This window comes from Hesperophylax consimilis, chromosome 20 (genome assembly GCF_061612785.1).
Source record: "Hesperophylax consimilis isolate HC1 chromosome 20, BYU_Hcon_1.0, whole genome shotgun sequence".
Lineage (NCBI taxonomy): Eukaryota > Metazoa > Arthropoda > Insecta > Trichoptera > Limnephilidae > Hesperophylax > Hesperophylax consimilis.
Window position 1 is genome coordinate 23,641,499 of NC_142855.1, and position 72,089 is coordinate 23,713,587.

Genomic DNA, 72,089 nt, shown 5'->3' on the forward strand with positions numbered 1-72,089 from the left:
CCGGAACTGGATCAAAAATCTCCCCCTCATATTGCTCGGGTTGAGATCGACTGTTCGTGAAGAAATAAAAAGGTTCGCCTGCTGAACTCACCTATGGCGGAACACTTAGGCTACCTTGCGATTTCTTCACTGAACCCCCCGTGAGGAACCCGACACGTACGTAGGACGTCTACAAAGGAAGTTCGAGCATGTTCGAGCACCTGTCGCTGTCACACCTGTAACCAAGACGACAACTCGCTCAGGTCAGCAAGTACATTTTCCAAAGCGATTTTGATCGGAATAAGCACGAAAAGACATTTCTATTTGGCATTTTTTTTATAACTCATGATAGAAATTAATTTCTAAATTTCGCCTAGCTTTCTCTTGCAAACAATATTCTTAAAGTATATTTCTTTTTTTCTTAAAAAATACTGCAAATCAAACATTATTAAATTTACACATTTTTGATGGAAATTTGACTTTAATATTGTTTGTTATCAAATGATAGAATCTAAAACATAGATAATTATTATTTATTCACGAGTGTGAAACATTTTCTATATGATGAACACAAATCATCATGTGAACCGCATAATTGATGCACCTTAAAATGTATAACAATTATAAAATAACTGTACGTTCGGATGAAATCTTTTCACCGCTTTATAGCATTTATATATGCATTGCTACTCGATTAATAGCATCAACCGTCATCACAAGTGTGATCGACTACCAATATAATGAGCATAGTTTTTTTTTTTTTTTAACCACGTACCAAGGTACATTTGTGTACTTTCAAATGTGCTTCTCTGGACGTATTAGGCACTATATAATTCTAGAGAACCATATAATTGAAAACTTCTGTTATTTAATATCTCTTTATTATTTTTTTCATGCAATAACAGTAAACAGCTGATGATGTATCACTTTCCTAACTAAGGAACATTAACCCACTTTGTCATACGTATGTAAATAAACATGGTTATTCGACTTTTTGTCTCCAAAAAACACATATTTTCATACCGATGACAGACGTGTTGCATAGTAAATTTAAAATTACCAATTCAACGCTACAGATTAGCGTAACACATTATATTTCTAATACCATAATGAACACCTTACTTAGGTTACCTTATACATGTACTTCTTTAATTAATTCTTTAATTTTTGACTGTCCTAAAACGGGAATTCCTCCTAGTTGGGCAGTCAAAGTATTTTTTATCTACATGTGTCATTGTATCATCACCTGTACTAAATAAATAAATAAAATAAATAAATAAATTTAGACAACTATATTTTTTATGCTTATATTGCTCTAAACATTTCATACTCTCATACTAATTATGACTACATATTTTCGATTCAATTATCATGTACAATGCTAATTTCAAGTTTATCATAAATGATAGGATTAAATATTTTTATATTCTATTATATAATAATTTCATGACCAGCGCTACAAAGTACGCACTCTGCGTAAAAATCATGCAGTTGCACGGAACATAGTTCAGCTTACAAAAATTTCACGATTTATACAGTGATCTAAACCACAAACTGGAATCAAACTTTGATTTCCATGCACCACAAAATAATAAACAAATGCTTCGAGCAATTAGTTCGTCGATGCACCTGACACCGCAAACGCGGAATATTAGCAAACTTTTAGTTTAAAGCTATTTTGTAAATAATTTAAAACTACAAACAACTTATTATAATTAAACTTAGCAATAATACCTATAGTTGTTATAAGAAAGCTAATACTAGTAAACAAAACGTTATGTTTCCATTTCATCACATTTTATAAATATTGTATTAGAATAAAGTACTCTTGCTGACCATCTATCTTCTAATAATTGTTAAGCCAACAATGCCTTCCAATGTGTTCCCGAAAACGTTGCAACTTTAAACGCTTAAAAAACCATTTGTCATCTCACCAAGTCCAATCATAACTTCTCTGAACATTTCATACTCTCCTGGACACATTGGAGGCTGCTCACATTCTGACTGAAGGTGCCTCAGTCAGGATATGACCAATATATATATCTCAACTCCTGTAGTATGTCGTGGATACTGGAGGGGAGGCTGTCGTGATCTAGTAAAGCACCCCAATATATTGCTAATTATTCAGAAGATGGTCACCCGTTACAAAATGACAACATCGGCCGCTCGAGTCACCGAGGGTCCCAGCGGATACGCCGGCGACCGAAGCGCCATTCTGTTCTTGAGCGTCGTATAACCAACACGTTGTTATCCATTCAAGTCACTTTCGCTCTTAAATGTATTCGTAAACTTCTGATTAATAAATTATCAAACGTGGAAATTTCTTTCATTACTCCGAATCAATGACCCCGCAGCACCGTGTAAGTATTCTGGCGAACCACGACTCCTGCAACATAGAAACCCTCAACAAATGTATAAAAAATCACATATATACGGCCACCTGCGGCGACCCATAAACCAAAACTGACCCACTTACGATTTAACTGAAATGGGACATCTGCTTATCGTGCGTCTCTTTCTTTCATATGTTAGTTGAACTCAGCATACAAGAGAAAGCTATATTTTGCGAATATGTCAGAGATTAAAACAACAGATGTTTTAACCCTGCAGAGCAGAAACATTTTATGGTTACTCCGCATTAAATGAAGGGTGATTTCAAAATAATGCTTTAAATCCGGGTTTCTTTATTTGTTTTACTTTTAAATAGTTTTAGTTAGTTGGGTACTTTGATCTTCAGTAATGATTTATAAGAATTTGATCAAAAAAAAATCAACTTCTGACTTGATTTACTCGAAAACGAAATCACAAATCAAAAAAAAATTATACTACAAAATCGACTCCAAATGTGATGTAGATTCACCAGTTTCCCGCTTGTACTACGAGTTTCCGGACACCGTGTATAATGCAGAGAGGTTTTGCGAGTGTTTCGGCACAATTAGCTACAAAGCATGATGGAATGTCATCACACCCCGCGCTCGTGTTTATGTCAAGAGCTTTTATTTCTTCTAAGACTATTTCTCGTGTGAATTTAACCATTGGATCTTCCAGAATGCGACTTTTACATATTGCTCAATAAAATTAAGCCTTCAGGCCCGTTCCCACAGTTCGTATTTTAAGTTAGCGTAGTTTCCTACATTTGACCTTACAATAAAACAATTCATTGGCCTGGTATTTTTATAAAAACATTGTCTTGTTTGTGTATCATTTATGATTTAAGAATTCGTGACATTTTACTTCAAGCGGCGGCGGCTTTCACCCAAGAGCTGTTCGCCCCATTTTATGATCACCCTAGTCAAACCATTATGCCTAAAAATATTTGCCAATACCTTTCCCACCCCTGTCCCACAGTAATAAAAAACCCCAAATAAAGTTTCATCTCTCTTAAAATATTTGTATTGTTTGAGTCACGTCTGTATTATTTAGAATAGTTAAGTGCATTACATTTTATATTTAAGAATTTTTTTTGCCGACAAGCAGGTGGAACAACTTTATTTTTGTAATATGTCCTTCAGAATTTAGTTTATCCCCAGAAACCTAACCTTCGTCGATTCAACGATTATTATTATGCGACACAAAATATGCTGTCCTTTTTTAACGCATGCGCGGATGATCGTGTCGTTCCTTGCCAACTCAGTCCTTTTTTTTCTTTTTTTTATAGTGAATACCTCACAAGAGTCCCAACTGCTCCCGTCTGGAGCCAGTGAGACTATGGCATCCCCGATTGGGGGATGTTGTGAGGCTGAAGGTAAGTGGGGAAGGGAAAGAGGAAGGTGGGGAAAAGTACCTGACTATTCAGATCTAGTCACTAAACACGGCTAAAGCAATTTGGAGCAACGTTTCAATTCTGCTTGTACAACTCTTACGGGGAGTGGCCGTTTTCGGCGGGTAAGCGCAGTATTTTTTGATATATTACGCGCATAGTCGTCGTTTCAATGAATGGTTTTGGTTTTGTGTGACTTTTTGGTATATTGTTTTTTGTCGTTTTTTTTGCAGTTTTTTCGCTATGGCTTCGCAAAAATCGCTGTCTGTTGCAAATATTCAACGTTTATTGATGGAAGAGGACACAAATTCATCAGAGGAGTCATCTGTCAGTGAACAAGAAGACAATGTGGAGGTTGATGATGTGGTTAGTGATGTTCAAGATGACCCATCGGACAATGAGGATGACCGATTGGAGGCACAATCACCACCTGTTCTATCGGAAGAGAACTCAGGCAATCAATCGAGTATCTTGACCTTGACACAAAGTTATATCCGCAGTCGAAATCGTCACGTTTGGGCTACGAACAAAGAGCGTACTTCGTGCAGAGTAGCAGCAGTAAATATCGTACGTATTGCCAGGGGACCAACTCGTGCTATAAAAGGTATGGTTGAGCCGCTGTTATTATTTGAGCAATTTATGACTAATGAGATATTAGAAGAAATTGTAAAATGGACCAATTCGGAGATTGAGATAAAAAAACAAACATATGGACAAATAAAATCTACGCAGAATGATACTTGTAAAGAAGAAGTCCAAGCACTCATCGGTATTCTAGTATTAACTGCAGCTTTGAAAGACAATCACCTGAACCTCGATGAAATATTCAAAACAGAGTATTCTGGTACAAGATATGTGTCGTGTATGAGCAAAGAAAGATGTGACTTCCTTTTGCGATGTCTTCGATTCGATGATAAAATATTGCGGTTGCAACGACAACGTGATAATCCATTTACGCCTATAAGAGATATATGGGAGAAGCTCATAGGTCAATGCCGAAAAAACTACGAGCCAGGAACCAATGTTACCATCGATGAGCAGCTGCTGGCGTTTCGAGGCAGATGTAAATTTCGGATGTATATTCCAAATAAAACCGCCAAGTATGGCCTCAAGTTGGAAATGATGTGTGACAGCGGCACAAGATACATGATCGACGGTTCGCCATATCTTGGGAAAGGAACTGATACAGGAGGCTTGCCTTTGGGAGAATACTTCGTAAAAGAACTTACTCGCAGTATACATGGTACGAACAGGAACATTACCATGGATAATTGGTTTACATCTATACCACTAGCGAAACAGTTACTTCAGCAGCCATTTAAGTTGACAATAGTGGGTACACTGCGGGATAATAAAAAAGAAATTCCTGAAGAAATGAAGAACAGTCGATCCAGAAACGTCGATACATCTATGTTTGGTTACGATGGCCCTCTCACGCTCCTTTCTTACAAGCCTAAACCATCAAAAATGGTTTACCTGCTATCTTCCTGTGATGAGGAAGGCACAGTGAACCCCGAAACAAGGAAACCACGAATGGTTTAATTTTATAATAGCACGAAAGGTGGGGTAGATGCATTTGATCAAATGTATGCGGTAATGTCATGCAGCAGAAAAACTAATCGGTGGCCAATGTGCATTTTTTATGGCATGCTGAATATAACATGTATAAACAGTTACATAATTTATTGTCATAATGCCTCCACATTGGGGCAACATGTAATGAATCGTCGTGATTTTATGAAAAAATTGCATTCACTACTTGTAAAACCTTGGCTCCAAATACGACTGCAAATTCGTACAATGCCAACACACATAAAAAGTAAAATACAAGTTATATTACGTGTCAGCACTGAAATTCAAGATCAAAGTGGTCAGTCTACCTCCAGAAATGACCCTGGATCGACAGAGACTGCCAATTTGCGAAAAAGAAAAGTTTGTGGATTATGTCCGTATAAAAAAGGCGTATGACGAAGACTTATTGCTCAAAGTGCAGCACTGCAATTTGTGGTGAACATAAAATTGATTTTTGCACTAGTTGCGCTTCAAAAAACTAGTTTTTTTATTTTTTCACACAAGGGATCGTGATCTTTTTATTTATTTTTGCCAAAGAAAAGAGGCTGTTTTTAATTTTATTTCTTTATTATTAATTTTCTAAGTATGATCTCACTTCTAGTTTTATAAATACCTAGTGCCTTACTAAAAAAATTTAAAAACAAATATATTTTCCAATTACATTTAAATAAATAGTTTTATTTATCAACATAACCTTTGTTTCATGTTTTGAAAATATTTTTTTTTTTAAATAAGTATTAAATAGATAAAATACTGATGAAAAATTTTTTCGAATGAACGACGAATGGTTAGGTTTATTAGGGTACACACGAACGTTAGGTGTCTAGGGTTAAATACAGATACCTACCAGAAAATAGGCAGGATTGATATAACTGGTAGGTACAGGCGTACCTATGCAGGAGGGCAGTATTGAAATAACTGGTAGGTACATTCGCACCTATGCAGTCAGTCGTGAGATAATTACTAGGTTTATGTTGTGGACGGGGTCACCAGATGTGGAAGTTTCAGGATGTGGATTGTGGATCGCCATTAATACTTACTTGCGGTAGCAGGGCCATTGACTCGGAGAAGTAAAAAGAAATTTCCACGTTTAATTATTTATTCAACTGAAGGTACGTTTAACATTTATAAGCGAAAAAGATTCTACACAAGTAACAACGTGTCAGTTCCTAGACGCTCAAAAACAGAGTGCCCATTGCGTGCCCATAGAGTGCCGCTGCAGTCGCTATTGTGTCCGGTCGGACCGTTGTGACTCGAGCGGCCGGTGTTGCTATTTAATAAGTGTGACCATCATATAAATAATATTCACAATATTGGGGTGCTTTCTTATATTACTACAATGTAAACCTAGAGAAAACTGAAGAATAAAGGAAACTCGACCTTTATTTCTTTCAGTTTATGTTTGAGCAGATGAAAATAAGATCCTCTGCAAATATATTGTGAATTAATAAATTTATATGTCAAGAAGAAGAAGTGTTTGTAAGTTTTTGTGATGGCGTGTTCTCGTACCACGATAGCAAAAACAACCATGGTTATATTAATGTTATTTGTGTTTTCTGGTATGTCGAATGTAGGTAGGTTATTATCGTTTATGTAAACTATTTGGAAATATTCCATGAAAATATTACATATGTCTTGGCCATTTTCAGCTTTTTTATCATCTAGGTGCATGGTCCTTGGAAGAAACGATTGTGTTTTTTTTTATGTTATTGAAATGATTCCAGATACTCTTGTGGTATTCACTATAAAAAAAAGAAGAGTTTAGGATTACCATTCATGTTACTTTCAGCAGTATGTATATACTTAATGTAGAGTTGTTGTGCAATTCGTTTCTGTCTAGATCTTAAGAGTGAAAACGTTTGGTTGTCACGTGGATTTTGAATTTTTTTATGATATTTATTTTTTTCTTAAATTATTTTTATAAGAGATTGTATAATTTTCAGAGTCATTATGTATTACTAGTGACTCCTATGAAGGTTAGATTATATTGTTTCTGAAAGGTTCTCGCCTCTGCTATATGTTTGTGATTAAATTGTGTCCGCAAAGACGATCCCTGTTTTGCGGTCCTTTTAAATTTGAAGGTTGTCAACAGTCTTTTGTCGTATAAGGTTGGGTTTCCTTAAAAACGCTCTCTTGCTCAAAAACAACCAAAGGTTTCACCTTTTCTAAAGAACCACAGGAACAAGCCTGTATCTAGAGAATTTACTGTAAAAAGTTGTCACATAAATATTTTGTGACAAGAGAAGTTCTTGCTTAATTGGGTTTTTTTTGTCTATGGGTATTTTTTTTCGAACTTTGGCAATATTTTGAAGGAAGGAAGGACAGTTTTGTTTATGGTCACTTCCTTCCCGGCCCATTTGGCCGGTGGGTCGGTGGATCCAGTCACTCTCCTTTAAAGGGGCTTCAATCTGAGTTAATCATGTGAATGGGAGTTATTATTTCTTTTAAAAAAAGGCGCGGGGTGTTTATCCATTCACGAACAGTTCGTGTTTGTTATTATTTTAGTGGGGATCATGGAATCCCGCTTTTATTGAGTGTTGGCCGGTGGTCATGTCGAAGTACTCGTGTTTCGGACTTGAAACCGCGAATGGTTTGGTCCTAGCTGTGGCTAGTAGTTCTTGGCGGAGTATCCCCGTGTCGCGAGAGAACGGATTGCTGTCCTGGCTCCGTTGAAGAGTCTGGTCGACTACCACGTGCTGCAGACCTGATGTTCCTGCAAGAAAACAGCACCCGGTACCTGTGCAACATGTACCAAATTCAAAAAGCCGGCAAATCATCCCACTGGTGACAGATCCTGCCCAGCCCTACAGGCTGCAGTGGAGACTCAAGTAAAAATGACGGACTATGGCCTGTAACCCCCTTCTCCAAATAGGTCAGATCAACCTGCAGAGGTCCAGAGCCGCCACACTGGAGTCACTGCAGACAATGTCTGACCTAAAAATCGACATTTTGCTTATTCAGGAGCAATACACCTGGTTTGGTAAGACACCGATAAATCCACCAGGTCTAGTGCTCGAAGTAGGCACCTCTCCAGGGGCGGGTATCCTGGTTAACTCTTCTGTGATCAGCCCCCTCCTTCTGGTGGGACTGTCGAACGAGTACCAGACCTGCGTATCTATTAGATTTGGCGAAACTGAGATCTTCTTGATCTCAGTATACTTTAAGTATGGGAACCCGGTTGAACCGCATATCTTGAGCCTGACGCGCGCTCTTCACGCGTAAAGGTCGTAACATAGTTATGGGAGGAGACTTTAACGCTCGCTCCCCGATATGGTTCGATCATGCTGTAAGCCATAGGACGGAACGATCAGACGCCGTAGAAGATCTAATTGCGGCGCAAGGTCTTATTATATTAAATGAGCCTAACTCACTTTACACTTTTTCGAATACCCTCGGGGAGAGCAACATAGATCTAACTCTTTGATCTGGATCTGTTGCGGCCAAGATATCGCATTGGAAGGTACATGAATGCGCAATAGCCTCCGATCATAGGCTCATTACTTTTACTGTAGGTGTCAAAAAGACTGGAACTCCGAGATCCTCCTGGAATTTCAAAACCACAATGGAGAATTGGGATAAATTTGGGGAGGCGCTACGCGACACTTTAAGGGGATTCTATGACGTAGCAGCAAGAGATCCGGAAAACTTGGGGAACTTTTTCAATGCAGCCGTAGTGTCAGCTGCCGAGTCCTCTTTGGGAAGAGCAAACCCAAGGAGGTCTACAAGGAATCCTTGGTGGTCGCCTGAGCTGACTCTGCTGAAGGGAGCCTACAAGAAGGCCTACAGGGCCTTGGGCGCTACCAAGCGAGGCAGCTTTACGGAGGAGGAGATCGCTGCTCGCATGGAGCGCCTCAGGGCTGCACGTAGAACCTTCAAGTTAGCAGTCCTCTCAGCAAAACGAGCTAATTGGCATAATTGGGTTAAAGATATAGGGAACGCCAACCCGTGGGAAATCCACAGCGCCGTTGAGAAATCCGGAAAAGGCTCTGAACGGTATCTTTCGAGTGTAATTTCAAATTTTGAGGGTAGGGACGTTGAGACAGTAGACGTGGAAACCACTCTCAATACACTTCTGGGAAAGTTAGTCCCATTAGACTCAGTAATTGGGGAAAGCGACCACCATAAACAGATAAGAAATCTGTCAAGGATTCCACCGAGAACCCTCTCCCAGGAGGATAAGATGCGAATAACTAGAGAAGAGATGGATACTATAATTAAGGGTTTGGGTCCTAAGAAGGCACCTGGGCATGACAGAATCAACGGTATAATCGTGAAGAAAGTATGGCTCTATGCCCAGGAGGAGTTCCTGCAGGTCATGGAGACGTGTTTGCGAATAGGAATTTTCCCTTCGGTATGGAAGAGGGGTATGCTCAAGATTATACCAAAGGGATCTGACAAACCACGCTCTGATGAAGGCGTACCGTCCGATAACAATGCTGCCTATAATGGGTAAGGTACTGGAAAAAATAATCAGAGAACGCCTGCGCCGAACACTCACCCCTCCCACCCCGAGTCAATTCGGTTTTGTTCCCGGTAAATCTACAGAGCATGCCCTTATGCATGCGCTTGAATGGGTGAAGGTTCGACCTGAGAAGTATGTCGTGGGGATCTTTCTTGATATCACAGGTGCCTTCGATCGTGCGTGGTGGCCGATGATGCTCAACAAACTCAAAAGTAGAAGCTGCCCTCCGTGGCTTTTTAAAATTTGCTCAGACTTTTTCAATAATAGAACCATAATTCTCACCTTTGGGGACTTTGTCATCGAACGTGAGGTGGACATGGGTTGCCCACAGGGATCAGTTCTGGCCCCTGAATTCTGGAACATAAAGTTTGATGACTCCTCCAGGTTACCCTTGCCTGCGGGATGCATCACGGTCGACTACGCTGATGACAAGTTTTTCTTGGTTGCGGGGAACAGTAGGAGAGAGCTTGAACGAAAGGCAGGTGAAGGTTTATACATGATCCTCCAATGGGGAGAGAGAAATAGACTGAACTTCGCTCCCCAAAAAACCATGGGTCTCCTGATGAAAGGTTTTCTCAGCAGAGAGAGAAACCCAATCATCAAAATGGGAGACTCCAAAATCAAGTTCGTAGAGACAGTAAAATATTTTGGAGTTACTCTAGATCGATCGTCCTCCTTCTTAGCCCACGTTAAGAAAGTCTCCACTGAGGCCCAGGCCCTTTTTCTGAAGTTGAGGAGAATCTCCACTACGGAATGGGGATTAAGGACACCAGCGATCCGTCTCCTATACAGGGGGGTTTTTGTGGCGCAAGTCACTTATGCCGCCTGCGTCTGGGAACATCGTCTGGATAATGCCCTTATACTCTTGGCTCTCAAGAGGGGCCAGCGAACTCCCTTGTTGGCACTTTCTGGAGCCTATAGAACAGTCGCTTCGGACGCACTTCCAGTGTTGGCAGGTGTCCTGCCAATCGATCTAGAGATTAGGGAAGTGCTTACAAAGAAAAAGCTGACTAGGGGCTTCCGGCCAACCACCTCGGTGTAATTATTACACCAGGCGGTGCCGGGACCCTACCCAGTCGACTTAAACAAATGCGAGAGCTGTCACTCAAAGAGTGGCAATCTCGGTGGGATAGGTCGAATATGGGAAGATGGACCTTCTCCTTCTTCCCATCAATTAAACTCAGAATGGAAGGGGCTTTCATCAAACCAGACCACTATATGGTTCAACTGTTGTCCGGACATGGGGAATTCAGGGGGAGACTTCACAGACTCTCCCTGTCACCCCATCCCAACTGTGCCTGTGGCAATACGGACCAAACTGCCGAGCACATTCTGTGGCACTGCGAGATAATGACGGATGCGAGGGATGAATTACTGAGAGGCCTAGATGTAATCACGAGACCGGTTTGGAACGCCGATCTCGTTTCTAACAAGACAAATTTCGAATGTCTGAGGAAGTATGTCAAGTCATGGGTTGAGAGATGGCCAGCTTTGAGAGTCGCTGACTAGAGTAAAATCAATCATAACCTGGTGTACTTGCTCCTGACTTCCTTGACCATGATTTGTATACTCTTTTACACCCTCGCCAGATTTTGCTGATAATTGTTCTTCACCCAGCTCAGAAGATAAACACCAGACCCAGGAGCAGCAGCTCCCATCTTTGTGGATACCTTGGAATGATATATATATATATTATTTTATTTTTTTGCTATGGAAATTGTAGCTTCTACCAATTCTCCGTTCTTTCATACTTTTGTTTTATTTTTGCTTCATAATTTTCTTTATAGTTTCCTCACATTTCTCTTCTGCTTTCTTTTCTTATATTTTGTTATTCAGGTTATACACCCATATAGAAGACATCTTTAGGGGCAACACGAGTCCGGGATGAAACTGAACATCAATGTTCTGTCAATGTCCATTTTCCCCACAAAGGGGTGGATAAACCTCGTCCCCTCATACGGCCAACGGACAGACCCCGGAAACAGGATATCCACAAACCTACCGCGCCTCCCCCGAGGACAGTAGCAGGTTTGAAGGATGGTCGGTCGACCTTAGGGGATCTTCCTCCCCGCCTCCGACGACTCGACGCATCTCTCCCTAGGGTCTTCGGGTATCCACTCCCCCATCTCCCAGTTACACTTTCTTCAGGGCACCACCGAGAAATCGGCTAAGGGGAGCGGTCCCCTGACTTTGTAACCGATCAACCCAATCACCAACTGACTCGCCTCGGGACCGCCGAAAAGAATGTGGATTATTCCTCTCCGGACCAGCACCAGATGTTTTTCGTTTATACTTTTGTTTTCTCTAAATTACTATGCACATACTATGTAGACAAACAGTCTACACCAGTTGTTTTTATTTTTGTATTTATTTTTTTCCCCTTCTACTAACATAGAAACAGAGGCAAGTACTCTACTAACAAACTAACACTGTACACAGTAAGCACTCGCAGACTGCTTCCCTAAAAACGTATGCGGGGACATTCGAGGTTTAGCTTCGTTCTTATTAAATGTAGAGTCGTTCTTAACAAAAAAATTAGCGTCCTTGCAAGAGCCCTGAAGGGGTAACCATAAGTTACCTATACCGGGGCGGGTAAGTGGTGGGATCCTCGAATGTTCCTGCAGACGTCCATTGGAGGAGTTGCGTCCTCCCGCTTCTTCTAAGAGAACGGATTGCTGTCCTGGCTCCGTTGAAGAGTCTGGTCGACTACCACGTGCTGCAGACCTGATGTTCCTGCAGACGTCCATTGAAGGAGTTGCGTCCTCCCGCTTCCACTAAGAGAAGGATGTCCTGGCCTTCGTCCCGGGTCCGTTCCCCGCTGCCGAGAGCAAGTTTTCGTTCGCCATCCGTTGTCATTCTTTCGTTTCACGTTAAGTTAGTTTAGTTTGATTCAGGAGTCCATCGGGTATGTGCCTATATTTATTTCTATGGTTACATGTTTATTATCTGTACTCCTTTGTTGTAACTTTTGATGGTTTCAATATATTTTCCATTAAGAATTCACTCTTATTATTTATGATCACCCAACTTACTTGACAGGAAATTAATCCCACAATCTTGAGATTGGGATCTCTGCTCTACCGTTTTTGTAAACATTGGAATGTACCTACATTACATTTCACCATTACATTTGGCGCCCCAACATTTTCCTTACATTACAAAGTGCCTAGTCATATCATGTGATAGTGGATATTTATTGTTAAATAAAGTGATTCAGTTTGCTCTCAATAACGGAGTTTAATTCCAAGGACCCTAATTTATAACAGAGATTATGTATGCTATGGTGGATAATTACAACTTTTGCCGGTTTAGTTGGTACATAATTTATTTTGATATTGTTCAAAATGTTGTAGAATACGTCACTTGCGTGTTGAGTATTCAAATGGGTCAGTTTATGATCCCAATCAATTTCGCTAAGTTTTGTGTATATTACTGAGTAATCCGATTTTCTGAATTGTAATATTTGCTTTGTGTTAGATGTTATTTATTTTTTTTTGGTAAGAATCGAGATTAGCAGTGTTTTACGATAAACATCTTCTAGTACTAATGAAATATTGTTATGCGTAATTTTCAATAGTATGTTGCTTACAGCTAAGTCAAGCATGCAATTATTTATATTATTACTTTGAGAGTTATATTGTTTCAAATTATTAAATGATTGACAAATTACAAATTTGCTTTATAACAAACCGTTCTTGTTAATTCCTTTACTAAATCTATGTTCTGTATAATACCCAATCTGGCATTATAAAGATTTGCTTAATATTAACATACTTAACTTCCTTCATGGGGCCTTTAAGAAACCAAAGAGGAGTAGAGAGGAGAGATGAGGCCGTCTTCCCTCGTGGGGCCCTCAGGGAACCAAGGGGGAGTTGACTATTTCGTCGTGGGGCCTTCGGGGAACCAACGGGGAGTAGACTCTTCCCCCACGGGGTCTTCGGGGAACGAAGGAGGAGTGGAGAGGAGAAATTAGACCCTCTTCCCTCGTAGGACCTTTAGGGAACCAAAGAGGAGTGGAGAGAAGATATGAAGCCACCTTCGCAAACTCTTCCCCTGTGGGGCCTTCACGCAACCAAAGGGGAATGGAGAGGAGAGATGAGGCTCTCTTTCCTTGTGGGGCCTCCAGGGAACCAAAAGGGATTGGACAGAAGAGATGAGATCTAGGATGACACATTGTAAAACCAGAAGACATAGCCACATATCCAATGACAACCCTGGTGAACTTTATGAAAGGGACCGCGTGAACAGTTAAGGAATGAGGTAAAATGGGAATTAGCATGTTATAACTTTACATGGGGGAGTCTAATATTAACACTATGCATGTAAAAGAAAATGAGAAACGAGTAAAAAAAAGAATTACTTAGTTACAAACACAATATTTTTAAACATTTGTTAAAATAAAGTGTATAAGGTTGAGTGTTAGTTTAAATCTAGGCTTAGTACTATTCTGAATTCAAATTCTTAAAACTAATTGTCCTTTTACTTTATCCTAAATTATTGTTCATTGAATGTCTTTAAAAGTTGGGTCACGTTACAAAATAAATATACAAAAATTGTTCAGGCACTTCCCTTTACTATGATTCTGGAACCGCGGATCTCCACGTTTGCACTTATCACTGATAACACAAGCGGCAACTTGGGCTGGTTCCGAAGGGCGGAATCAGTTCAGCCTGGGCCAAGGCTCCGAAGAGCGGAGTCGGCAGGCAGCGACTCCTGAGAGGACAGCTTCCTGGGCGGAAGTCTGGCGACCACTCTGGCTTCCTGGGCGGAAGTTCGCGGAGTTACGGGAAGAGCCTCAGCGACCGCTCCAAGGGGGAGGGCAGGAGGTTCCTCGTCGGAGTCGAGATGGTAACTGTCGGTTGCAGAATCATCTGCCTTCAGGCGCGTGATCCGGCGACTGTAGCACGCCTGTGGTGGGGTGCTGGAACTATAGTGGTTCCGCTTTACACCACTTCGGCACGTTGTCTGAGTTCGTGGCGCTGGCATCGCCATTCTCACCACTAGATTGCGCTGCCTGGCTGATTCTGATTAACTTAAGTTCCAAAATCTTAATATATATTAGGTATCTTAATATTATGCATACACACACTTAATTGACATCTGGTTGAAATTAAATTTGACAATTACTCTTACATCTAGATTTATACTTAATGTTAAATATATAATTACATTTTTACAATACGACCTTCAAATAATTGCAATATAGCCTAGTGCCTTGGGCGAAGGATTTTATTGCCCTTGGGTCGCTTGCTTAACATTTTCCCATTTCAGATTTACGTCCATGAGGATCTAGAGCTAAATCTGCGGACTAATGGGTGTATTTCTAGTTTGGCTTTCAATTTTTTTATGGCGGTTGCCGGCCATTCTATACAACTAAATATTTAGGTCTAATAATACGAATCTGCGTGTAAAATTACGGAGACATAAGCGGGCGCACGTGTTCAATTTGGTCATTCTGTGAATTCAAGTCACGTAGATACCTAGGGACATATCAATAGCCCCCGGTTTCGTTCTGGCGGCCACGCAGGGCCCCGAGGAGCGTGGGTAGATGGGTATCCCATTGCGCGTGAGCCTGCTCTTGAAGGGAGATTCGTAATCCTTTTTTTTATTTCTTGATTGCGCCGTTCCGTAACGTTAGCTCGGGCGTGGTATATGGCTGTAGTCCAATGCAGGCATTGCCAACGCTCGTTGGCTTGGCTCCACAAGGCGTTCCTGAACTGGGGACCGTTGTCGGTGAGCAAGGCTCGAGGGTAACCGAATCGGTTGAAAACCTCTGTCTCTAACAGCGTTACTAGCTGCGGGGCTTTACTCGAACGAATCGGGAAGGCTTCAACCCATCTAGTGAAGAGATCCGTAACCACTAAGATGAATCGTTTCCCTCTGGCGGTCGTGGGATATGGTCCCATCATGTTGATGGCCACGAGTTCGAACGGGTTTAAAGCTTGGGTACTGCCGAAAGAAGCCGCGGGGCGTATTGGACAGGTGCGTGTAGTTAAGCACACCATGCATGCTTGAACATGTTTTTCCACATCAGAGCGCATGTTAGGCCAGAAATTATTATTATATATTTATTATTATTTATTAATGAACGCCGATTATAGCGGCTTTTACATAAGAATAACAATTTTTTTAAATATAAATACAGAATATACATAGATAAACAAATATTTAAAATACATAAAGGAGAACAATAGAAATAGTAGTATCAACATAAAAAAGTACAATGAGTAGGTTATTATAAATACAATACAACAAATTATAAATCCCGGATATTATGTAATGAGTATTAAGAAATTAATACTTTAAAACTGTAGGTATTTGATTATAGTCAATCTGAGAAGCGCTGACAGACAGTTTAAATTAAGTAGTGTTTGTATGAGGTTAAACTAGCAATGTTTATAGGTTCATCCAAACATATTTATTTCCAAGTACATGCAAGCGATTCATTATGGAATTGAGTTCAGCGTTAGATCCTGTATTGTTGCAATGATAGGGTAATTTGAAAAGAACTGATCGACTAGGTACATGGAAATATATTAACGAAAGAAGTTGAGGGGAGTGTAACAGGTTGGTAACGATTTTAAATAAATAAAATAGGTCTGAACAAATTCTTCTTTCTTGTATCGAGTCCCAATAATTTTAACAGAGAGGGGTAATTAATGTTTTCGATGAATATTCCCAATTTAAAATTGATATAACGTAAAAATTTATGTTGGACTCGCTCAAGGGAATTCTCAGATTGTAGTAAGGACTCCAAATGGTGGTGTTAAATTCTAGTTGGCTTCTTACAATTGAAGTGTAAAGTAATTTGACAGTTTTTAAATTTTTAAAATCCTTTGAAATCCGTAAGACAAATCCTAACATTTGCATTGCTTTACTGGTTTTATTATTAACATGTTTAATGAATGTCAATTTAGTGTCAAAGGTTATACCAAGGTCTCTTATTTCATCAACAGATAATAAGGTGTGATTATTGAGAAAGTGGGTGAACAACAATGGGTTTTTTTTCTTTGGAATCTCATAAGTTGACATTTTTTATTTTAAGAGTTAATTTGTTTTTAAGACACAAATCGTAAAAGCTATTAATATTAGATTGAAGTGTTAGACAGTCCTCGATATTGTCAATAATTCTATATATCTTCATATCATCAGTGAACATTAGAATGAGAACAAGGGTGAATATGTTTGTTACGTCGTTAATGAATAAATTAAAAAGTAAAGGACCAAGATGCAAACCCTGGGGTACGCCACTGGTAGCTTCGAACGTGTAGAATAAGTGATCATTAATACAGACAGTTAACTGACGCCTAAGTAAGTTACTCTTTAACCAAGATAAAAGGTTTCCATTAATGCCGAGTTTCAAAAGTTTATTAATGAGGATTTTATGACAGACGTTATCAAATGCCTTACTGAAGTCGGTATATTATATAGAATCAACTTGTTGTTTGTTGGTAAGTGCATTAGAAATGAAATTTTCATATAATGTTAGGTTAGTCAAAGTTGATCTGCCGGAGATAAAGCCGTGTTGACAAGTTGCGATACAAGAGTTTACAAAGAAGCTGATTTTCTTAAGAATCAATTTCTCAAAAAGTTTAGGTATAGTCGATTGAATACAGATAGGCCGATAATTTTCAACAAAGGATTTCACCACTTTTCAATACAGGAGTTAGGTAGCTAAGTTTCCATATTTGTGGAAAGTGTCCTGTGGAGAGTGACTTGTTAAACAGTATATTAAGCGGAACATATAAACTTTGGACACAATTCTTAACTAAGATGGAAGGAATCTTATCAGGTCCCGAGCTTGTTTTGGGTTCAAGTGATTTAATACAGACTATAATGTTTTCAATATCAATGTGTATTTGCGATAAGTGTAAATTTATATCCGAATTGAAGTACGGAATTAAATCATCTAGAATATTAGGTTCACACACGTCCTTAAAGTTATCAGCAAACATGTTAACAATTTCATAAATTTTACTGGAGCTAGAACCCCTTTGTTTATGATTCATAGTTCCGGGGATCAAGACTTCATTTTTTTTCATAGACTTTACGTGTTTCCAGAAATGTTTTACATCACGATTTATTGTATTTTCCACTTCCATTATATAATTTTTATAACTAATTTTAGACAAATTTTTGCAAGCTTTCCTGACACTTTTAAATTAAATATAATTAGGAACAGATCTATTTTCTTTATAGATTTCAGTATTATAATCAATATAACCTTCATTAAGACTTGTCCAGTCAATGTTAGACAGTGCCTCATTAACTTTATTGTGATCTGCATTTTTTAAATTATAACAAATTCTTGAGATTTTAAGATTATCATCTTCAGTGTAGGGTATAGAAATTATAAGTATAGGATGGTGTTAATATGGAGGGACAATGAACTCAGGAGATTCGTAAACATTTACATCATCTTCATTTGAGAATATCAAATAGAGAATGCGATTGTTAACATTGGGTACGTTATTAAATTGAGAAAGATTTAAATAGGAACACATATCCAGAATATCCCTTTCACAATCAGAAATTGGCAAGTAATTAGGATCATTAAACTTACAATTCGGTAGGTTGTAATCGCCACAGACAATTATTTTGTGAGTTGGATATTTTGTTTTTACATACTCGACGTCCTCACAGTGATTTTTGTATATCGACAAGTCCGAGTTGGGAGGAATATATACACTGCCAATAATAGTTTTACATGATTTTCCGCTTAATAGTACAAATATTTGCTCAACATCATAATTTTTATGTTTAATTAATTTAGAGTTAGTGCTTTTATTTACTGCTATTAAGACGCCCCTTCCTCTTGATTTGGCACTAGTATTATGACTCCGGTCCATTCGGTGAATCGGTATATGTTGTGATTCGGTAATCCGAGCTCCGCTGAATGAATCGAAGGTTCCAACCAGGTTTAGGTGAGCACGATGACGTTTTTTGTGATGGTAGGAGCTTTAACTTTTAATTTGCCGAGTTTTGTTTTGATACCCCTGATATCTTGGTAGTAGAAGCTGCATGATCCCGGTTTATGTTTATTAGCTGGCCTCTGTAATTTCACATCCTTCGTGCGTTATCCTATAACATTTTGATAATTCACCGTAAAGTTATTTACTAGGTTATTATTCATGTGTGAAATTAACCGTTTTTTGTAACTAGTGGAACACCATTAAGCTGCATCTTGACAATTTTAGGCTGGAGTTCACATACTTTATTGTTAAGTTTGTTTCGCCATTTTTTGTTCTGTACTCCAGTTCTTCACGAAGCATTATCAATTGCCGCCATTGTTGGACAGTTTGATCATTACTGGCTTTAACACCGTCCTTTAATTATTTTATTGTTCAAAGCATTCTTCAAAACAACTACAACATGAAGATAAATAAAGACAAAACAAAGCTCCTGACTGTAGGCCGAATGCAACATCAGATGAGAGTAGAGATGGCAGGAGTTCCAGCAGCAAGGAGTTTGTCTACCTCGGGAGCAAAATAACATGGGACGGTCGGTCTAAGGGCGAGGTCGACAGCCGTATACATCAGGCTAGGCTTGCATTAAATAAAAGGTCGAAAATAATAGAATCCAATAATATAGACCTAAAACTGAGAATACTCCTCATCAAGACCTATGTATGGAGTATCTTGATGTACGGCTGCGAAACATGGTGCCTATCCGAAAGAGATAAACGGAGACTAGAGGCTTTTGAGATGTGGTCCTATAGAACAGTGCTCCGCAACCGGTGTGCCGTGGCACACTGGTGTGCCGTGAGCCGGACACAGGTGTGCCGCGGGCAAATTCAATGTATTTGACATTTTACAATATTTCATTATGTATTTAATACACAATGACAAAATATTTTTCATAATATTGTCTATTTTTCATTGTCTGCAGATACTGTTAAAAGACGTATTCAAAATATATTATAAACTCTGATTAGAAAACTGTTATTGGTTGCACTTCAGATCAACAAAACAACCGAGATTAAAAATAAAGCACAGTTGATAGCTATTGTACTTTTAGTTGACGAGGACATTATTAAAGAACATTATTTATTTTGTAAGGAGGTTCCAGAGCAAACTACCAGTGAAGAATTTTTTTAAGTAACCGATGATTTCTTCAAAATATATAATATTAAATGCAGCAATTGCATTGCTGTTTGCACGGATGGCGCTGCGGCAATAACGGGGAGTAAAAAGGGTTTTGTCTCTTGTGTAAAACAAAAAAATCCAACGTTAAAATTTACACACTGCTGCATACATCGAGAAGCATTGATGGTCAAAAATTTACCGGATGAACTTTTAAACACGATGAATGAATGCATTAAAATTGTAAACATAATTAAATCAAGAGCCCTAAACTCGCGAATCTTCTGGAATACTCTGTGCAGAAATGGGAGCCAAATATGAATCCTTATTGTTTTATACTGAAATTCGTTGGCTATCCCGAGGCAAACTTTTGGCTAGATTGTTTGAGCTTCGTCACGAGGTGTCTGAGTTTCTTTTAAATCAAAATATTCCCAAACTATATCAGCACCTAGATGATAATTACTGGATAGCCAAACTTGCATACATGGCTGATATATTCGAGCATTTGAATGAACTTAATAACGAACTTTGGCAGAAAGAGCTGCAAAAAGGATGTTTGGAAATGTACCAAAGGATCAATCATAGCACAATTGAAAACAAACAATTTACTGTGGATCTGGCCCAACAACATTTAAGTATGCTTCAGCAGAAATTTGGTCAGTATTTTTATTCCATTAATTACAAGAACTTTGGGTTGCGCTGTCAAAAATCGAGCCGAATATAAAACTTGTGTTCATTGAAACAAGCGCAGGATAATTTAACAATTAATCGCTCATTAATTTATTATTATTTTATAATAATTATTAAGATTGCGTAAAAATAAATATGTTATATTTATATGTATGTATGTATACTTTTCAAATAAAAAACAAGAAATTATTGTAAAATTTGTGTATCAATTTAATATCTAATTTTAGCTTTTGGTGTGCCGCGGAATTCTAGGAAGCAATTTGGTGTGTCGTAGGTGAGAAAAGGTTGCGGAGCACTGCTATAGAAGACTGTTAGGAATTTCCTGGAGAGACCATATTACAAATGAGGAGGTTCTCCAAAGAATCGAAGGAGGAAGGCACCTGCTCAGGACCCTGTCCGAAAGGCGTGCAAGATGGATCGGCCATGTTATACGACAAGAAGGCCTCTTGCATGTCATAATGGAGGGTATGACCGAGAAGACCAACTCTAGGGGACGCCCACGCCGAGATTACCTGGAGGACCTGCTGGTGGACGTGCGCTGCTCATCATATGCAGAAGTCAAAAGAGCCGCACAAGACAGGGAAGAATGGAAGAGGAGATTAGATGAAATTGCTGCAAACCAATCACAGGATTGAAACCAGAGAGAGAGAGGTATACTGATTAGTTTTCAAATGAAATATATCACCCAGATCAGAATATTTGTTTCTGAGATTGTGAAGTCTCGGAATCGGAGGTTTTGGTAAGCTAGTGTCCTGATGTTATTGAAGTAAAAAGGTAAGAAATGTCGGCATGATTTTTTGGGAACATGGATATTGATACATTGAAGTAATTCGCGGCAGTCAATTTTAAAATGTAGTATTCTTTGTAACAGTATTAAATCTGTGCTTATTCTTCTTTATGAAAGTTTCAATTTGGACATTTTATCCAAGAGGTAATTGTAATTTATGTTTTGTATAGGAATATGCAATTTATAATTTATAAACCTTAGAAACTTTCGTCGAATCTTTCAATGTTATCTTTCATTCGACAAGGTTGACATCGACATTCTTCTAAATAAGCTAGCTTCATTTGGTTTTTCCAAAAGACTACTCTGTTTTTTTGCTTCATATTATCGAAATCGTAGACAGTTTGTTTATTATAACGGTTCCAGTTCTTTGGAATTCATAGTTTTTTCTGGAGTTCCTCAGGGGTCCATCCTTGGACCACTTCTGTTTCTGATTTTTATTAACGATATTGGTTCAGTCATCACACATTCGCTGTATTTACTATTTGCAGATGACTTGAAACTATATCGCTTAATAAAAAACCATCTTGACTGTATTCTTCTTCAACGTGACATTGACTGCGTCTCAAACTGGGCCAAAATAAATGGCTTGAACTTCAGTACACCCAAGTGCAATATCGTCTCGTATACAAGATCAAAGAAACCGCATGTATTTGAATATACAATCAATGAAATTATTCTCCAACACCTAAACCAAATCAAAGACCTAGGAGTTATTTACGATAGCAAACTAACTTTTCACCAACACATCGATGATTTAATAAGCAGAGCATACAGACTTCTCGGCTTCGTAATTAGAAACTCATATCCGTTTTGTAACACAAAAACACTGACGTTATTATATAACACACTAGTCCTAAGTGTAGTTGAATCAAACTCGATCATCTGGGCTCCACATGAATTAACATACACTTTACGCATTGAAAGAGTCCATAAATTTTTTTTAAGGTTTTTATTCTCGCGGCTCTATGGACGTTACCCTTGGCTTTACCCATCGATTTATATATTAGGCATGACCAATTACCACTCCCTAGAGACACGTAGAGGTATTGCTTCGCTTAAATATTTTTTCCAACTAATAAACGGTCACTTATCTAATAATGAGATACTGGCCCAATTAAATTTTTTTGTACCAGAGTATCACTCTCGAGGACGTCATCACAATCTTCTATATAGTAGAGCAAGCCGCACTAATTTATTAATGAACTCACCTGTAGGGAGAGCTACGTACTTTTTGAATGCGGTAGATAAAAAATTAGATTTATTTTTTGTGTCCTATAGCGCATTTACGAGATTTTTGGCATTGCATATACACTGCATAAATGGTACAATTATAACGTCTTAGGCTTTATTACCTGTAATTGTTATAAATAAATGTACAAATTATATATAAATAAATAAAAATAAATAAAGAATGAATATTGAAAAATGGAGACCATAACGTAGAGTTATACTAAAGTTGGCATCTGACAAGGGTTTTATATAACATTTATATAACGGGCCACTAAACGGTTCTTGGATCCTCGTCATAGCATCTTGGGCAGCCGGGGTCCAGCGGTAGGGTCTACGTGTATTAAGCCAGTCTATTATTGGGGATGTTAGTTCCTAAAATCGAGGGACGTACTCCCGCAGCCAGTTGCATAACCCTAAAAATTCTCGTAGCTCCTTTCGTGTCCGGGGAGGCGTTGCGGCAGCTATCGCTTGCTCGTGATTATGTTGTGGTTGGTTACCCCCGGCGCTGATCGTATGGACTAAACAATCGATTGGTTCAGAGATAAGGTTGCATTTTTTGGGGCACAACGGAGCCCAAAGTGTTGGAGTCGTTCGAAAGGTGACTTTGTAAGTCGGGAGAGAATATCACAACATCGTCTATATAGACCATGCAAAATTCTCTAAGGTAGCCGGCAAGTACCTCTTGACTCATTTGACGTTGAAACGTTGCTGGGGCGCCCTTGAGCCCGAAAGGCACTACCCGAAATTGATAACATGCACCTTCACTTAATAGTAAAAAACTATATTTTTGAAAGTTAATAAATAAAAAAAGGAATTTTCTGTATAATATATATATAATTTTTGCAATATTAAGCGTATAAACATGTTTTATACAATACACATATGTTCATAGGTTTAAATAAATGGTATTATTCCTAAAATTATTTAATGTTAAAACTTAAGACGAAACTTCCTCCAAAACACGAGTTATTCTCAATTAGGGAGGTATTCATTAACAACTCGGGACATTTATCACATTCTCCCTTCTTCCCTTATACAAATCATTTGGAATAACTTGCTTCTGTACACCGTCATCGGACGGTTTTATTTTTATTGTTCTTCAAAGTACAATCCCATTAAAACGTAATTAAGCAGTTTGTCAACAGGATTTTCATGTTCAATTACAATATAACATATTTACGTAATATCATTACTTATTGCAATACAACTTATACATCATAGTTATCACTAACCACTGCCATAATCAATAGTATTACTAATACAGAGTGTATCATACGTATCCAGACCTCCAGAATATTTCAAGAGAATTCATATTTACGCCAAAAAACACAAAAACACTTCAACCCCGAAACCGCTTGATACCGTGTCGCCGACACATTTGGAAATCTTTACATCAAAATAACTCAATCAAATGATGTATTATATGTGATTAATCAAGATAATTACATAGCAATATAATAGCAGAACCTGAAACACATCTGAAAATAATCATCCACTACCTCCCTCGGACACACCAACCCACGAAGTGACCACAGCTAGGAAGGCTACGCAGTATTTACGTGGGACCCCCTCCACTACTCCCCGGATGGAATTCCATGATGGCCGCCGTCTCCAACCAATCACAGCCCGGCATATCACCTTGAATTTCTTATCAAACACTGATAACAGATTCGAAGATGATTAATTGTGATATCATCAAACTGGATTTACGGGAAAATGATGCAAGATATAACTACGAAATAAATGTCAACATCAAGAAATGATTATATACTAATATAATAACATGAAAAATTATATCTAAATATATTTGTTACTCTTTGGGAAATGTACAAACCAAAGATAATTAACTTCAAACCCAATATGAAAAATTGTATAATTATTTATAAAATAAATAAACGGGACTGGGGGAGATGGTTTTGGTAGATTGAACTGACTTGGTTAAAGGTATCATATTAAAATATAACTTTCCTCTCAACAAGATAATTGCAGAGAGGAAAAATACCTAACCACTTTACTCCTCACGAAAGAGGATAGAACGCCTCCGAGAGGGCTCGATTTGAAAACGTTCTATAAATAGAGAATCAAATCCCATACAAAGTCAGTTCAACAACTACCTCTGAAAGAGAATCCTCTCTCCTGAAGAAACCATCTCCAAGTCTCCAAAAGTCTCAAGAAATATTTTCAAGTGTTTTATTCAGTAGTAAATTCAGTTTTTGCCAGTAATAAATTCCTTTCGTCAGTTCAGATCTGGAATAAATTCCTCTCTGATCGTGGCATTAAACTCCACCACAAAGGCTCTACAACATCTACCAAGACTGAAAACCGCTAAAAGTGTACCCAGCTACCTTCGTATCTACAGTTATTGTACGGACAGTATATTGTTTCGTACATTTGGTCCTTCGAGCCGGATCTACACACGTCTTCAGTCTCATCTAAAGTAGAGATGCCGTCACTTCGCAGCGGCCGAAAAGCCTCAATATCATCTGAGACCAGCCGAAACCGAAACCAACCTATCAACACTGGTCAAGAAGAACCTGCTACTGAGAACCCCCAAGAGCCCGATACACCTTCTGAATCAACTGAAGACTCCCTCCAGATGCTACGCCGAGAAATGCGCAGTCGGGAGGAGCAACATACTAAACAAATCGCAGAACTACAATCGGCCCTGAACACAGCAACACGTCAAACTACTACCCAACCGATGCAAAACTTAACCGCACCTGAAGCAACTTCAAATGTACCCCCGAGCCCTGCAGCTAACATCACCATATCAGGACAAGGATACCCAACTCACCACTCAATGGAGTATCAGCCACAGCCATTCCTGACGAACCTGGACTCTCCGCTCTTCCCACCACCTCCTACAAATGATGAGAGGGCACGACATACTCAAGAATGGTTACGACAAGGCGCCGACCCACTGACTCAAATAGCGTCGATAATGGCAGACGCCATCCGCTCCACCAGATCCCAGGACACCCCTCGAACACTGGAAGATGACTCAAGGATGGCAGCACTCATCACCAGACAGTCTTCGGCAAAGGATTTGCCCATATTTTCCGGGGACCCGCTCGAGTGGCCTACCTGGAAGGCGCAATATATGCAGTCTACTACCACCTGCCAAATGACCGCCAGTGAGAACCTCATCCGACTGCAACGCGCCTTCAAAGGCAAGGCACGAGAGACCGTATCGCCCCTGCTGATGGATCCCTTTCAACTACCCGAAATCCTCAGCGTACTTGAGCAACGGTACGGCAATTCTGGAGCAATAGCCAAATTTATGCTTGAAAAAGTGAAAAAGCTGCCCTACCTTACACCTGACGTATCTCTGGAAGACCTGGCCGACTTCTCCGGGACCGTACAAAACTTGGTGGCCTCCCTCCGGATCTTGAAGAACGAGGGTTACCTCACCAACCCAACATTGCTGAGCGACATTACCGACAAGCTGCCAAACACTCTGCGTCTAGCCTGGCTGATGGAAGTTCGCGGACAGCGCACCCCTGCCACCATCACCCAACTCGCTGCCTTAATGAAGGAGATAACCAACGCAATACCAAACAGCGGGATGGTAGACCGTCCGAGACCTCGCCCACGCCGAGACCAAGTCCATGCAGGATACCAAGGGCAAAACAACAACGCAGGAAAGACGCCATTCACCCTCAAACGCAAGGCGATCACACCACCCAGCTATCCCGGGATGAACCAGAAACACCAAGCAACCACGAGCAGTTGTGTCCAGTGCAGCGGTGACCACCCCATCGGAGAGTGCCGAGAGTTTGCAGCCAAAACCGTTGCCCTACGGTGGGAGACAGTTCGTGCAGCCAACTTGTGCAGGAAATGTTTGGGAAAACATCATTCACGATTCTGCGAGGAAACAAAAGGGTGCAGCATAGAGGGGTGCTATTACCCACATCACACCCTGTTACACGGAGGCCCACAATCACCTCAAAATACCGTGAACCTGTGACGCCAGAACACAAACCAGACCGTCCTTCTGAAGATCATACCAGTCATACTCAGTGCACCAAGTCAAGACACATGTTCAACATTTGCGCTTCTCGACGAAGGATCGACCGTGACACTAGTCGACACCGATACAGCAGCACAAATCAGAGCATACGGCCCAGTTCACGGTCTACGAATCCACGGTGGTAAAGGGATGTGCACCTCTGACAAGCTATCCCAACGAGTGCGACTGACGATAAGAGGGGCTGGCCAAGGCGACACGTATCAAATCACCGCCAACACGATAAGCAACCTCAACCTCCCTCAACAACAAATCAACGGAAGGCCCGTCATCCCGAAGATATTAATAGGATAAGATAACGCCCACCTGATTGTGTCACGAGAAGTGCAAGAAGACAATGATTCTACACGAATACTATCACGTACCGCACTAGGATGGATCGCCCATGGTGGCTCAAACCCAGGATACGAGCACCCAGTTACCACATTGGCACTTCAACGTGAGACGGCCTCAGACATACGATTGGAAGAACTGCTGAAAACAAATTTTACCGTCGACTCACTTGGCGTAACCGCAGCAACCCGAGTCAACACAAACATACAACGAGCAATTGCGCTCATGACTGCAACAACACGACCCCTGCCTACTGGAAGATGGGAAACTGGTTTAATATGGCGCAACCCAGAAGCCATCTTACCTGACAACCGACAGTGCGCGCTGAGACGACTAATTTCCCTGGAGAAGAAATTATCCAGAGATGAAGCCCTGAAAACAACCTACACCGACAAGATTGACCAGCTGATATCCAAAGGCTATGCAAAAAAACTGTCAGATAGAGAAACATCCACGCGTACACCCCGACAATGGTTTTTGCCACACTTTGCAGTGACCAACCCCAATAAACCAGGGAAAATCAGAGTGGTATTCGACGCAGCCAGCCGATGCCACGGGACTTCACTCAATGACCAGTTGCTCACAGGACCCGACCTGCTGTCATCTCTCCTGGGAAACATCATGCGCTTCAGTCAGAAGACCAACAGTCACAGCGATTCTTGTGGCGAACATCAACCAAAGACGAACCCGAAACTTATCAAATGACTTCAATGATGTTTGGCGCCACCTGTTCCCCAAGCAGCGCCCAGTTTGTCTTGAACAAGGTCGCTGAAATATACCAGCACGAATACCCATCCGCCGCAGCAGCCGTTCGCACCAAGTTCTACATGGACGACTACTTGGATGCAGTAGATACTCACCAGGAAGCTGCCCAACTCACCCAAGATGTGAGTGCCCTCCTCGCGAAAGGAGGGTTCCATTTGACCAACTGGGCATCCAACAAACCAGCAGCTATTGCCAACTTTCCTGACGAAGATCGCACCAATACCACCATAGCCATCAGCAACGGGAGTCCAGAAACAGAACGAGTACTCGGACTAATCTGGGACCCATCCACGGATCACTTCCTATACTCATTTCACGAGATGACTCCATCCGAAGCTACTACATTACCAACAAAACCACAATTGCTGTCAACAGTTATGAAGATTTTCGACCCCGTGGGCTTCATCGGCTGCCTGACCATCAGAACAAAAGTACTTTTGCAAGAAGTATGGCGATCAAACGTCGGCTGGGACGAGTCTATCACACCCGAACACGCGCAGAAATGGACAAGCTGGTTGAACTTACTGCACACGAACAGCATATCAATCCCGAGACGTTGCCCCTACAACAAACAAAGCAACGTAACCCTACATCTCTTCTGTGACGCATCAGAACAAGCCTGCTGCGCCGTAGCCTACTTCACCGAAGACATAGAAGGGAAAATACAGACGACATTCCTTGCAAGTAAATGCAAAGTTGCACCACTGAAACCTCTCTCCATTCCCCGCCTCGAATTGCAAGCTGGCCTCATTGCAGCAAGACTCGCCCAAACCATCCAGAAAGAGAGCACAGCCAACATCCGCCGCACATGTTTTTGGACATTTAAAGGCACCCACCACTGTCCCATCCCGGTATAGGTGACTTATTGTCACACCTTCGGGACTCTCACAAGAAGCTAATTTTTTATATTAAAGAATTCGAAATTATCAATAAAAGACTCTAGACCTTTAAATGTCCCTGCATGTTGTGTTAGCGAGCACTATGCAGAGGATGCTCGAGTTAGTTGTGTTAGACATGCACATGCGTGTTAGTAGCACAAAACAAATATATATAGACGAAGATATATTAGGAGTGATCAGGTCCTCAGCAGTCCCAAAGGCGTGCGACCGGTCGCCGATCAGCCCACAGATGAGTTTCCATCACCGCCCACCCCACGCCGAGGCGTGATTATGCTCAAAGACCCTAGGAGAACAGATGGGTTTTGATCTAACCGAAGAAAAATAAACTAAAAGAAGAGCGTCACACGTCAACGGGGGGTGGGGAAGGTGATGTAGTTCACTGCGGACGTCACGACGAGCCAGAGCATCCCAATTGGGGGAAAGCTGATTATCTAAGACAATGTCTTATCCGGGGGTCTGGAAAATTCGGGCTTCATGCAGGGACTGGGGTCTTTATGCCTCGCCCAAGAAGAGGGCTAGGACAAGACAAAACACAAAAGGAGTTCAGTTCCCACCTGAAAAGGAGACAATGTAACATAGAAGAATGAGCAACAAAATACAAAATAATAAAAGGATTACGAGTAATAGATAATTTTTTTGGACAGACTCCACAACAGTACTATGCTGGTTACGCACTGACCCACGAGCCTACTCAACATTTGTGGCCAACCGACTAGGAGAGATTGACGAGCTGACCAGAATACCCGACTGGAGATGGGTACCTACGAAGCTCAATCCCGCTGACATCGGCACACGGGACCTCGAAGTACCCGACCTGACACCAGAAGGAAGATGGTTCACCGGTCCATCCTTCCTCACCCACTCAGAAGACAAATGGCCCAAAGAACGCGCACCCGCCCATAAACCTGATGACCTAACTCTGGAAGTCAAACCTCTCTACGTCGGACTCATCACCGAACGAGGCGAAGCTCTACCAGCAGTTGAACGGTTCTCATCGTGGCACCGACTGATCCGCTCGACTGCCTGGGTTCTCCGCTTTATCAGACGATGCCGGATGGGCCCCAACAGAACCCCGGAGGGACCACTAATAGCTGAGGAAATAAAAGCAGCAGAACACAGATGGATCAGGAGGTCACAGGAAGACACGTTCAGTTCGGACCTACACACCATTCAAGAAAAGAAAAAGTTACCCGCCAGCAGCCGCCTCAACGCCCTGAACCCTTTCTTCGGACCTGACGGTATCCTCCGAATGGGCACACGTCTGCAGACCTTAGAGAAGGCTAAGAGAGTAGCCCGGACTCCTATCATCCTGGATGGCGACAACGCATACACCCGTCTCCTGATCAATCACTACCATAAGAAGGCAGACCATCCCAGCACGGAGAAAATAGTAGCAGAAATACGCAGCCATTTTTTCGTGCTCAGACTACGTACAACAAGCCGAAAGATTGCGCACGCCTGCCCCATGTGTTACATACGACGCAGTAAACCCAAACCACCCCAGATGGGCGTACTACCACCACCACGTCTGATACATCACATCCGCCCATTCACACATTGCGGGCTTTTGGAGGAGGCCCACCACTTCCCCGCCCTGTTTTAGGTACTGATGGTACCCCTTCAGAGCTCTCGCAAGGACGCAATTTTTTTTGATACAACGAGTCTACATTTAAAATTTCAAAACAAGACCTCCAAATGTCCATGCATACAATGTTATTCGCAGTATGCAAGTGCTGCGTATTAGTAACCTGTTAGTAAAATCTACTCTATTTGGTTAGTTTACCAGGTCATATGTACAAGGTATCAACAATAAAGGGTAAAAATAATAATTTACAGCCACCTGCAAAAATGAAAAATTATGAGACAAAAGAAAATGGTGAAATGTACACCTCATTTTTTGTGAGGGGGTGTCGTCACCCACTCCCAGGCAGTCCTAGGGAGAGAAGCAGGGCATTGGATAGGTTTCACGAGGATCAGGTTCCGCGCCCCTAAGCCAGGAAACCGGTTGTGCCTCGACGAAAGATGTAAGTTGGGGTTGGGAAGATCCCAAAGACCATGAGGAGAAAGCGTCGGAGAACCTGGAGGCAGGGCGGAAGGTCACCAATTAACGATCAGCCCATCCTCAGTCCCGTTCCTGGCCTCAGGGGAGGCACTGATGGCAGACGACGGCACCAATCCCTCATCGCGAAATGTTCGTCCAAGATGGGTATGCACGGACGAGGTCTTATGCCACCCCAGAGTTGGAGTACACCGGACAGAACAAAAAAAAGAAATCAGTTCAGTTCTGCTACCAGCAAGCACTTAACTCTGTAAAAACAATAATACAAAACACAATAAAAGAAGAAAATTGCGAAATAGATTTATACTGTCGCGTTATTTACAGGTCATCCTCGAAGAAAAAGAAAAAAAGGTAGATCATTATAAACAATAATTATACATGAAAGAGATATACATAATGCCAATAAATCTAATAATAACAAAATAAACAGGAAAATCTAATAATAACTATATCAAAAGAATTTTACAAAATTTACATATAGCGGTATGTTTACAGTAATATAGTCCCGTAGTCCGATGAGGCCAGGAGCAACACCTGGCATTAAAAGCTACTGATTTTAATCTCAATTCTCGACTCTAAGATCAGACCATCTCTCGACCCAGATTTTTGTGTACTTCCTCAAGCACTCGAAATTCACCATGTTCGACACGAGATCAGAATTCCAAACTGGTCTCGTTGTTACTTCCAAACCGGCCAATAATTCATCTCTTGCATCCGTCATAATCTCACAGTGCCACAGAATGTGTGTGGGGACAGGGAGAGTCTGTGTAGTCTCCCCCTGAACTCACCATGTCCTGATAATATTTGGGTCATGTGGTGATCCAATTTGATGAAAGCTCCTTCCATTCTGATTTTAACTGATGGGAAGAAGGAGAAGGTCCATCTTCTCATTTTCGACCTATCCCATCGAGACTGCCACTCGTTGAGTGATAAGTCACTCATTTGTTTCAGTAGACCAGGGAGAGTCCCTACCCCGCCCGGCGTAAGAATTACGCCGAGATGTGTAGCAGGTAGTCCTCTGGAGAACTTCTTTTTTGTTAACACTTCCCTAATTTCCAAATTGATTGGTAAAATACCGGCCAACACGGGCAAAGCGTCCGAAGCAACAGTTCTGTATGCACCGGAAAGCGCCAGCAAGGGGGTTCGCTGACCCCTCTTGAGAGCCGAGAGTATAAGCGAATTCTCCAAACGATGCTCCCACACAGAGGCGGCATACGAGACTTGCGCCACGTATATACCCCTATAAAGTAGTCGCAAGGCAGGGGAACGCAACCCCCACTCAGCTGTAGAGATTCTTCTCAGCTTAAAGAAAAGGGCCTGGGCCTTGCTGGAGACCTCTTTAACGTGAGTTAAGAAGGAGGACGATCGATCTAGAGTGACACCTAGATATTTGACTGAGTCTGCAAAGTGAATAGTGGAGGCTCCCATTTTGATGGAAGGGTTTCTTCTTCTACTGAGGAAACCTTTCATCAAGAGTCCCACGGTCTTTTGGGGGGCAAAATTCAACTTGTTTCTCACACCCCAGCTTAGGATTGCACGCAAACCTTCTTTAGCCTTTCCTTCCACTTCCCTTCTACTGTCCCCCGAGACCAAATACAATTTATCATCAGCGTAGTCGACCGATGTGCATCCTTCAGGTAAGGGTAACCTGGATGAGTCGTCAAAATCAATATTCCAGTATTTAGGTCCCAAAATGGAGCCTTGCGGGCATCCTTTATCAATCTTCCGGACTATTTTTTGATCCCCATAAACGATCTCTATTGTACGGTCGTTTAGATAGTCACAGTTGATTTTGAAAAGGTCTTGTGGGCAACCTCTATTTTTAATTTTAGTAATCAACATCGGCCACCACGCATGATCGAAGGCACCAGTGATATCTAAGAAGATTCCAATTACGTACCTCTTTGGACAGACCTTCACCCATTCAAGCGCATACATGATGGCATGCTCGGTAGATTTCCCAGGGACAAAGCCAAATTGCCGCTCACATGCTGGGGAAAGAGTTTGCTGCAACCGATTACTCATGAGTGTTTCCAAGATTTTGCTAAAAACAGGCAGGATGGTAATCGGACGGTAGGCCTTAACGTCCGTTCTTAGTTTATCGTTACCCTTTGGGATAATCTTGAGCACACCTCTCTTCCATTCCGTAGGGAAAACTCCTCTACGCAGACATGTCTCCATAACCTGGAACAACTCTTCCTTGGCATGGATCCAGACATTCTTCGCTATTATACCGTTAAGTCGATCATGCCCTGGTGCCTTTTTCGGACCCAAACCCTTGATTATAACGTCAATTTCGGCCTTAGAGATTTTTAACATTCTGTCCTCATGGTTGAGGATCCTAGGTGGAAGCCGTGACAGAGCTCTTATCTGTTTGTGGTGGTCGTTTTCCCCGGTTACTGAGTCTAGTGGAACTAATTTGTCCAGCAAGGTATTAAGAGTGCTGGTCACATCGGTACTCTCAGAGTTCCCATCGGGATTATCCGATATGATACTAGTCAAATACCGGTCAGATCCTTTTCCCGTTTTTTCGATTGCGCTGTGGATTTCCCACGGGTTGGCGTTACCCACTTGTTTAACCCAATTATTCCAAGCAGTTCGTTTTGCTGAGAGGATAGCCAATTTGAAGGTTTTCCTCGCCCTACTGACACGTGTCTTAAGAGATGTAATCATCTCTTGCGTGCCCCCAGTCCTCTTAAGGGATCCGAGTGCCCTGAAAGCCCTCTTGAATTCGCCCTTCAGCAAAGTCAACTCACTCGACCACCACGGCGTTCTAATAGCGGTTTTCGGGTTTGATCTTCCCAAGGACCGTTCAGCAGCTGACACTACGGCCGCGTTAAAATAGTTCCCCAAATTATCCGGATCAATTGCTGCTACGTTATGAAAACCCCTTAAAGTGTCACGTAGAGCCTCCCCAAAGTTATCCCAATTCGCCCCTGTGGTTTTAAAGTTCCAGGAGGTTCTCGGAGCTTGGGTCTTCTGGACCCCCACAGTAAAAGTAATTAGTCTGTGATCAGAAATTATAGCGCTTTCATGGACCATCCAGTTAGACATCCTGGCCACAACTGATCCAGAGCAGAGAGTTAGATCTATGTTGCTCTCCCCATTTGTGTTTGCGAAAGTGGTTAAGTAACAATTTTCATTTAAAAGTGATAGACCTTGCGCAGCAATTAGGTCTTCAACGGCGTCTGATCGTTCCGTTCTGTGATTATTATCGTCAAACCACATAGGGGAGCGAGCGTTAAAGTCACCTCCAATAACTATTGGTTGATGATCTGGCGTGTAGGTAGCACAGATCATCCAGGGAATATTATATTTCCCTATGAAAAATAATTTGTGGATTAATAAATTATCTCTGCAGGGAGAAAAAATAACAAACCAGTCACCAAAATACAAATGAACAGAAAAACTCACCCAAGAATGGCATTCACAATTGAGGACTTCTATTTTTTGTCATCAGATTCGGTTTCAGGAAGCAATCAGCAATCACTTTGCATTTGCACTAGATAAGGTTATAACCAGCTCACAAGAGAGAAGAATTATTAATGTCTAAGATGAATCAGCACATTGATTTAATAACACACAGCCGATATTTGTAACATCTTATTGTGACAAAAAATCTGTTTTAGTAATTTTTGTCTTAAATAGACCTCTTTTGACGAAATATCACAATCTCAGATGAATCTACTGAACAGATGTAAAAGGTGGCCGCAATTTGCTTATCATTCACCTGCAGAGAAAATACTATCCGAAATTGACAAGAGATGTCTCTTTTTGTCCATTCTATATCTTAAAAATCAATTCATTAATTTATGTTTATATATTAAAAATAATTTTAAATTAAGTTTTAAATCTAATGCTTCTCCATACTCCCCGCCTTGGAAGTTCTCAGAACTTGCAAAGAAGTAAGAGAACAACGCACAAATAAATAAACGTCAAATCATTTCAAGTGACTCTATTCACATATAATATCCAAGAATTACGTCGGAAGGTCACAAAAAAAAAAGCTTTCAACAGAACGAAAAGTATAAACTTAATAAAGTTCAACTGACAAGAGTACAATTAACTGTAACGGAATATCATGGCATAGTCGGAGATAATTTGAACTACCAAAAAAAATAACAAAAAATAAAAACAAAAAATAGAAGTAAGCAAATTATTGAGTCGGAAGGGGATATAACTTGATAACCGGTCGTTTGAAGAACCCAAATCGTGTCTTCACCGTCGCAACGCGAACAATTTTGTCCAATCCGGGATGGACCTCAGTGATTACACCCAAAGGCCAGTTCAACGGAGGGGAATCTTCCTGTCCCACTAGAACGACAGTTCCGATCTCAATCGGATGATCAGGGGTAGCCCACTTCTGCCTGACTTGCAAAGTGTGCAGATACTCCACACGCCATTTTTTCCAGAAAGACTGAACCATACTATCCAATAATCGTTTGCGCTGAGCGAAATTAATTTTACTGCCCGTCGGGATAGATGCAGGTAAGTATTGTAATGGTGTAGTCATTAAAAAATGCGCAGGTGTTATGATTTCCGGATCAGGGTCGGAAGATACAGCTGTGAGCGGGCGAGAGTTCATTATGCACTCTATTTGCACCAACACAGTCTGAGGCTCCTCATAAGTGAGAAGCTGACTTCCGATCACTCGGTATAAGTGAGTTTTCATGCTTTTCACGTTAGACTCCCACATACCTCCGAAATGGGGTGCGCGTGGTGGAATCATTTTCCACTCGATACGACGCTTGGCGAGTTCTCGTTTTAAAAACTTGTAAAGGTCATCCAATTGTGCCTTTGAACCCACGAAATTGGTACCGTTATCCGAATACAAGCACGACACAGGGCCACGCCGTGAAACAAAACGGCTGAAAGCAGCCAGGAAAGCATTTGAAGTTAAGTCAGAGACCAACTCAATATGAATGGCCTTAGTCACAAGGCATACAACAGACAAATATATGCCTTCTGCGAATGTTGTCCTCTCCGACGAGCAAGCGTAATACGTAGAGGACCCGCGTAATCAACACCGGTGTGAACGAAGGCTTTTGCTTCAGTAATACGATATGAAGGTAAATCTGCCATCTTTGGCGTAGGATGTGATGGATTTGAGCGGAAGCAGCAGTTGCATTTCCGCACCCTTGCCCTAATAACCGTCCTAGCATCTAATATCCAATAGCGCTGACGTAATATAGACATAAGAAGTCCTGGACCGGTATGACAGTTCATGACATGAAAGTGATCTATGATAAGATTTACAACACAGTCATGTTTAGGTAGTAATATCGCATGTTTAACCTCAAAAGGTAAGTCCGATTTAGAAAGGCGTCCCCCGATACGTAACAAATTGTCCTCATCAAGAAATAAAGACAAACCCTGAAGCCTTTTGGAGTGGAATTTGCCTTTCTGAAGTGCAGCAATATCATTTGAGAAATGAGCATTTTGCACGGAACGAAGTACAGCCTTTTCAGCAGTCACAAGATTATTGACAATTCCAGAGGAAGGTGATATCTTTTTTATGAATCGGAGAATATAAACGACACTCCTTAGTAGTTTATCCCAAGTGGATATACGCTGGGCCAGTTCACCCAGAACCGATTGTTCACCCAGAACCATTGCAGTGAGCACATTAACTTTGTGTTCAGGCATTTCACCGGTATTGGTGGGGCGAAACGGTTTTACTGGCCATTCCAAAGGTGGGTGGCGAATCCATGATGGGCCGTTCCACCATAAATCATGCGAAACGAGTTGAGAGGGTAGCATGCCACGAGAAAGGCAATCGCTCGGGTTTTCACTACCGGCGACATGGTAAAAATTTTCCGGAGACAAATTTTCCTGGCACTGAGCTACACGATTGCTAACAAACACCGACCAACGATGCGGTGAGGAATGTATCCAGGAGAGCGCAATGGTAGAATCTGAAAACGCGTATGTTCCTGAAATAGAAAGACGCGCACGATAATTATCTTGCACCGTCCGTATTAATTTTGACATCAAAACTGCGGCACAAAGCTCCAAACGAGCGAGAGTTGTCACTCTCGTGGGAGAAACCTTTGATTTTGCACACAATAACCTCACTGAAATATTTCCAGAGAGATCAGTGGTGTGCAAATAAATCACGCAGCCATAACCATTCATGCTCGCATCGCAGAAGGCGACAACGAGCACTGTACTGTCCTTTAGGACGCCAACATGGCGGGGGATTTTTACTGTCGAAATTAAAGGAAATTCCTGTGTGAGAGCCGAAAACCTTTGAATAACGCTCTCAGGGGGTATATCATCCCAACCAATGTTGCACAGCCATAGCTCCTTAATAAGTAATTTCGCATACAGAATGACAGGGGCGACCAAGCCGAGAACATCGAACAAGCGGGCTACTATGGAGAGTATGTTCCGCTTCGTGCACTTCTCCTGAACATAAGAAGACGTAAAGAAGAAGCTGTCATCAGCTGGTTCCCACGAAAGGCCTAACACCTTAGCGGCATTGTTAGAACCAACAGTAAAGTCCACTGGGCTTCGGTGAGAATCTGGAAGATTCTCAAGTACCACTGAAGAATTACAAGTCCATTTTACCAAATCAAAGGCACCGGACTTAAACAACGAGATCAATTCTTGCGACAGACGTACGGCACTGGGTTCATCTACAATAGAATATACCAGGTCGTCCATATACAACTTAGACTCTGCCACATTGGCAGCGTCCGGAAAATGTTGTCTCATATCCTGGGCCAACTGTCGAACAGTGCGCATTGCCAAGTATGGACTAGCTGTTAGTCCGAAAGGGACCCGATTGAATTGAAAGGTTTGTATGGGATCGTTGTCCGCGAATCGAAATAGAATTTTCAAATATTTGCGATGCTTGCTTGGAACCTCAATCTGCAAATACATCTGCTTTATGTCTGCAGTAATAGCAATGGGAAAAAGACGAAAGTCTAACAGAAGCAAAAAAAGATCGGCTTGCAAATTCGGACCAGTATAAATCACGTCATTTAATGACAATCCTGTATGTGTCTTAGCGCTCGCGTCAAGTACAATCCGAGGCATAGGTTTATCCGGGCGAGTGACAGCGTGATGCGGAATGTAATATCCGTCATCGGTAATATCCGACCTTGAAACTTTTGCTAAATAACCGTTTTCAATGTACTCATGAATAACTTTATTATAATTCTCCCGCAAAGCCGGTGAATGTTTAAATTTTCGCTCCAAAGCCATAAATCGGCGCTGAGCAGTAGCAAGGGAATTACCCAATTGCTTCGGGTCTTTACAGAAAGGTAAAGCAACAGAATACCTCCCGTCGACGGTGCGAGAAATGGATGATATAAATAAATTCTCACATTCCGTCTCTTCCGGACTTAGAAATTGCATGTTGGGTATTTCCTCTAACAGCCAAAATTTTTGTACTTAGTCATTAAGCGCAAGTGCCGAAAATGACGTACTTGTATTAAGCACATTACTAGGGTAGTCACCCATTAACACAAAACCGAAAGCTGTTGCTAATGCCGGAGGTTCGCCGTTACCAGATTCAACCCTGTTCCCTTAATAAATATATGGGAACAGTTGTGCACCTAATACTACATCCACGCATCCAGGAATATTCCAAGTTAAGTCAGCGAGAGGTATACCCTTTAAGTAACTCATATCACCCTTGGTTATATAGTGATTAGGTAGCTGATCTGTAATACTGTCAATGACAAGCGCATAAATATTATATTTATTATTCGGGTACACGCGGGACTCAATGTCCAAATAAACGTAACCCAAAATTGGTTTGGATGCTGAACCGATTCCTTTTACAAAGGAATTGTTTAAAGGAATTATTGGTAAGTTAAGGATCTTGCAACAATCAACAGTAATTAAATTGTTCTGTGAACCGTTATCCATTAAGCACCGAACAATAACTTTATTTCCATTTTTACTCTTTGCGAATACTTGCGCGGTTGATAATAGAATCGTATTATGTGTCGCTTTCACAGAAAGGGAACATGAGTTATTTATGTTTAGCGGAGGTTCTTCTAATTGTGTATCACAATTTTCAGATGTCCCTGTAGATGTTCGCGACGTGTGTGCGTGGGTACTTGATGGAGTTTTAGCATTGTTATCAGCACTGCCAAAATGCAACAAAGTGTGATGACGTTTTTTACAAAACTCACAAGTTAAAACCGATTTACACGCGTTTATTGTATGCCCTCCACTAAGGCAATTTACGCAAGCATGTTTTGACTTTATAAATTCAAAACGCGCCTGTGAAGAGCTCATATTTTTAAATTTAACGCAATCTTTAATTGTATGATTAGTTTTATTACAAACAAGACAACAATTTGTGCGCGAAGCCGTAAACCGAGGTACATTCTCGTTGCTAGCAAGGAACGATTTAAAAATTTTATTAGAACGAAATGACGACGTGGTGGACAGTTTTTTACCGGCTTCATTTGAATTGCCTAAACGTTCTAAAATCTTAACCTGATCTTGAACAAACGAGACGAAATGAAAATGTATCTACTGAAACCACTAAACCACCTTATCAATCTCAGTCTGACTAAAGGCATATTCCCAACAAATTATAAAAAATCTATAATATCCCCTATCTTTAAAACCGGCGACCCGCAAAATGTTTCAAATTATCGACCGATATCACTAATATCGAATATAGCAAAAATATTTGAAAAGATTGTGAAAAAAAGGGTTGTTGATTTTCTAGAAAACAATAAAATATTACATTCCAATCAATTCGGATTCTTAAAAACAAAAAGCACACAAGATGCAATAGCAAATGTAACATCATTTATATACTCTGCACTTGATGAAGGAAATAAATGCGCAGGAATATTCATAGACCTAAGAAAAGCTTTCGATAGTATCTCACACGCAAAGCTTATCAAAAAACTGAAATTAAATAACATCAATGATAAAGCCGTCCAATGGATAGAAAGTTATTTGAACAATCGTGCACAATTTGTTAAAATAAATGACCAAACTAGCGACCAAGAAACATCAAATTTTGGTATCCCACAGGGCACCGTGCTTGGACCAATATTGTTCATTTTGTATGTAAACGACATATTTATTCAACCATTGCATGGCCAAATTATCTCTTACGCTGATGATACAGTCCTTATAATAAAAGAAAAAACTTGGGAAAAAATTAATCTAAAAGCTACAGAAGACATAAATAATCTAAAAATATGGTTTGACAATAACCTCTTGTCGTTAAATAGTGATAAAACATAAGTCATTCCTTTCGAAATTAACACTAACATTGTACCTCCAAATCTTCAAATATTCATACATAATCATTCTCTCGCACAACACGATACTAATCACTGCCAACAAAAATGTTCACTTCTGAAAATAACGGATAAAATTACATATCTTGGAATAATCATAGATAAAAACCTAAAATGGAAAGATCACATCGACCATACAATAAAAAGAATTAGGAAGTAAATTCATATATTCTTACGGATACGAAACTTCTTATCAACGAAAAACCTATACTCAATATACTACGCATTAGTACAGTCTATTCTTCAGTATGCCATTATCAGTTGGGGAGCAGCTTACAAAACTAATCTGACCCCCATAGAAATTGTTCAAAAACTAATAATAAAAATTATACTAAAAAAACCTCCAGACTTCCCAACTGACAGCATATTCGAAGAATTCAAAGTTCCAACATTTAAAAACTTATTTATAAAAAACTCAATTATACAAATTATAAAAGAAAAAGATAAATACGCATTCATAATTTTATTACATCTTCTCCCATTCGAAACCTTTCAAGTAAATTATATCCATATTTGTTTGTTTTTTATTTGCTCTACTATACACTTATAATTGTATGCATATACCTACTTACTACTTTTTATACATAACACTTTGTTCCATCTCAGATCTTATTATTTCTTATTCATGTCGATATTGCTAAATTCTATTAGTTTTTGCTTTTTACAGGTGCAACTCTTATTTTGTTATTATTTTTTTTTTTAAATCTCTGTTATAATGTTCTTTACCTCACGAGTAAGTTACACTCTAATTTATATTGGTTTATCGATTTGTTAAACACACAATTAATACTGGGTTTAAACACACCCACTTACTTACTTTTTATGTTGAACTTTCTTTTACTTACTATTTCATGCTTGGGTATATTTTATATTGAATCCATCTTATTAGTGTTTTGCTAATTTGCACAAAAATTTTATTATATGTGTTGCTTTCTTACAATTAACTCCATTTATCTTCTTATGTTCAATTATTGTAATCAATGTAAATGTATATTTTCATGTAAAAGCCCATAAGGGCGTAAATAAAATAATAAATAAATAAATAAATAAATAAATAACTGAAAATCGTACTAGACTTAAACATGTATTTGTGTGCCCCAAATTAAACACTTCTTTTGCACAACACCATTATACTCACCAACGAAAATTCTTTTTCAATAACCTACCAATAGAAATCAGAAGCATTAGGAACAAAATTCAATTGTTGAACTCCATCAAAAAGTATTTTAGAGAATGTCACACTAAAAATCTTACTTGTTTTTCTTCTTACTGAATACATATATGTTTACATATTTTAGTTAACGGGTCTGATTGCCATGTGTCTATATTACCTACACATACATATATATTGAAATACATGATTACAGTAAATAGTAGTTGTAATTATATGAAATGTATTAACTGTATTAACTGCATTGTATTAACTGTACACGTGACTTTATTTGTACATAATATGTGAAATGTTAACTCTTCTTCCATCCACAAGCTAAGGCTTTTAATGGAAGACCAGTAAAATTATAATATACATATTTGCTTGCATCAATAAATAAAAAAATAAAAAAAAATAAAAAAATAAAAAAAATTGATAATTTTCCGCGATTTTCCTTGTGAAGAAAAGTTTCGGAGATTTTTACGCCGGAGCGAGGTTTTTGGTGACTGTTCTCACTGGAAGCGAGAACTGAACATTGCGGGCTGGATTATTTCGGTCCTATGACCATAACAGTCGGCAGACACAGAGAAAAACGTTACGGAGCCATCTTCACCTGCCTCTCAACACGCGCCATCCACCTGGAATTAACCACTCTACTGTCAGCTGACTCCGCAATCGTGGCCCTGCAAAGAATGACCACACGGAGAGGACAACCAACTGCCATATACTCTGACAACGGCACAAACTTTCATGGAGCCGACGCTGAAATGAGAGACGCCCTGATGTCACTGAGCCAGGATACCAAGATGATCGACGCAGTAGCCACCCAAGGCATAGAGTGGCACTTCATACCACCAATGAGTCCCCACATGGGGGGAGCGTGGGAGAGATTAGTGAGGTCAGTTAAAAAGGCCTTAAACGCCACGCTCAAGGAAAGGACGCCTAAAGAAGAAACTCTACACACAGCCCTTGCGGAGGCCGAATTCATTGTGAACAACGGCCACTAACCCATATATCGGTCGACCCACGAGACGAAGAACCCCTGACCCCCAACCACTTCTTACTGGGGTCAGCCGGGAAACGCCCTCAATTATCTTTCTACAAAAAAACAGAGGAAGAAGTATGCCTCCGCCGTCAGTGGCGTTTTGGACAACAACTCGCGGACGCCTTTTGGAGAAGATGGCTGCGCGAGTACCTTCCCACTATGGCTGCCCGTCAAAAATGGCACCATCCGACTACACCAATTAGAAAAGACGACCTAGTAATCATCATGGATCCAGCACTACCCCGGAACAGCTGGCCACGAGGCCGTGTCATCGAAGCAATACCTGCAACCGATGGTCAAGTCCGAACTGTTCGGATCCAAACAAGCACTGGAGTCTACATAAGACCGGCAGTAAAAGTCGCCGTCATCCTCCCTGCTCCCACAACACCGGACATTCCCTGCAATACCAACAAGTAGGAATCTACACAAGTGGCAGAACTTGTCTACATCAACATCCCGACTCCAACTACTCCAACTTCCTACTCCTGCAGGGGGCGTCAGACAACAACGCCGGCACTGAGCGAACCCTCACTGACATGGTAGCCTGGCCCGCACCCCCACGATGGCGCTGGCGCTGAGCTGGAAAAATCGACTCCAACTTCCTACTCCTGCAGGGGGCGTCAGACAACAACGCCGGCACTGAGCGAACCCTCACTGACATGGTAGCCTGGCCCGCACCCCCACGATGGCGCTGGCGCTGAGCTGGAAAAATCGACTCCAACTTCCTACTCCTGCAGGGGGCGTCAGACAACAACGCCGGCACTGAGCGAACCCTCACTGACACGGCAGTCTGGCCCGCACCCCCACGATGGCGCTGGCGCTGAGCTGGCAAAATCGACTCCAACTTCCTACTCCTGCAGGGGGCGTCAGACAACAACGCCGGCACTGAGCGAACCCTCACTGACACGGTAGTCTGGCCCGCACCCCCACGATGGCGCTGGCGCTGAGCTGGCAAAATCGACTCCAACTTCCTACTCCTGCAGGGGGCGCCAGACAACGCCTGCACTGAGCGAACCCTCACTGACACGGCAGTCTGGACAGCACCCCCTCGATGGCACCGGCACTGAGCGGTTATCCCTCACTGACATGGCAAAATAGAATCCCACTCCCGCTGGAGGACTCCTGACGACACCGGCACTGAGCGGCTATCCCTCACTGACATGGCGAAGTCAGGACAACACCCCCTCCTGCTGACCCCGGATGGCGCTGACAAGACTCCACACTGGCAAAATCTGGACAGCACCCCTTCTTTCATCCCTCGACCTCCAACCTGAGAAAACATCAAAAGAAGATACGTCTGATCAAATAGCTGAGTACAGGCAAGACTGTACGGGGGGAGTGTATCATACATATCCAGACCTCCAGAATATTTCAAGAGAATTCATATTTACGCCAAAAAACACAAAAACACTTCAACCCCGAAACCGCTTGATACCGTGTCGCCGACACATTTGGAAATCTTTACATCAAAATAACTCAATCAAATGATGTATTATATGTGATTAATCAAGATAGTTACATAGCAATATAATAGCAGAACCTGAAACACATCTGAAAATAATCATCCACCACCTCCCTCGGACACACCAACCTACGAAGTGACCACAGCTAGGAAGGCTACGCAGTATTTACGTGGGACCCCCTCCACTACTCCCCGGATGGAATTCCATGATGGCCGCCGTCTCCAACCAATCACAGCCCGGCATATCACCTTGAATTTCTTATCAAACACTGATAACAGATTCGAACTCTTTCAGAATTCGTTACTCTTTGGGAAATGTTCAAACCAAAGATATTTAACTTCAAACCCAATATGAAAAATTGTATAAATATTTATAAAATAAATAAACGGGACTGGGGGAGATGGTTTTGGTAGATTGAACTGACTTGGTTAAAGGTATCATATTTTTTTTTTTTTTTTTTTTTTTAACTTTATTTATTTTCATTTTTTTACACATATTATACATATTAATAGATAGTATAAAATAACATAATATATAATACCAAATAGTTTACAAAAGAAATGAAAACCCACTAAGGCACTGACTGCCTGAGTGTGGGTAATATAAAACGATTACTATATTTCAAGTACCTAAAGTATAATATACATTAGTAGAAAAAGTTTTTTTTTTGTTTATAGTTATTATAAAAAGTAAAGAGAAAAACATTGTGTACAATAATTTATGAAGTTTCAGCAAGTGAGTTGTAGAAAGGATAAATAAATTTATAGTAAAAGCGTTTCAATATCTGCGTCAATCAGCCATAATTTTACCTCTTTAATATATTCTATCTTTTTATTTATCATTTGAGTTTGTAGTGGTAGAAGGTTAAATGTACGAGGACCAATGAAACTGCTATGCTGCATTAATTTAGTATTGGTTTGGGGGGTGTAAAATATATTATTTGTTCTTTTGCTCATTCTGTTTTCATTTATTTTGAAATTGTTTTTGTTTTGAAATAGATATTTCATAGTTTGTAATATAAATAATTTACGAATGTTAAATAATTTAGATTCCTTGTATAATAGGTCGGTCGAAAATGTTTTATTTTTGTTATATATGACTTTAATTATGTGTTTTTGAATTATTTGTAGAGGCTTAATAAATGTATCAGGTGCACCACCCCATCCTATTATGCCATAAGTGATTGCAGATTGCACCAGGGAGAAGTAGATCATTTTCAATTTTTCAGCGTTTAATATTTCCTTGAGTCTATAAAATATGTAGGTTAGATATCTTAGTTTAGAAGTGGTTTGATTAATATGAGATTTCCAATTAAGATTAATATCTATTGATACTCCTAAATATTTTATATTTTTGACATTAGCGAGTTCGTTGCACAGGAAGCACATTTCTTGATTGCAAGTTGTATTATGGATTCTAATTTTAAGGTTGTCTTTTGGTTTGTTTTTGATGTTTTTATAAAAAGGTAAGTAAAATGTTTTGCTGTAGTTTAAGACAAGTTTGTTGTATTTTAACCATTTTGAAACAAGTGAAATACATACAGTTGCATTCGAAAAAGTTTCTGTCCAATTATTACCATCCACTATTATTGCCGTGTCATCGGCGTAAGAAACAATTTTACCAGGGATTACAAAATTACATAAATCATTAATATAAATTAAGAATATTACTTTCTTATTAAAATATAACTTTCCTATCAACAAGATAATTGCAGAAAGGAAAAATACCTAACCACTTTACACCTCACGAAAGAGGATAGAACGCCTCCGAGAGGGCTCGATTTGAAAACGTTCTATAAATAGAGAATCGAATCCCATACAAAGCCAGTTCAACAACTACCTCTGAAAGAGAATCCTCTCTCCTGAAGAAACCATCTCAAAGTCTCAAGAAATATTTTCAAGTGTTTTATTCAGTAGTAAATTCAGTTTTTGCCAGTAATAAATTCCTTTCGTCAGTTCAGATCTGGAATAAATTCCTCTCTGATCGTGGCATTAAACTCCACCACAAAGGCCCTACAACATCTACCATCGATCCTCATTTGAAGGAATATTCTGAAGGTATACACCTAATTTATATTGCAGTGAAACTCGCTCAAGAAGTTTTGTTTTTGCTCCCTACAAATTCTGCAGAAACTGCATAAAACGCTATTTTTTCCATACAAGAAAGTTCAAAAGTTCAGCAGTGAATTAATCCATCACCATGTCCCCTTCTTCTTCAAATATTATTAATTAATTTTATCCATGAAATTTATTAAATATGTGTACAATACTAGAATAGTGTAATCATTGGTCTCAAATTTTGTCTTTTTCTAGGTAAGACGAAGGTCATTTTAAGCTGCATTGGTCCGACGGCAGCCCTTTCTCCCAGGAAACAGAAGACGCACTTGGAGATTTTGGGTACCAGACGGCAACTGCGATATGTTTAACATTTGTATAGGTATATATATATATATATACCTATACAAATAACAGACTTTTCTGTAGACCTTTTTAAGGTATAAAATTCCGTAGTACATTATTTTGATATTCTCATAAGGTTTCGCCAGCGTTAGCAATGTAAGCGGCCAAAAATAATCTTTATATCGACTTTTCTCTGTTTTTTATCAATATGTGTCAATGCATGTGTTATTTATCTAAACCTTCCGGAATAAATTCTCAAAATGATGCTGAAAACCTTAACGAAATCAGTCGCAGAGTTAAGAAGAACTAAGCGCACAAACAGACAGACGAGAATGTCACTTTATTTTATACTATTTATAGAAAATGGATTCCACCATGAATTGTCAGTATCCAAAATAGAAATATTAATTACATGTTCTTAACTTCTATTTCATAATATCTTTTGTTGTTTTACAAGCTATATTTATTTATAAGCTTTTATTATGTACACGATTTTTATTTCTTATATTATGGTTTATGTATTAGGTATGATTTAAATTATACCATGTAAAAGTCAAAAGGCGTTACTATTGTTGTTCGTCTAGTCAGGGTCGGCCCTGAGCCAAATGGCGCATGGCACAATAAAATTTTAGCGCTCCTTGTCAAAACCAGTAGATGCCTAGGCCCTAGGTAGTAGATAGGCGATCACTGTAATCAATTATATTTTGATGATTTGTATGTATGCGTAGCGTGGTTTTTATGAAAGATAATCTTACGTTGATTTAGGTATTATCACCCTTGGAAAATCAGGGCCCGAAGTGGACTGCTCTAATTGCGCCTGCACAGGGTCGGCCCTGCCTCTAATTCATTTTTTTATTACTTGACATAATGAATATCTTTCAACACGTTGAATATGTATTTTGTGTATATATTCTTGTATTTGTGTGCAAGGTCAAATAAAATCCTATTAAGTTGTTGCAGTAAGACAGAAATCCTGGGTTCGATTCCTAGTTGAGACCGTTACTTTTTATGTTTCTGTGTCTTGTTGTGTTTCATGTTTGATTTAGATATATTAGTATTATCTTCTACTTCAATGATAAATCAATACTCAATACATCGGTTGTACTGACCCTGTTTTGTATTACTGTCCATCGTCTTTTTGAAAATAAAAATTATTTTGATGTGTGCATAGCTGTGGGTTTTTTTTATTTTCCTTTTTCTGCATTCCAATATTTTTATTTTTAAAATATAATCTTTTTGGGCTAGTGAATGAACGATGTTAGCTGGGATCAGTTATATTGTTTATGTTTGCAATTTTTTAAATGGCCTTGAGAATTCTTTATGGTCCACAATATATTTACCTGTCTGGACCAAACGACCGTTTTATTTGTGGTCGTCTGTGGTTAAGGGGGTGACAAAATGGGGCCATACAAAAAGCCCGAAGATATCGATCTAAAGCGAAACGTTGAGCTGTCACTTTGAGTTTTCGATTAAATTCGGGTTTACGACTTGCTAAAGAGTACCAAAATCAGTGAAAACGGGTTTGTCAGTCGTAAACCCGCGGTACGGACGCTTGTGAGAGATACAGAGTCAGCCCCAGACTGTCTGTTTGCGGGTGTTAATGTTATATAATATGTGTTATATGATCCTGCCCCGACTGTCTGTCTGTTAGTGTTAATATTATGTAATAAGTTTTGCCCGAGTTTAATGATAAGTTATTGGCATCGAACCATTTATTCAACCGTTTATTCTACATTCGCAATGTTTACTGTTCTTTAAGCTATGGCTGGAGATAACCATATTAACCAAAATCAAAAATAAATGCGTATTTTGGCGCCAAAGAGGAATAATTATTTTACCCGTCTGAAACTTTGGCATGTATCGTTTTTTTTAATCAATTTAAATATGCATGCATTACTGCTGATGGAGTAAAACTTGTCTATGACTTCATTATTGTCTGTGTAAAACTAACCTAATTTGATGACTCATCCTTTTTTCATCGCCAGTTGGCCAGTCGCATCCCCCGGTTTTTACTCTCTAATTCTACTTTATATCGCTAACACTGTTGAACCCACGAAGTTAAATTTATCTTCCCGTGCTTGTGATATTTATTAGTAAGTACTAATGCTTTTATGAATCACGCTAATCATTTTGGTAGCGGCCGTTATCGGTACACCTAATTTAACAAGTCTATTGGCGTTTTGTTTGCGGAACGTTCAACCTTTCAATTAGACGTCTGTTTATTTTAGAAAAAAATGTTTTAAAATTCAGTTTTAAATATTCTGTTAAAAGCGCATTAGCGGACTTAATAAAAGCTTTACCGGTCTTTACATTACTTATGGTTATAGTTATATTGAGTTATCCGACGAATCTTTCAACAGATTTCAAATGTCAACTCCAAGGTCAAGATATTCACAATATGTATATCCTTATTTCCCAATATTAGTTTCGTATAAGATATCATTGTTTTGACAAAATATTAAACCAAACAAAATGAAAAGCTCATTTAAAATAGGGTTCCGTCACAATTATGTTCTGTTTCAGGTATACATATTTGTTTGGGCTTGTACCAATTACCGCAGCCTATGACAGCGGTGCCATGGATCTAGTAAATCCAGAAACTGTTTCCATCAAGACGGAACCAGGGCCCCAGGAAGAAGGCGGAGGTGAAATGGATTTAGATCTCCCAGATGTAAAGAAGGAATGTTCGCAATATGCGGAGAGTACTCAGACAGCCAGTTAGTTGCATTGCTTTTGTACAATAAATAAATAAATAAATTGTATGTTATTAATTCAAGTCCATTTTGGATTGCCATGGCGACAGAACATAATATGTTCTTTAACGCTGCCCTCTTTTGCCGTAAATATTTTAGTTTTTATCTTTGCCAGAAACAGCCAATCTACAACATTAGTTAAACTAAATAATTTTAAATTAGTTTTGTGAATACTCCAGGCGTGTTCCAACTGCTCTCAAGCTCTTGGCGTAGTAGTACGTTGTGTGGCTAGAAGTCAAAAGGAGGGAATGGATATAGAGTGGTGAAAGGTGGGAAGTACTTGTCAATGGAACGTGCCGCAAGAATATATTGTGAAATATCATGTATCAATCAAAAAAATTGCTTGCGCACGTTTGGATTTTATCCCGGAACCTCCAGATTACTAGTCGAGAGCCATTCCCTTTGATTACAGAAGCCGCCAATGCTCACAATAAGTGCTCGATTCCTCAAATTTTCCATTTTTTTCCTCATGATTTAAAAAAAATTATTTATTTATTTGTTTGTTCACGCCCAATTAGGGCTCTTACTATTATTGGAAGAAAACAACATTTTGTCGACTTATAAAAACTCCATAATTCAGGTGCTCTAAAGCTAATGTTTATTCCTTCCTGAAGCGGATATCTGGGGTTGTCCTTATTTATTTGATTAAATTAACCTTCAACTCTCTTCATCTAATTTTCAATTCTGCAGGATTAATCAATGGTGTATTTTATCGTTAATATTGTAATTTGAAAACTTGTTTTGTTTAACATCGATTATCAATCTATGTACATGTTGTTTTATAGCTTACATTAATGTGGAGACTGTTACCGTTAAGGCGGAACTCGGATGCCGAGAAGATAGTTATGGGGAACTTCTTTGTATGGAAATTGACATAGACCTGCCGGATGTCAAAAAGGAATGCTTGGAACGAATCTACCTGTCCGGTATAAACAATTTCCTTCCTAAAATTTTACATTTTCTGCCATCGTAATTTGTTAAATTTTTTATCAATTTTAGTGCTTTATTATGGTAAGTGTAGATATTAAGTCGAATAAAGCTTTTATAATCGTATTTTTTTTTCGACAGATATCAAGACGCATCCTGTGGAAAAACAATTATTTTGTCCTAATTCTATTTTCTCCCTTTCTAATAAGTCGAATTTAAATAGGCACCTATGCAACCCTACAGGAAAAAAACATTTTTCATGTTCGGAGTGCAACTATTCATTTTCTCGAAAGGTCTATCTAGAGAGGCACATGCTGATTCACAGTGGTGAAAAACTTTATTCATGTTCCGAGTGCAACTATTCATGTTCTCGAAAGGGCTTTCTGACGAGACACATACTGACTCACAGTGGAGTTAAACCTTTTTCATGTTCCGAGTGCAACTATTCATGTTCTCGAAAGGACAATCTGACGATACACATGCTGACTCACAGTGGAGAAAAACCTTTTTCATGTTCTGAGTGCAATTATTCATGTTCTCGAAGGGACCATCTGACGAGACACATACTGACTCACAGTGGAGAAAAACCTTTTACATGTTCCAAATGCAATTACTCATGTTCTCAAAAGGGCTCTCTGACGATCCACATGCTGACTCACAGTGGTGAAAAACCTTTTTCATGTTCCGAGTGCAACTATTCATGTTCTCGAAAGGACAATCTGACGATACACATGCTGACTCACAGTGGAGAAAAACCTTTTTCATGTTCCGAGTGCAACTATTCATGTTTTCGAAAGGGCCAACTGACGATCCACATGCTGACTCACTGTGGTGAACAACCTTTTTCATGTTCTGAGTGCAACTATTCATGTTCTCAAAAGGGCAATCTGATGAACCACATGCTGACTCACAGTGGTGAAAAACCTTTTTCATGTTCTGAGTGCAACTATTCATGTTCTCGAAAGGGCAATCTGAAGAGCCACATGCTGACTCACAGTGGAGAAAAACCTTTTTCATGTTCCGAGTGCAACTATTCATGTTTTCGAAAGAATGATCTGAAAATTCACATGCTGACTCACAGTGGTGAAAAACTTTTTTCATGTTCCGAGTGCAACTATTCATGTTCTCGAAAGAATGCTCTGACAAGCCACATGCTGACTCACAGTGGTGAAAAACCTTTTTCATGTTCTGAGTGCAACTATTCATCTTCTCGAAAGGGCGATCTAACGAGGCACATACTGACTCACAGTGGTGAAAAACCTTTTTCATGTTCTGAGTGCAACTATTCGTGTTCTCGAAAGGGCCAACTGACGATCCACATGCTGACTCACAGTGGTGAAAAACCTTTTTCATGTTCTCAGTGCAAATATTCATTTTCTCGGAAGAGCTATCTGACAAGACGCATGCTGACCCACCGTTAAAGAAAACCTTTGTCTCGTCTCGAGTGAATATAATTACTTTCTTTTGTGACGAGCCACATGCTGACTTACAATTAAATTTGATCGCTCGTCACGGAACCCCGGGCAGCATCACCACGGACCGAGGTCATCAGTTCGAGAGTTGTCTCTTCATAAAACTCGCAGAAAAGTTTGGCATCAAACACAACATAACTACTGCGTATCACCCACAGGCGAACGGGATAATAGAGAGATGGCATCGCACGCTCAATGCATCCCTCATGACATGTGGTGACCGGAACTGGATCGAAAATCTCCCCCTCATATTGCTCGGGTTGAGAGCGACTGTTCGTGAAGACATAAAATGTTCGCCTGCTGAACTCACCTATGGCGGAACACTAAGGCTTTCTTGCGATTTCTTCACTGAAACCCCCCGTGAGGAACCCGACACGTACGTAGGACGTCTACAAAGGAAGTTCGAGCATATTTAATCGGCTCCTGCCAGCAAACACAGTACTAAAAAATTTTTCGTTCACAAAGACCTACCTGTCACCACGCACGTATTCCTGAGAATCTATTGTGTAAGAAAACCTCTACAGCATCCATATGAAGGTCCTTAAAAGGTAGAAGAGCGCGACGGCAAAACATTTGTCATTTCAATAAGAGGCAAACCTAAACGCGTCTCCATAGACAGACTCAATCCTGCTTTCGTTCCGGTCGAAGAAAATGTCACTATGGACACACCTGTCGCTGTCACACCTGTAACCAAAACGACAACTCGCTCAGGTCGGCAAGTACATTTTCCAACGCGATTTGGATCGGAATAAGCACGAAAAGACATTTCTATTTGGAATTTTTTCTATAACTCATGATAGAAATTAATTTCTTAATTTCGCCTAGCTTTCTCTTGCAAACCATATTCTTTAAGTATATATCTTTTTTTCTTAAAAAATATTGCTAATCAAACATTATTAAATTTACACATTTTTGTTGGAAATTTGACTTTAATATTGTTTGTTATCAAATGATCGAATCTAAAACTTAGATAATTATTATGTATTCACGAGTGTGAAACATTTTCTATACGATGAACACAGATCATCATGTAAACCTCATAATTCATGCACCTTAAAATGTATAACAATTATTAAATAACTCTACGTTCGGATGAAATCTTTTCACCGCTTTATAGCATTTATATATGCATTGCTACTCGATTAATAGCATCAACCGTCATCACAAGTGTGATCGACTACCAATGAAATGAGCATAGTTTTTTTTTTTTTAAATACGTACCAAGGTACTTTTGTGTACTTTCAAATATGCTTCTCCGGACGTATAAGGCACTATATACTTCTAGAGAACCATATAATCGAAAACTTTTGTTATTTAATATTTCTTTATTATTTTTTTTCATGCAATAACAGTAAACAGCTGATGATGTTTCACTTTCCTAACTAAGGAACATTAACCCACTTTGTCATACGTATGTAAATAAACAAGGTTATTCGACTTTTTGTCTCCAAAAAACACATATTTACATACCGATGACAGACGTGTTGCATAGTTAATTTAAAATTACTAATTCACCGCTACAGATTAGCGTAACACATTATATTTCTAATACCATAATGAACACCTTACTTAGGTTACCTTATACATGTACTTCTTTAATTAAGACAACTGTATTATTTATGCTTATATTGCTCTAAACATTTCAAACTCTAGTTATAGTTCACTATACATTTATATTTTATGTCAAACAAATATTTCTCTAAACGCAGAAATGTTTCCTAAGCTAATTATGATTACATATTTTCTATTCAATTATCATGTACAATGCTAATTTCAAGTTTATCATAAATGATAGGATTAAATATTTTTATATTCTATTATATAATAATTTCATGACCAGCGCTACATAGTACGCACTCTGCGTAAAAATCATGCAGTTGCACTGAACAAAGTTCAGCTTACAAAAATTTCACGATTTATACAGTGATCTAAACCACAAACTGGAATCAAACTTTGATTTCCATGCACCACAAAATAATAAACAAATGCTTCGAGCAATTAGTTCGTCGATGCACCTGACACCGCAAACGCGGAATATTAGTTAACTTTTAGTTTAAAGCTATTTTGTAAATAATTTAAAACTACAAACAACTTATTATAATTAAACTTAGCAATAATACCTATAGTTGTTATAAGAAAGCTAATACTAGTAAACAAAATGTTATGTTTCCATTTCATCACATATTATAAATATTTTATTAGAATAAAGTACTCTTGCTGACCATCTATCTTCTAATAATTGTTAAGCCAACAATGCCTTCCAATGTGTTCCCGAAAACGTTGCAACTTTAAACGCTTAAAAAACAATTTGTCATCTCACCAAGTCCAATCATAACTTCTCTGAACATTTCTTACTCTCCTGGACACATTGGAGGCTGCTCACATTCTGACTGAAGGTGCCTCAGTCAGGATATGACCAATATATATATCTCAACTCCTGTAGTATGTCGTGGATACTGGAGGGCAGGCTGTCGTGATCTGGTAAAGCACCCCAATATATTGATAATTATTCAGAAGATGGTCACCCGTTACAAAATGACAACACCGGCCGCTCGAGTCACCGAGGGTCCCAGCGGATACGCCGGCGACCGAAGCGCCATTCTGTTCTTGAGCGTCGTATAACCAACACGTTGTTATCCATTCAAGTCACTTTCGCTCTAAAATGTTATTCGTAACCTTCTGATTAATAAATTATTAAACGTGGAAATTTCTTTCATTACTCCGAATCAATGACCCCGCAGCACCGTGTAAATATTCTGGCGAACCACGACTCCTGTAACATAGAAACCCTCAATAAATGTATAAACAATCACATATATACGGCCACCTGCGGCGACCCATAAACCAAAACTGACCTTCTTACGATTTAACAGAAATGGGACATCTGCTTATCGTGCGTCTCTTTCCTTCATATGTTGTTTTTTTTTTTTTTTTTTTTTTTTTTTTTAAATTTTTATTCTAGATAAAAGAAAATTACATTTTTCACTTATTTAACTAGAAATAACATATATATTACACATAAATATATTACACACCGATATTATTCACTTTCATTGTTTTGTTGATTGAGCATGAAACTGAACAATTTTTTTTTAAATATACCTATACTTTTTTCATTTTTAATTTCGTCTGGGAGGCAGTTATATATGTTGCTTCCCTCGTAACCAATGGATTGCTTGCCATAATGAGTATGTATCGTGTTTAAATGTATTTTATCGTGTTGCCGTGTAAAGTGTGTGTGTACTTGGGACGTTTTAATGAGTTCTGTATTTGTATGTATGAGTTTATTATTTATTTTGTAAATAAGGAGACATGTATTATATTCATATAATTTTCTTAATTTTAATAGCTTTGTTTCTATATATAATTTTTTTGTTGATGTTCTAGGTTTGAAGTGAAATAGTTTTTTGATTACCTTGTTTTGTGTTACCTGTAGTTCATTTATATATGTTTCACACGTATTTCCCCAGATTTCAACCAAGTAGTTTAAATGTGAGTGTACGAGGCTATAATATAGACCTTTTTTAATTTTATTTGGTAACAGATATGATATCCGGCTGAATACGCTAATTAAGGGGGTGATTTTATCATTAATATCTTGAATATGCTGTTTAAAAGTTAGGTGTTTATCAATGCACAGTCCAAGATATTTCTCCTGTATCAGGATTTGCAGGTTGTTATTTTCAATTTTTAAGGGTACATGAGGAGGAATTATTTTACGAGTTGAGCTTAAAATCATGTATCCTGTTTTTTTAACATTCATTGTTAATATATTTGATTGGAGCCAACTGTTAATTTTGTCTAAGTCACCCTGTGCATTTTTTAGTAAGATGTTTAAATCTTTACCCCAGTAGAAAATTGCAGTATCATCTGCATATAAAAAAATATCACCGTTTAAATCTAATTGGGAGATATCATTAATATAAATTTGGAACAGAAGTGGTCCTAATATTGATCCTTGCGGAACTCCGTAGTTTATTGGTAGGTGGTTGCTATTTTGATTATTGATGCTAACGAATTGCTTTCTGTTGCTAAGATATGATTTGAATAGATTAAGAGCAGGACCAACTACACCAATTTTCTCGAGTTTCTTGAGAAATATGTCATGGCTTACTGTATCGAAGGCTTTTTGAAGGTCAATTAGTATGGATAAAATATAATTTCCACCATCAATGCTGCTTCTAAGTTTACTGATTAAGTCATTTATTGCCGCAAGTGTGTTTGATTTTTTCCTAAAGCCATATTGTTTTTTATATAAGAATGATTTTTTTGATAGAAAGTTGTTTAATCTATCGTAGATTACACGTTCAAAGATTTTAGATAAGATTGGTAAGATAGAAATGGGTCTGTAATTTGAGGTATCCGTTTTGGACCCACCTTTGTGAATTGGTATTACCTTGGCAATTTTGCAACTATCCGGAAAAGTTCCCTCTTTAAGACACTGATTAATTATCTTTGATAAAATAGGAACCAATTCTGTGGAGAGACTTAGAACTGTTTTACATTTGAGTGTATCATAACCAGCGCTTGCATTTAGTTTTAAGGATTTTATTATTTTACTTATTTCTAATTCCGTGGTAGGTTGAAGATATAGTGATTCCATGCTATCATGCACTAATGTTATTTCATTGGCTAGATTGTGTGTCATTTTGTTGTGTATATTATTAGCTAAGGAGGAGCCAATGTTACAAAAGAAATTGTTAAAGTGGTCGCATATCTCTACGTTGTTTGTGACTGTTTCGTTGTTAATGATTAATTTATTACAAAAAGTATTCGATTGGTTCTGTATGATGTTGTTTATTAACTTCCAGGTTTTTTTACTGTTATTTTCGCATTTTTTAAAAAGATCACCGTAGTGTTTTTGTTTTAAGTTTCTTTTTTTCTTAGTAATATTATTTCTTACTACTAGGAATTCTGTTTTCAATAACGTGTTGTTTGGTTGTTTTTTTAGTTTCAGGTGTAATCTGTTTCTTTTGTTGATTAATTTTATAAGGTCTTTGGTTATCCAGTCTGGGTTATTTATGTTTTTTGTGTTAATTTTAGTGATGCTATTATAATTAATTTTATTTGTGAGGTAGTTTACAAGATTGTCATAGTTTAATACCGAGTCATCATTCATGTTAAGATGAAAGGGATTTTGGATGATATCATTCTTTAGATTATCAAAATCAATATGTGTATATTTTCGGGACGACTTTTTTTATTTTTTTTTTTATTGTTGATACATTTTTTTTTTTACAATATTTCATATTTCAATTTAGTAATGTTGGCCTCACTGGGTTGTTTACCCGTGCTGAGGCCCCCATTTTATAATTTAAGAATTTATACATTTAAAAATAAAAGAAAAACAACATTAAAATAAAGATAAATTTAAAATAAAAATAAAGATTAAAAATAAAAGAAAAATATCAAAAGAGAATGTAAATCGGTATTTATAATGATATATGTGTTTGTGCGTGTTGCGTGTTTTATATCTTTTTGTGTGTTGCGTGTATATGTTTTATTCTTTTATGTTATAGAATTTTGGTAATATTGTCTTTTTGTTCTTTAATCCATTTTTTTATTTTGTGTTTGAATTTATTTTTATTTTCCTCAATTTTTGTTTCAAGTGGAAGACTGTTGAATGCTTTAATAGCGTGGTATTTATGGTGTCTTTGTCCAAATAAACAAACTTTATAGATGTGTTTTTAGTATATGTGTGAATTACATCAAGGAGTAAAATATTGTGGTCGGATATTGAATTATCACAGTTCGTTAATGAGTATTCTAGTTTTATGTCGGTGAGTATATGATCAATGATTGTGTTTGTATTTTCTGTGATGCGTGTTGCGTGTTTTTTGTTTATTTTGTTCAAAATGATATAATTATTGAAACTAATTGTATTTGTGTATTTACGAGTGTGTGTATTTGTTGGATCAAGCAGATTTATGTTAAAGTCTCCAAATATAATACCTCTTTTATATGTTTCTAGCTGAGAGGAAAGTGTCTCTAAGAAGTCTTTGAAAACAGTATTTGGTTTTTTATATACTAATCCTATTTTAAGATTGAGCTTGCTTACACGAATCCATAGAAAGTTGTTATCAGAGTCGCACGTGTTATCAATCACATTGCATTCTAAAGAATTTTGTAGAAAAATAGAGAGTCCGCCACCAAGTCCAGCTCCCTGCGGCCGGCAGGATGCTTCGTGTTTGTATCCTTCTAAGTTGAAGTACTTCAGGTCCGCTTCTTTAAGCCAAGTCTCACACAAGAGGATGATGTTGAAGTTCGAGTTAGTGGATTTCAGTAAGCATTTGATGTCATCTAGTTTACCTCTCAGGCTTCTGACATTTAGGTACATAAAAGAGAGTAGGGTTTTTCCTTTAGATGTACTTGGATGTGTATGGCACGAAATTTTTTTAATTCTGATGTGTTTTTTTAGTTTTTCGGAACTTTTAGTTTTACTTAACATAACCATTTGTGGCTTTCTCTCCTCTAATAATATTTGGAGCTCTTCATGGTGTGATATAAAGCTTTGTATGTTTGGGTATAAGATCTGTTCCTTCAGCCTAAAAAATCGATTTTTTTCCTTTCTATTTCAACTTTTCTTTTATATACTGGGCATTCCTTACTTGTAGCTGAATGATTTGTATTAAGTTTGAGTCCCAATCTTTTATTTGTTATTATGCAGTTTATGCACTGAATATCCTCGTCATCTGTGCATTCTTTTATGTCATGTTGTTTTGCACATTTAGAGCATGATTTTTGATTTTTGCATTCTAGTGCCTTGTGGTTATATCCATTGCACTTAAAGCATCTCATAATATTTATGTTATTGTACACCCGGCATCTGTTCCACCCTATATATATCTTTTTGGCCTTTATTATTCTCATGTAAGTGTTTCCGTCGACTTCCGCATATACTGTATAATTTATCTGGTCTCTTTTATTTTTAAACTCTTTTATGTAAGTTACTTCAATATTTGAACTTTTTTCGAATATGTCTTCATTTTGTGATTTTATTTTTGTTTCGATTTCCTCTCTGTCTTGCTTCTGTGTTATTCCAACAATTTTGATACTTGGTTTCTTCGCTGTAATTTTTTTAATATCGTATTTGTCTCCTAATTTTCCCTTTACCTCCTCACACATCTTGTCTATATTTGACGCATTTTTACATTCAACTATTATTCCACCATCTTTTGCGTTTCTTACACCCGTTACACCGCAGTTTATGGGATCAATATTTTTTTTAATTTCCATTGTGGTTTTGACATTTTCTTGTTTATTTTTCGGTTTAATCATTACCGTAGGCTCATGTTTTTTTACTTTCTCAGCATAAGATTCATTTAAAGTTATTTTTTTGATGTCATTTTTCATGTCATCGCTTTTATTTTTTATGTTTTCAGAGAGACATTTATTTTCAATTATCATTTTCTCACATTTTGTATTTAGTTCATCATATTTTTCAGAAAAAAATTTCATCTGTTTCAGGATAATCAAGTTCTTTTCTAATAATTCATCCATTTTGTTCTCATAGATTTTGGATTGCTCTTCTAATTTATTTTCAAAACAGGTTTTCATTAAATCAAACTCCTTTCTGAACATTTTTTGAATATTGTCAGATAGATTTTTTTCATTTGCATCTTGCATTTGCCCTGGTAGAGCGCGTAGTGGCGGTATTCTGATTGGTTGTCATGGGAGCAATAGTTTAAATCAGCGCCTTGATTTGGATGATCTGCTAAACTCGTATATCTTGTTTCACAATTATTTAAATAATGTTGCAGAAAGAAAGAAAAAAAAAATAAAATAGGATAAAAATGATAAAAAAAACTTAGTTTTACTAGGATCCGAACTGGGGACCTTCGGATCTATTCGCGGATTCGCTCACCACTGAGCTATCGGTTGAACTCAGCATACTAGAGAAAGCTATATTTTGCGAATATTTACATTTACATTACATTATTTTTTACATTAGATACATTTAAAGCAGACATAACAGTAATAACATAGCATTATGAGAGCATATATTTAAAATGAGTAGGTACAAGTGTTATTACGTTATTATGTCAGAGATTAAAACAACAGATGTTTTAACCCTGCAGAGCAGAAACATTTTATGGTTACACCGCATTAAATGAAGGGTGATTTCAAAATAATGCTTTAAATCCGGGTTTCTTTATTTGTTTTACTTTTAAATAGTGTTAATTTTTTTTTATTTACAAAATTTTTGATACATTTACAATTCAGGTACATACATTAGTTGGGTACTTTGATCTTCAATAATAATTTATAAGAATTTGATCAAAAAAAATTCTACTTCTGACTCGATTTACTCGAAAATAAAATCACAAATCAAAAAAAAATATACTACAAAATCGACTCCAAATGTGATGTAGATTCACTAGTTTCCCGCTTGTACTACGAGTTTCCGGACACCGTGTATAATGTAGAGAGGTTTTGCGAGTGTTTCGGAACAATTAGCTACAAAGCATGATGGAATGTCATCACACCCCGCGCTCGTGTTTATGTCAAGAGCTTTTATTTCTTCTAAGACTATTTCTCGTGTGAATTTAACCATTGGATCTTCCAGAATGCGACTTTTACATATTGCTCAATAAAATTTAGCCTTCAGGCCCGTTCCCACAGTTTGTATTTTAAGTTAGCGTAGTTTCCCACATTTGCACATTTGACCCTACAATAAAACAATTCATTGGCCTGGTATTTTTATAAAAATATTGTCTTGTTTGTGTATCATTTATGATTTAAGAATTCGTGACATTTTACTTCAAGCGGCGGCGGCTTTCACCCAAGAGCTGTTCGCCCCATTTTATGATCACCCTAGTTAAACCATTATGCCTAAAAATATTTGCCAATACCTTTCCCACCCCTGTCCCATAGTAATAAAAACCCCAAATAAAGTTTCATCTCTCTTAAAATAATCCCATTAAAATATTTGTATTGTTTGAGTCACGTCTGTATTATTTAGGATAGTTAAGTGCATTACATTTTATGTTTAAGAATGTTGTTTGCCGACAAGCGGGTGGAACAACTTTATTTTTGTAATGTGTCCTTCAGAATTTAGTTTATATACTGATACCTCCCAGAAAATAGGCAGGATTGATATAACTGGTAGGTACAGGCGTACCTATGCAGGAGGGCAGTATTGAAATAACTGGTAGGTACATGCGTACCTATGCAGTCAGTCGTGAGATAATTACTAGGTTTATGTAAACCTAGAGAATACTGAAGAATAAAGGAAACTAGACCTTTATTTCTTTCAGTTTAAGTTTGAGCAGAGGAAAATAAGATCCTCTGCAAATATATTGTGAATTAATAAATTTATATGTCAAGAAGAAGTGTTTGTAAGTTTTTGTGACGGCGTGTTCTCGTACCACGATAGCAGAAACAACCATGGTTATATTTATGTTATTTGTGTTTTCTGGTATGTCGAATGTAGGTAGGTTATTATCGTTTATGTTAACTAATTGGAAATATTCCATGAAAATATTACATATATGTCTTGGCCATTTTCTGCTTTTTTATCATATAGGTGCATCGTCCTTGGAAGAGACGATTGTGTTTTTTTTATGTTATTGAAATGATTCCAGAACTGTTTAGGATTACCATTCATGTTACTTTCAGCAGTATGTATATAATTAATGTAGAGTTGTTGTGCAATTCGTTTCTGCCTAGATCTTAAGAGTGAAAACGTTTGGTAGTCACGTGGATTTTGAATTTTTTTATGATTTTTATTTTTTTCTTTAATTATTTTTATAAGAGATTGTATAATTTTCAGAGTCATTATGTACCACTAGTGACTCCTATGAAGGTTAAATTATATTGTTTCTGAAAGGTTCTCGCCTCTGCAAAATGTTTGTGATTAAATTGTGTCCGCAAAGACGATCCCTGTTTTGCGGCCCTTTTGAATTTGAAGGTTGTCAACAGTCTTTTGTCGTATAAGGTTGGGTTTCCTTAAAAACGCTCTCTTGCTCAAAAACAACTAAAGATTTCACCTTTTCTAAAGAACCACAGGAACTAGCCTGTATCTAGAGAATTTACTGTAAAAAGTGCCTAATCATATCATGTGAGAGTGGATATTTATTGTTAAATAAAGTGATTCAGTTTGCTCTCAATAACGGAGTTTTATTCCAAGGACCCTAATTTATAACAGAGATGATGTATACTATGGTGGATAATAACAACTTTTTGCCGGTTTAGTTGGTACATAATTTATTTTAATATTGTTCAAAATGTTGTAGAATACGTCACTTGCGTGTTGAGTATTAGTAATATATAAATGGTTCAGTTTATGATCCCAATCAATTTCTTTAAATTTTGTGTTTATAACTGAATAATCCGCTTTTCTGAATTGTAATATTTGCTTTGTGTTAAATTTAAGTTTTTTTTATTTTTTTTGGTAAGAATCGAGATTAGCAGTGTTTTATGATAAACATCTTCTGGTACTAATGAAATATTGTTATGCGCAATTTTCAATAGTATGTTGCTTACAGCTAAGTCAAGAATGCGATTATTTATATAATTACTTTGAAAGTTATATTGTTTCAAATTATTAAATGATTGACATATTACAAATTTGCTTTATAACAAACCGTTCTTGTTAATTCCTATAGGAATAGGTATACTAAATAGTATACTAAAGCTATGTGCTGTATAATAACCAATCTGGCATTATAAAGATTCTCTAAATACTAACATACTCAACTTCCTTCATGGGGCCTTTAAGAAACCAAGGAGGAGAAGAGAGGAGAGATGAGGTCGTCTTCCCTCGTGGGGCCCTCAGGGAACCAAGGGGTAGTTGACTATTTCGTCGTGTAGCCTTCGGGGAATCAACGGGGAGTAGACTCTTCCCCTACGGGGTCTTGGGGGAACGAAGGAGAAGGAGAGGTGCAGAGGAGAAATGAGACCCTCTTCCCTCGTAGGACGTTTACGGAACCAAAGAGGAGTGGAGAGAAGATATGAAGCCACCTCCGCAAACTCTTCCTTTGTCGGGCCTTCACGCAACCAAAGGGGAATGGAGAGGAGAGATGAGGCTCTCTTCCCTTGTGGGGCCTTCAGGGAACCAAAAGGGATTGGAGAGGAGAGATGAGACCGAGGAAGACACATTATAAAAACAGAAGACATAGCCACATATCCAATGACAACCCTGGTGAACTTTATGAAAGGGACCGCGTGAACAGTTAAGGAATAAAAATTAAACAGTTAATGAATGAGGTAAAATGGGAAATAGCATGTTATAACTTTACGTGGGGGAGTTTAATATTAACACTATGCATGTAAAAGTAAAGGAGGAACGAGTAAAATAAAGAAGTTACTTAGTTAAAAACACAATATTTTTAAAAATTTGTTAAAATAAAGTGTAAAAGGTTGAGTGTTAGTTTAAATCTAGGCTTCATACTATTCTTAATTCTAATTCTTAAAATTAATTGTCCTTTCACTTAATCCTAAATTATTGTTCATTCAATGTCTTTAAAAGTTGGGTCACGTTACGAAATAAATATACAAAAATTGTTCAGGTACTTCCCTTTACGATGATTCTGGAACCGCGGATCTCCACGTTCGCACTTATCACTGATAACACAAGCGGCAACTTGGGCTGGTTCCAATGGATGGAATCAGTTCAGCCTGGGCCACGGCTCCGAAGGGCGGAGTCGGCAGGTAGCGACTCCTGGGAGGGCAGCTTCCTAGGCTGAAGTCTTGCGACCACTCTGGCTTCCTGGGTGGAAGTTCGCGGGGTTACGGGAAGAGCCTCAGCGACCGCTCCGAGAGGTAGGGCAGGAGGTTCCTCAGCGGAGGTGAGATGGTAACTGTCTTCCTGGGCGGAAGTTCGCAGGGTTACGGGAAGAGCCTCAGCGACCGCTCCAAGGGGGAGAGCAGGAGGTTCCTCGGCAGAGGCGAGATGGTAACTGTCGGTTGCTGAATCATTTGTCTTCAGCCGCGTGATCCGGCAACCGTAGCACGCCTGTGGTGGGGTGCTGGAACTATAGTGGTTCTGCTCTTCACCACTTCGGTACGTTTTTCGGGTCCGTGGTGCTGGCATCGCTATTCTCACCGCTAGATTGCGCTGGCTGGCTGATTCTGTTTAACTTAAGGTTCAAAATCTTAATATATATTTGGTATCTTAATATTATGCAAACATACACTTATTTGATATCTGATTGCAATTAAATTTCTAATCTAAGTTGACAATTACTCTTACATCTAGATTTATACTTAATGTTCAATATTTTAAAATGACAGTTTTACAATACGACTTTCAAATAATTGCCATATAGCCTAGCGCCTTGAAAACAGGGCAACAGGGACGCGCTTAATATGCACATTTTATTTTCAAAATACTTTACATTAATAATAATATTTGGATAATTTATATGGCGCCGTTTTCAAGAGCGCTGTACAAATATATTTATTAAATGATAAATACTAGAACAACTGACTTAAAACGAGTGACTTACATCTAAGACTTATGTCAAGTGAATTATGACGAAGATAATAAACCCAAAATATAGCCAAAAAAAATTATGTTTCAATGGGATCGAAAACGCAAACAAATATTAGAAATACACAAAAAATAAAAGTAAAAACTAATTTAACAAATTATTTTAGTTTAGTAAAATGATTATACTCGAATTTATTAATAAAAAGAATAAAAATTATTTGAGACAAATATTCATCTTATAATATCTTGTTGTATGCACTAATAATCTTTCAGTTTTTTTTAGTTACATTTTTTTAAAAATAATAGTGAATGCATCAGTATTGGTCACAATTCACCGAGTTGTGTCCACACCTGTGTTCCAGTCCTGAACATTTCGAATTTAAGTAATTAATTTTTTTAATAATCAATAAAGCAACATAATTTTTAAGAATTCAATGTCTTAAAAAATCACATTTTAGCGCAAATTTCACCCCGAAAGATCAACATCAAAGGAAATTATTAAATTGCTGACGAAGACTCTTTTAATTACATTAATACTTTTAATTACATTAACACAATTATTATCGGAGACTTCAACACTAATCCCGATTTACTCTTTGGAATGGAGCTTATCTATTTTTGTCAAGAATTTGAATATGTATGTGCCGACATAGAAATATTACCTGTGGAATCTTACACTAATATCAGTGACGCACACAGCTCTACCAGTTGGTTAGACCAGTGTTCCGCAAAGTGTGCTCCGCGGCACACTAGTGTGCCGTGGCCATTTGTAAGTGTGCCGCGAGTCCCGCGTCACTTCTCACAAAGTGCTCTGTAAATCGGTCTTTACTTTTCTGTGCGGCGCGGCGGCCGGAGGTGGCGTGGGTGGGACTCGATCGCTGCGAAGTGGCCGTATGCTACGCCGCTACGCTACATTATCACGTGTGCTACACTACATAAGTGGGGTGCTATTGCTACATTATCACGTGATTGCGCACGAGCTATCGGGGTCCATGCGCGTGACAACATAACATTACGAATTACGACGGCGACGTTGCGCCAGTAGCGGATCCAGGGGGGGGGGTCACGGTGGTCATGACCCCCCCCTGGGCCCCAGCCCAGGGGTGGTCATGACTACCTAGGTCCTGGGCCCATCCAGGACCTAGGTGGACCACTAATTAAAATTGTTAAACATAATGTTTTTATATATTTTTTGTCAAAATATAAATTTTATTTAAGTACTTTCAATATTTAATTAATTTAATATAATACTTTGTTTGACGGCAAACGCATTATTCGGGAACGAACGCATCGAAAATTCGAATCTTACCGCGTCACCGCGCACCGCCACCGGCGCGCGCTTCGGCCGCCACCTTTCATATTATTAGGCTAGCTTTAGACTTTTTTATTTTTATTTATTTATTAATTTTCAACGCCCTGATGGGCTTTAACATGACAAGTTCATAATACAGAGACGGTTTTATAAATAAAAAAGATAACTATAAAAATATAACTAGTAAACATCATATGAAAGGTATACAGATAAATTTAAGCAAAGATAGTGCACAATAAAAGAGAAAGATTCTAAGTTGTAAATGGCATAGAAATAAACTAGTATGTATGTTAGTAATTACAAAATTTACAGGTGACTAATTAAATGTGATGAATAATACATGACAAAATGCAAGATACATAAACAGAAAACGGTAATAGGTTTTTACATTGTAGATTAATATAGAAATACACAAATATGTATATGCAATAGACCCTATGTGATGCTCCATAGATATCAAAATATTCTACGAAAAATATTGTTCAGATATTTCTTGAATAAAGGTAAACTTGTATTAAATACATCAATGTTTGAGGTGAATTTGTTCCCTAGTGTGTGTAGTCGTGAAATTGGTGCATGTGTGTGATAGTTGGTTACAGAATTATTGTTGCAGAATAATATGTTTTGCCTTGTTTCTCGAGTAGGTACTTTAAAATCAATGAGATTCAGGAGTTCGCAACAATCTAATTCGGAGTGAATAATTTTAAACAAAAAAGTTAGATCGTTTATTTTTCTTCTGTTTTCTAGGGAGTGCAATTTAAGTGTATTTAGTAAAGATGTGTAGTTAATGTGTTGAATAGGTATGTGTAACTTGAAGTTAATAAATCTTAAAAATTTGTGCTGCACTCTTTCAATATTTCTTATATGAATTTGATAATATGGAGACCAAACTATGGAATTGTATTCCAGCAAGCTGCGTACGAGTGACAAATATACGATTTTTATAACTTCCAGCGAATCGAAGTCTTTGATTGTTCTGATTATAAATCCTAGTGTTTTCATGCCTTTGTTAGTTATTTGTTGAATGTGATTTATAAAGTTTAATTGCATATCAAACACAACTCCAAGATCCCTAATTTCTTTGTCTTTTCTAAGATTTTATTATCTATTGTGTATTTGAAAGATCGTGGGGTCTTTGTTCGACAAAATGTTAGTGTCTTACATTTATCGATATTGAGGAATAAGTTGTTTGCGACACACCAATTTTGCAATTTGACAATGTTTGACTGTAGGATTAGGCAGTCGCCTATATTGGATATTTCTTTGTATAATTTGATGTCATCGGCAAAAAGCAGAACTTCTACATCGTCGAAACAACTTATGATATCATTTATGAATATTAAGAAAAGGATGGGGCTGAGATGACTCCCTTGCGGTAGACCACTAGTTGCATATAATAACTTAGATTTAGTATGTTTAATTTTAACAAATAAGATTCTGTTAGACAAATAATTTGAGAACCAATCTAACAACTTACCTCTCAATCCTAAGGTATACAGTTTTCTAAGTAATATTTTATGTGATACTTTGTCAAAAGCTTTTGAAAAATCTGTTTAGATACTGTCAACTTGTTTTTTTTGTAAAAGATTCTGTAATATAGTTATGGTAAAGTAACAGGTTAGTAGCAGTTGACCTACCAGAAACGAATCCGTGTTGGTTTTTATCAATTACTTTTAATACTGATGGATAAATTAAATCGAGAACAAGGGATTCAAAGATTTTCGGGAGTGCTGATTGTATGCATATAGGACGGTAGTTTTTAATGTCTGTGTCGTCACCTTTTTTGAAAATCGGGGTAATATAACTAGATTTCCAACGGGTTGGAAAATGTCCAGAAGAAAGTAGGTGGTTAAATAATGTGGTGAGTGGACCTGATATTGCAGATGCGCATTGTTTGAAAAATATTGGTGGGATGTTATCTGGGCCTGCAGATTTGTTAGGATCAAGTGAAATGATTTTATTTAAGCATGATTCCTGTGTTATGAGGCAATTATGTAGATGTATTGTATTTTGATATGTGTATGATGGTACGTTGTTTTCTGATATTTTGTCTTCGTATACACTTTGGAAATGATCTGCAAACAAATTAACAATATCACAGGTGCTATTGGCTATTTTGCCAGCATAATGCATTGTGGGGGGGTAGTCTGTACTTTCATTGTTTAATTTTTTAACAAAATTCCAAAGATTCTTTGTTCCTAGCGCAGTTTTCTCAATGGAGGTGATGTGTGCTTTATGGCACAGTTTTGATAGTATTTTACATTTCTTTCTTGTTTCTGAGAAGTTTGAATAGTCGTTGGTTTGGTGTGTCAGTTTAAAAATTTTGTGTAGCTGTTTTTTTTTGTTTCAGTAAGAGTATTAGGTCCGTGGAGAACCAAATTGGATATGTTCTGTATTTTGGTGTATACGAGGGGACATGAGATTTTATATTTTCAGAAAATGTTTCATAGAGTTTTTCTAGTATTTGTTCGATATCATTGTTAGTGGTCAAGAAAGTCCAATCTGTATTAGTGAGTTGGTAGTTAATAGAATCGTAATCAGCGTTTTTGAAGTTGAGTGTTGTTTGTTTTAGTGGTGGATTGTTTGTGTAGGTATATATTTACTATAATGTGTAGGGGGGGATGATAATTATCCACCTGAACGAGCTGATCGTCTGACATTTCAACACACAGTTTGGAGCTGTTTGAAAGGGCAAGGTCTAGAAGGCGACCACATATATTGGGTACAAAATTATGTTGATACAAATTTAAATAGTTTATTGTATCTATCACTTCACGTGCTGGGTCGTTAGAACTTTCATTGGTAATATAACCATTGTCACTAGAGTTCCATTTCAAATTGGGAAGATTATAATCGCCGACAATAATTATTTTCGATGTAGGATTTTTTGACATAAGAAATTCGATGTCTTCACAGTGTTTCTTGTAGGTTTGGATGTCGGAGTTCGGTGGTATGTATACAGTTCCAATGATGATTTTTTCCATGGGAGTGACAATTTGTACAAATAATTGCTCCAATGAGGTATTTTGCGTTTTTAGTTTTTTCACTGATATATTTTCCTTGATTGCAATCAAAACTCCGCCTCCTCTAGATTTAGTACTAGATTTAGGGTTTCTGTCACGCCGAAATATCTTGTGGTTTGTGAAACCAAGTTCAGGAGATTTTATTTCTGGAACGAGCCATGTTTCAGTAAGGATAAATATGCCGTGTTCATGTAAAGGTACCATTACTTTAAGGTCATGTAGTTTTGTACGAAGTCCTCATGTATTTTGATAATAGATTTTGATTTTATCAGGGCATTTGGTCCGGCGTACATATACGTCGTAATGGTGTAGTGATATTGTAGAACGTAGTTCATTTAATTTGGTGCGTAGTTCCCGCGCGTTCTGGTAGTATAACTTGAGTTTGCATCGTTTTTTGGCGGTGTTTGCACTATTTTAGGGTTTCCGTTTACATATTTTATAGTAATATCATTTTCGCCATTTGTCTTTCGTTTTTCCAGTTCTTCTCTTAGATTTTTTAGATGTTTTTGTTGAAAAATTGTAGAATCGGGGTATATCCTTGTGTTGTTTTTTAAAAGATGACGTTTACTTAGTAATGTTCTGGATGTTGTGGAGTTATTGAATTCTATTTTAAGGGACCTTGGTTTTTCAACACTTGGTTTTCCAATGCGGTAGACGCGTAGCATATCACGGTTTGCGGTATCATCGAGAGCAGAGATTAAAACCGTTGCTTTGTTTTTGTCATCTATTAATTTGTTGGCCGCAGTCGTTTCAGTGCTTTCGGGTATATTACAAAGAATGATGTTTTTAGCTCTTTCGCTACGCTCATTAATTTCAGAAATTACCTCGCAAATGTCGAGGTTGTTTTGTGGGGCTGGGATATTTATTCCGATTTCCTTATAAGCCCGTAATTCACCCTCTAGACTAGCAGTTTTATTAGACACCGTTTGCGCCAATCTACCAATAGCTAGAAATGACTTGTAATTGGGGTTAGTTTTGTTATTTGGTCTTTCGTGAACTTATTTGCTGGATCCGTTAAACAGGTATTAAATGCAGCCACAGCATTTTCTACATTTGTTATAAATGCTTCGACATCCATTATGGTAAAAATTGGATTGCAAGTAGAAAAAAGGTTATTATTTTTATTTAATTATTTAACTGCAATGGTTTCACTCCCCTGAAAGTTGGTTTACTCCGAGTACCAATGTAATATTGCTATGAGTACTTATGTAGGCAATACACTGCGAGATAGTAAGTTTGACAAGGCAGGTAGCAATAATAATCTTCCAGATATTCGCACTGAGTCACTTTTAATTATTATTTTGTTTTCACTTTTGACACTTTAAAATCACTTTTTTAAAAAATGTAAGACCAGTTATACTTGTGGGCAATTGAAGCCACGTTTTAATATACTTTTCGCTGCTTTTGAGTATATAAATTCACTGGTTTTCTATTAATTTGTATAGAGCGAATATTTGATGTGTTCACCGTGTCACTGTTGTTGTTGTTGTTTTTTCTTGTAAGTTTTTTCGTAAATTTACGACTTCTAGCCAATGGGCATATTGCATTTTGAAAATCCAATATGCCCATTGGCTAGAAATCGTAAATTTACGAAAAAACTTACAAGTCTAAAGCTAGCCTAATGACACATTTCGTGTAACCACGTGTGACGCTTGCGCGCGCTTTGTTTCGACTAACGTCTAGCGTCTAGCAAAACCTAACCTCAATCGGAACGACTAAACTTTATGAATAAAGTGTTTACTTTTATTTGTTTACTAAGTTAAAAAAAAATAAGTTCCAATTTAAGTAATAGTGTTCTTAAAAATTGTTGCTGCAAATTCAATTCATTACAAGAAATGGTAAGTAATCTAATCAGTTTCTTCATTATGCCAGTGTATGTGTGTTTAAACTCAAATGTTATTTGTTAATGTTCTAAGGCTGGGGTTAGACTCGTAAGTTTTTTTCCTGTAAATCGCTCTTGAAGGCGAGTTTGGCCAAATTCCCAATGTAAACGACACCAAAAGTCACTTAACGTAATTTTAGTAAGTTACAGAACTTATTCTTTCGGAAGTTTTTTGACAGGTCTGGACAGGTCTAACGCGCCCGCGCGAATTACCAGCCTTCCTATACTTCCTAAAGCAATTCTTAAGGCGAGACACAACCTCGTTCATCGAGGTTTTGCCCAAGGCTAACATTTTAATTTATTTCGGCGAAATTATAATTGAATTTAAAAAAAATAAAATTATGCCGCACGAGGGATGCAAGTTATTTATATTTTAGATTAATAAAACAATACCTTACAATTAATATATTTTACGTTCAACGATTTTAAAACTTTATAACCCGTGTATAACTATAAAGTTAGCGGACTTAGCGGTAAGTACCAGATTTATTTTTCTAGATGATGAATTAATAACTTCGGAAGTGGACACATTTTTAATATTAAATTTGTAACAAATTCTTCAGAATCAATTAAAATGAAGGCTAAAAGTGTGGATAGATTTTTTTACTAAGATTACGAAAACGTTAGTAATTTTTTTTAGAAATGCATAGTATTATTTTGAATGATGGATTTTGAATGATTTACATGAAAATGTTCCGTCTCCGATTATGTTCCCTTAATTTTGTAAAATTCCACACTGATTATTTTTTTTATACGGCAACACTTTGATATCCGGCGAATTTTTGAATTTGACGTTTAACGTTCACTAGATTTATTGTTTGTTCTCTGCGAACTTAACCACTTAACCTTTGATTTGACTTTTTGCATGAGTAGGTGGTTTGGTATATTTATGCTTTTTGCTAAAGATGGCGGTGATTTGACAGATGTTATGAACAGAACTCCGTACAATTTCATGCCATTTTTGTGACATTCGTGTGGAAAACGTTCTTTTTTAAATGACTTTCGGCTAGTTAGTTACCATATCCAACAATACCTACTTTTTACTTGTATATATTATTATCAAAATTAAATTATAACTTCTTGTAACTGTAACTGACCGGACCTAAGTCCTCCATCACAACACAAGCAAGCATTTTCGGCTTTCTGTGGTGGTGGTAGGAGTTATTGTTGGGTTATTCGTAACCCGGGAATGTTTGTCTTTCTTTAAAAAAAAAAAAAAAAACTTGACCACGACTACGTGACCCCCCCCTGGCGCCAAAGCTGGATCCGCCCTTGCGTTGCGCCCGCTTGTTTAGTAGTCATTCGTTAATGCTAGTGTTTGGTTGTGTCGTCGCGAACTTTATTGACTTTTTTAATTGCAAAAAAATATCCCATATTACGTGTACATAATGGATAAATTCGTTAAACGTACCGCAAGTTTGTCAAGTGAAACTAATGATTCCCAAGAAGAAGCAGAGTCAACAAAGAAAAAACCTAAGCTTTTTGATCGGAAATACGATGAGAGCTATGTGCGTTATGGCTTTATATATTGCGGTGACGAATCGTGCCCAATCCCAAAATGTCTTGTTTGTGGAGAAACTTTGGCTAATAATTCGATGGTGCCCAGTAAACTTTCACGACATTTAACAACTAAATAGCCATCGGTGGTTCACAAAGATAAAGCCTTCTTTCAACGTATGAAAGACCAGTCTAAGAAACAGTTAACTCTCATGAGTTCGTCTTTCAATACATCAAGCAAAAAAAATCTCATTCTCTCGCTGAAACTTTAATTTTACCTGTCTGCAAAGAAATTGTCAAAATTATGATTAGCCAAGAAGCCGCTAAGGAAATCGAAAAAATACCTGCGTCAGCAGATACGGTCTCACGTCGCATTAATGAAATATCCACCGACATTCAATCAACATTAATTGAAAAATTAAGGCTAAGTGGAGTTTTCGCGCTACAAGTCGACGAGTCTACTGATATCAGTGGTCACGCGCATCTCATCACAAATGTGATTTACACGGATGGATATGAAATAAAAGAGGAGTTTTTATTTTTCCTGCCTGGTTATACCACCGGAGAAGAAATATTCAGAGTAACAAACCAGTACTTCAGTGAAAAAAAAAAAAAAAAAAAAAAAAAAAAAACCTCCGAATTCGTGTGCAAACAGTATTTATATGGAAAATTTAAGTGCCAAAAAAGTTTATTTGATAAAACAGTAATAAAATAATACTATTCTAGCGGATTCTAAACATTTTTATCGAAAGTTTTAAAACAACCTAAGATTGTGTGTTTGTTCTCATTGAAATGTCCATCCCACCG

General features: G+C 38.3%; 3 protein-coding genes across 3 annotated transcripts; all 3 read left to right on the forward strand.

The window, feature by feature from the left end:
• The first annotated feature begins 27,635 nt into the window (after nucleotides 1-27,635).
• LOC149414387 (uncharacterized) lies at nucleotides 27,636-37,113 on the forward strand. The gene is made up of 3 exons (XM_089644153.1): nucleotides 27,636-28,497; nucleotides 29,231-29,976; nucleotides 36,976-37,113. Exons 1-3 carry the CDS (start codon nucleotides 27,636-27,638, stop codon nucleotides 37,111-37,113), a joined length of 1,746 nt encoding a protein of 581 aa, XP_089500279.1.
• A 4,523-nt stretch (nucleotides 37,114-41,636) lies between these two features.
• Nucleotides 41,637-42,083, forward strand: LOC149414388 (uncharacterized). Its single transcript, XM_089644154.1, has one exon. The coding sequence runs from the start codon at nucleotides 41,637-41,639 to the stop codon at nucleotides 42,081-42,083; it is 447 nt and encodes a 148-aa protein (XP_089500280.1).
• Nucleotides 42,084-47,975: 5,892 nt separating this feature from the next.
• Nucleotides 47,976-49,709, forward strand: LOC149414389 (uncharacterized). Its single transcript, XM_089644155.1, has 3 exons — nucleotides 47,976-48,076; nucleotides 48,507-48,700; nucleotides 49,522-49,709. Exons 2-3 carry the CDS (start codon nucleotides 48,562-48,564, stop codon nucleotides 49,707-49,709), a joined length of 327 nt encoding a protein of 108 aa, XP_089500281.1. The 5' UTR covers nucleotides 47,976-48,076; nucleotides 48,507-48,561.
• The last annotated feature ends 22,380 nt before the right edge of the window (nucleotides 49,710-72,089 follow it).

Bases quoted from the DNA above. Each gene is read 5' to 3' on its own strand.
- LOC149414387 (XM_089644153.1), top strand. From the start codon at position 27,636: ATGTTTGGCGCCACCTGTTCCCCAAGCAGCGCCCAGTTTGTCTTGAAC. The intron at 28,498-29,230 runs GTTTTTGGACAT...TTTTTTGGACAG, and splicing joins AGCCAACATCCGCCGCACAT to ACTCCACAACAGTACTATGC. The intron at 29,977-36,975 runs GTAGCAGAAATA...TTTCGCATACAG, and splicing joins ATCCCAGCACGGAGAAAATA to AATGACAGGGGCGACCAAGC.
- LOC149414388 (XM_089644154.1), top strand. From the start codon at position 41,637: ATGACCATAACAGTCGGCAGACACAGAGAAAAACGTTACGGAGCCATC.
- LOC149414389 (XM_089644155.1), top strand. From the start codon at position 48,562: ATGGATCTAGTAAATCCAGAAACTGTTTCCATCAAGACGGAACCAGGG. The intron at 48,701-49,521 runs GTTAGTTGCATT...GTTGTTTTATAG, and splicing joins GGAGAGTACTCAGACAGCCA to CTTACATTAATGTGGAGACT.